General features: G+C 44.2%; 5 protein-coding genes, 2 long non-coding RNA genes and 1 pseudogene across 8 annotated transcripts; 7 read left to right on the top strand and 1 right to left on the bottom strand.

Moving 5' to 3' along the window:
- The first annotated feature begins 2,785 nt into the window (after positions 1 to 2,785).
- LOC117861683 (uncharacterized) lies at positions 2,786 to 3,680 on the top strand (annotated as a pseudogene).
- A 1,621-nt stretch (positions 3,681 to 5,301) lies between these two features.
- On the top strand, positions 5,302 to 11,299 carry LOC140223050 (uncharacterized). Its single transcript, XR_011898438.1, has 2 exons — positions 5,302 to 5,601; positions 11,060 to 11,299. It is a non-coding gene; the product is annotated as an uncharacterized lncRNA (long non-coding RNA).
- LOC117860660 (receptor kinase-like protein Xa21) lies at positions 6,598 to 11,023 on the top strand. Of its 2 annotated transcripts, XM_034744032.2 has the most exons (3): positions 6,605 to 7,808; positions 9,537 to 10,079; positions 10,302 to 11,023. In XM_034744032.2, exons 1-3 carry the CDS (start codon positions 7,340 to 7,342, stop codon positions 10,676 to 10,678), a joined length of 1,389 nt encoding a protein of 462 aa, XP_034599923.1. In that variant the 5' UTR covers positions 6,605 to 7,339; the 3' UTR covers positions 10,679 to 11,023. The 2 variants fall into 2 exon arrangements, with proteins under 2 accessions (XP_034599922.1, XP_034599923.1); XM_034744031.2 differs by having other exon boundaries at positions 6,598 to 10,079.
- Positions 11,300 to 11,381: 82 nt separating the features above from the next.
- On the top strand, positions 11,382 to 15,790 carry LOC117860661 (uncharacterized). Its single transcript, XR_011898439.1, has 2 exons — positions 11,382 to 12,486; positions 14,642 to 15,790. It is a non-coding gene; the product is annotated as an uncharacterized lncRNA (long non-coding RNA).
- Positions 15,791 to 34,202: 18,412 nt separating this feature from the next.
- LOC117860809 (external alternative NAD(P)H-ubiquinone oxidoreductase B2, mitochondrial) lies at positions 34,203 to 39,578 on the top strand. Its single transcript, XM_034744192.2, has 10 exons — positions 34,203 to 34,522; positions 35,801 to 36,065; positions 36,645 to 36,851; positions 36,958 to 37,208; positions 37,401 to 37,617; positions 37,695 to 37,799; positions 38,283 to 38,555; positions 38,659 to 38,780; positions 38,950 to 39,069; positions 39,180 to 39,578. The coding sequence occupies exons 1-10, from the start codon at positions 34,428 to 34,430 to the stop codon at positions 39,265 to 39,267; spliced, it is 1,743 nt and encodes a 580-aa protein (XP_034600083.1). The 5' UTR covers positions 34,203 to 34,427; the 3' UTR covers positions 39,268 to 39,578.
- A 1,404-nt stretch (positions 39,579 to 40,982) lies between these two features.
- LOC117860810 (vesicle-associated protein 4-2) lies at positions 40,983 to 43,354 on the bottom strand. The gene is made up of 7 exons (XM_034744194.2): positions 43,047 to 43,354; positions 42,498 to 42,568; positions 42,163 to 42,244; positions 41,945 to 42,063; positions 41,751 to 41,828; positions 41,525 to 41,644; positions 40,983 to 41,402 (listed from the first exon to the last, which is right to left on the bottom strand). Exons 1-7 carry the CDS (start codon positions 43,213 to 43,215, stop codon positions 41,343 to 41,345), a joined length of 699 nt encoding a protein of 232 aa, XP_034600085.1. The 5' UTR covers positions 43,216 to 43,354; the 3' UTR covers positions 40,983 to 41,342.
- Positions 43,355 to 52,068: 8,714 nt separating this feature from the next.
- Positions 52,069 to 53,915, top strand: LOC117860148 (tryptophan decarboxylase 1). Its single transcript, XM_034743390.2, has one exon. It carries the CDS (start codon positions 52,206 to 52,208, stop codon positions 53,739 to 53,741), a length of 1,536 nt encoding a protein of 511 aa, XP_034599281.1. The 5' UTR covers positions 52,069 to 52,205; the 3' UTR covers positions 53,742 to 53,915.
- A 9,532-nt stretch (positions 53,916 to 63,447) lies between these two features.
- Positions 63,448 to 65,297, top strand: LOC117860289 (tryptophan decarboxylase 1). The gene has a single exon (XM_034743555.2). It carries the CDS (start codon positions 63,613 to 63,615, stop codon positions 65,149 to 65,151), a length of 1,539 nt encoding a protein of 512 aa, XP_034599446.1. The 5' UTR covers positions 63,448 to 63,612; the 3' UTR covers positions 65,152 to 65,297.
- Positions 65,298 to 71,023: the final 5,726 nt, after the last annotated feature.

A 71,023-nucleotide genomic window follows, 5' to 3' on the forward strand; every position in this document is an offset into this window, starting at 1 on the left:
ACAGATAGCGTACGGGAGTGCCTTATCAATCCTGCCAGGATAGACAAGCCGTGGCATGGAGATTCCACCTGGCTACACCAGCGTCGGCCTAGAGAAGCTCATTGATAGCCAATATGAAGGCCTAGAGCTCGACCTCCCAAGAGTCGACAGGGAAAGGACACTAGGAGATGCGCTTCACGGGATCATTCTATGGTGCAAATGCTACATCATCATCCCCGGCACGGAGGCATCACCTCTCCCCGCAGATCCCCAGCAGCGACCATCTCCTCAAAGCTCAAGGCCGGCATCTCCACCACAGCCTATTCCAGGACCATCATCTCCAGCACAACCTGCTCCAGGACCATCGTCACCACCGGGACCGTCGCTTCCTGCTCGATTACGGTCTCCATCTCCAGCACATCCTGGTGGTATGAGCGACGACAACCACAACACCCCTCCCCAATCACCGTTGCTGGGACTAAGAGCCGCATCGAGCAAGGAACCTATAGCACCACTTAAGAAGTCGCGACCACCACCTTCCAAGCCAAGACAGAGAAAGAAGAAAACAAAGGAGCCTGAAACCGAAATGGACCTTTGAGCTAGGCAAGTATTTTTGGTAAGGTCTGAGTTGGTACAGAAGCCATCAACAAACATGTACGAATTCCATGAATGGTACATGAAGCAGTCCACCGTTGACAGGGAAATGTTCGGCCTTAAGGTAAAACCGATAGATTTTTTCAGCGAAGGCGAGAAAGTCTTATGGCTGGAATTCAAGGATATATACGAAGTGTACCATCATGATGCCCTTGACGTCTCTCTCATCAGCGCCTGGGCTTTGTAAGTGTTCGTTTATCTATATGTAAATTTTCACTCATATCATTATTTTCTGTGCATGCGTCGCCCTACTAACTTCGTCTTTCATTTAACGTAGGATGCTAATTCAGACGTGCCGACGAGAAGCGTACTTCTATGTTGGCTTCATGGATCCTAGTTAACCAAAACAAGATACGGGATTTTCCAGGGAAAATGTTGGTGGAAGTATACAATTTTCTGGACAAACAAAATTACAAGGAATACATGCTACTGCCATACAACTTTAAGTAAGTGTGTGTATACCGTCTATTTTCATTTTCTTTTTCCTTATATGATTAATGTTAGTTAGCTCTAATATGAACATTTACGTACGCAGTTTCCACTAGATCCTTCTAATAATTGAGCCTGATAGAAGCCACGTCACTGTCTTCGATTCGTTGAGGAAAAGACCGATGGAGTACCAAGACATTCAAGACATGCTAGACTTGTAATAATTCTGGACCTTTATCTCTATGCAAAAGTTTGTTTCCTAAATTTTCACCTAACACTGTATCACTCATTATTTTAATTCGCAGTGCATGGAGACAATTGCTCAAGAAACATAAAGGTCCACTCAAAGAAAAAATTATATGGAACACAGACTTCCTGGTACGTATGAAGTTTGCACATTTTGTACATTCTATAGCACAAATATTTCATAACTTATTTTTTCCCCCACTGAAGTGCTTAAGACAGGAACCCGGGAATAATCTATATGGCTACTACATCTATGAGCACATGCACAGTTTTGTGGGACCCAAGGGCAATAAGATGACACTGCATAACTATAACTATATAGTACGTAAAATAAAACTATTAATAGTTAATTATTTTCTAGCTCCTTATATTTAATTTTTTGTGTAACATTCACTTATTTCCAAATTACAGATGTATAATATTCAACAAAAACTCTTGGAGAACGAAAGAATAGGGGCAATATGTGAAGGTCTCGTGGAATTCCTGGGGGATGAGGTGGTAAATCCACAAGGATAATTTTATTACGATGGACGAAAATTAGACGCACCGAGCAACACCTCTACGGGAAGATCCTAGGAATGACCGGGACAAATTTTTGTGTGTGTGTGTGTCTATATATATATATATATATATATATATATATATATATATATATATATATATATATACTATTTGTATAAATACTAGTTTGATTTCATGACTAAAAAAGTCTTAACTACTAAAGGGTAACTAAAGGAGTACACGATGCATGACATTACAGGCACCTGCATGGCGCACGCCTGTAATTTCATGCATGCCCTTTAGTCCTGGTTGGAAAAACCAACCGGGACTAAAGGGGCCCGTCCCGCGCCTGGCGTGGCAGCCCCTTTAGTCCCGGTTGGTAAAACTAACCGGGAATAAAAGAGTTGTATAATATGATAAGAATTGTGTATATATATATATATAGTGATTGTATAAATACTAGTTTGATTTGTATAAATACTAGTTTGATTTCATTACCTAAAAAAAGTCTTAACTACTAAAGGATAACTAAAGGAGTACACGATGCATGACATTACAGGCACCATGCAGGCACCTGCATGGCGCGCGCCTGTAATTTCATGCATGCCCTTTAGTCCTGATTGGAAAAACCAACCGGGACTAAAGGGGCCCATCCCGCGCCTGGCGTGGCAGCCCCTTTAGTCTCGGTTGGTAAAATCAACCTGGAATAAAGTGGGTCTTTAGTCTCGGTTGAACGACCCGGGACTGAAGGACCCCCCTTTCGTCTCGAAAACTATATCCCAAATGACTTTTAGAGAGATTTGGTCCCTACCAACCGGGACTAAAGGTGAGTTTTCTACCTGTGTTTGCATAGCAAGAATAAACTTAGAACCCTATATTTTGAATTTACGCAAACACTTGTACAATTGTTTGAGCTAACTATTCCATCTACTCCAAAAGTACCCCATCTTTACCACTCAAACCAGCCTGGAATATCATGCAAGCAGTGAGTACCGTGGCAACTTGTGAGGACTACAAGAGAGCTTTGAGAGGACCACTCTATGTTAGGATCCGCGAATACCAGGATTCTGATGACAAGGCGAAGGTGACCACAGCAGAGGAAATGCTACTGAGGTGCCCCCTGATAATCCCATTGTACAAAACCGTTTGGCAGTAACAAATACCACATCGAATAGTGAGATTGTCGAGGAGGAGAGCGAACAGAACACGTACTTGAAGGTGGATAGTCTTCGAACTAGCCCTCCTCACCAATCAGCTGAGCGAGCACAACTTGTTGAAAATAAAACTTTTATCAGTCCTGAGGTAGAGCATGCATTGGGCATATTTGACACTGCTATTGCAGTTCTCAGAGGCGATAAGACCGCAAGCATCAACACGCTACAAAATTTGCTCAGTTATGATGCAACTTTGGGAGAATGTATTGTCGGTTCGAGAAGTTCACGAGCTAACATTCGTAATGCAGACAGTCTTCTGACCGGAGGTCATTCTACCACACAACTACAGGATTCTAGGTCAGCACGGAAGGATATATTGAATTCGTTTGTGGTACATCTATATTTCAGTTAGTGGCCCATTTGTGGTCCCACTTGTGTTTACCTTTGATGAGAGAGATCCGACAAGCATATTCTTTGCCCAGTGGGAAAGTTATGGAAGAAGACGCCATCGACAGAGATTCTCTGAAGAATTCGGCAGCTTATACAGTAACAAAGACGATGTCAATGACATTGAGAAGCGCGATAAGTGTGCACGGCGAAGAGAGCCTGGACACAAATGGCTTCCATCAGAACGGTTTCAGGAACAACAAAGAGTCGAAGCGAGGGAGGAAGACCAAGAGTTGGCCCTGCTGCTTAACCCCTACCACGATAGGATAATGATAACCCATCTTAGGAGCCCTTTCATGCTAAATTCTTGATTTTACGTATGTACGATAGAAAGTAATAAACTATAGAAATATGGCGGCGGTTCATCTATTACACGATATGTTGTCAAGTGGCGACAGGCCAGCAGCTTTTGGCTGTCATAGCGAGTAGATAATATCTTTGATAAATGTAAAGTAGCATTGTTGTAACAATATGTTATTGTTTTCACGAGGGCTCAATTTTGTGGTTCTGGTTAAGTACAGACATTATTTACATACAGGATAGCTGTCAATAAGAGAAGGAATTACAGTGACAACTTTTCAGAAAGTGTGCATTATGATTTTCCTTCAATCGTTTTCAGATTTATCAATTGGGCAGCACTCTATCAGGGGAAAATGAGAATTGTCCTTCTATTACGTCTTAGGTCCTGTTTGGCATGGCTCCACTCCTAAACTCCAGCAACTCCATAAAAAAATCCAGCCAAACACCCCAACTCCAAAACTCCATGGAGTTGCCAACTCCATGGAGCTGTAGTGCAAATGGAGGTGGAGTTTTGGAGCACCTCTTTTGCTGCTCCAGAAACCTCTCTTTTAAACATCCTCGTGGAGTTGGTGGATAATTACCCACCAATACCACCGGTTATGGAAAAAAATGTTTCGTTCTATTCTACTTGTTCCCGTCCCGCGCCTCCCTCCGTTCTCACGATAGCAGGGTGCCGTTCGGGTTTTGGCCACCGCCAGCTGCCCCCGCCGCCGGCCGTCGTAGCCTCGCCGCTGGCCGCAGAGCGGCCCCGCCGCCCGTCGCCGCCCAGTGCCGCGCCCAGCGCCGTCGTCAAGGCCAGTTGCCGCCCCGCGCCGCGCCCGTCACCGCCCAAGCTGCCCCGCCGCCCCCGTCGCCGCCCACCCCGCCGCCCGCCGTCCAGCCCCACCGCCCGTCTTGCCCCAACTAGAAAAACTATCCAGGGAAGAAGATGGGATAGGGAGGATGACAAGTGGGGTCTTAATTGGGGAGCAACAATGGCAATCCACACTGAAATCGATCTTTTTTAGAGCTGAGAGCACCCATCTAGCCAAACACCCCATTTAATTGGGGAGCAACAATGGCAATCCACACTGAAATCGATCTTTTTTAGAGCTGAGAGCACCCATCTAGCCAAACACCCCATTTAATTCTGGAGTTTTAGAGCGGAGCTGGCTCCATGTGGAGTTCTGGAGTGGAGCAGCTCCACCTGGAGTTGGAGCCATGCCAAACAGGGCCTTAATATTTGCGCTCTTTAAAATTTTTAAAAATACAATTTTGGCCATCAATTTAGCCCGCTATATAAAACTCAATAAAATCCAAGGTTAGTCAAATATAGGAGACATTTCATCTGGAAAATATATAAAAACCGATGAATATACAATTAGTCACATTCGATTTTTACCACTGCAAATATGGGGCTTCACAAATTTGCGGCCGAATCCAAATAAAAACATCGGGTCCTTTCAGGCTTTCACCAGCCATTAGTTGGAAAGCAAAAAAGAAAGGAATAAAAGAGGGAAAATGCCAAGAAAATCGAGTTGCCAATGATGTACATGGAAAATTTGCGAAGCCTCACGCTTGCAGTGGTAGAAGAATTTTTCTCTCTCCAAATTTACCTTTTATGTCTCAAAAACAATTGCACCTTTTGTTAGGCAGGACAGGTGTTAGTCACTGAAATGTGGGACGCGCATGTCAGTCGCCTTTTCTCTTGTTCTCCTCGCCCCCTCCCCGTACTCGCTTCTCTCCAGCAGCCGCGGCGGCGGCAGAGGCGACCGAGAGGGTCAACCGCCTGCGGCAGATGGTCCGTCTCCGTCCATCCGCCGTACGGAACCAGATGGGGGCGAGCCTTTCGGGAGGAGCTCCCGAGCTGCCTGATCTCGCGATTCTCGGAGAAGATGGGGTTCCATCAACGGTGAGCACCTGAATCTTGAACCGCCGTTTCTCACTGCATTTTACATTTGTACCTTGCTGTAAAACTGCTCATTTCTGCGAAGCCAAGATCTTGGTTTCTAGATGATCTTTTGTGCTCTGAAGACAGCAGTTTACTTGATATCTGTGCCTCAAATATTTTGTGGAATTTATGGCCAACTGTAAGATTAATGGCCCTCCAAAGTAAGCTTAGTGCCCGCAAAATAATCAAAGAATAATAAGGATAGTGCTTAGAGAAGGAAAGAAATGGACCCCGCTATCGAAAACCTGGTGCTACAATTTGCACTAAAAAGATTCTGAACTCTTCTGCAAGTGCTCCAAAGCTGTTGTGCTCTCTGTCCCCACCCATGTGCCAATTTTCCATGTAAGAAGTACTAGAGGCTAGATGGAAGATGGTGATGTATTGGATTCATCCGTGTCCAATGGGCGATTAAACATCCAGCTGCTGTCAAAGACTTCCTGGCAGCTAGATGACCCGGAGACCGACGACGACTCCTGTATTTAGTCATGTTTCTAGTCTGAGAAAGGAATGAGTTAACGTGGACGAAGGGAAACTTGGTTCCACACGCATGTCTATTCCAACTTGCATCCCTTCCATTGATGATGAGTGGCAAAAATGTAACATAGCCTCTATACCCCATCCTTTATGGCTTTATAAGCCATTATAGTCTACCAAAACACTTTAGTACACATTTCGTTGAGGTAATGTAGCTTATTTTCCTGATGTAAGTAGCAATCAGACTGCTTGGTAATGGTTGCTGTGCCGCTGCTCCCATGCTCGGTTGCCTCCAGGCAGCAGAAGCAGCAGCAATGCCACAGCCGAGCTCGTGCTCCTCTCCTTCAAGTCCATGCTTTCAAGCCCATCTGGGGGTTTACTGGCATCAACGGCACATGGCCAGTCACAACTGCAATGAAATGTGAAATACTACTACAATGTTCTGAAGAATATTGGGTGACCTTGACTCACACCATACCTAATGTTTGGACTCTCTAAAATGGAAAAAAGGTATCCTACTATTCAAAACAGTAATGCTAGATGGTGATTGCTGAAAGGAACACTCTTCGGCAAGTGGTTGGTTGGTTCACAGCATGGGTTCTCCCACTTGTCCAGTATGATGAGGGCTCTGTGCTAGATGGAGGATAGCGGTTCTTGGATGCATCTGTCGCAAAAGACATTGATCAAAGACCAGAGACTAGGTGGACAGTGACTTGGCGATTCACTAATTAGTTATCAATATACAAATATAAATCATATATCACTGTATATACAAGCATGCTCTTGTAGCCACTTCCTTATGGTCATGGCAGGAGGCATGGCACATTTCTGTCTCATTTCTGCATTCATCTGGTAGTGTTTTCAGGGAGCAGCAGTGCCACGATGGACTACTTCAATGCTGCTGAGCCCATCCAAGAGCTGATGTTTTTGACTGAACCCATAGACTTTCATTTGTATGACACTGCATTCTTTTTATTGGATATAATGGAAGCTCGGATTATTTAACAGTTGTCTCTGTAATCTCACGACACATGTCCGAATTAGTGAGCCACCATCGTTGTCCATATCTGATCTTCTTACTCCTTCCGGGATGAGCTTCATCAGCTTTCTGTTCTTGGTTTACTGATAGGTTGCATGTGTGGCATTGCATCCTCTACTTATACCATCCAGTAGTCTTGGGGGCCAACGAAAACTAAACTTTGCATGCCAACAGCCACTTCTCCTCATGGCCAGAGCAACACAATTGATCTACTTGTTGCTGTGCTTCTGTTCCTATGCGCTGCTGTCCCAGGGGAACAATAGCTCTACAGATGAGCATGCTCTCCTCTCCTTCAAGTTCATGCTGTCTTCAGGCCAGTCCAGCTTGCTGGCTTCTTGGAACATGTCCAGCCACTACTGCAGCTGGCCTGGAGTTGTTTGCTCCAGTCGGCACCCCGACAGGGTCGTCGCCCTGAACTTGGGCTCCTTCAACCTCTCTGGACACATCAGTCCCTTCCTAGGCAACCTGTCCTTTCTTCGGAAGCTGGTCCTCTGTGAGAACCAGCTCATCGGGCAGATACCACTGGAGCTTGGTCATCTTGGCAGGCTTCAAGTGTTGAATATGAGCCAGAATCATCTCGAAGGAAGCATCCCTAAGACCTTGGGAGGATGCAGGAAGCTCAAGAAGCTCGACCTACATGATAACCAACTCCAAGGTGAGATCCCGTATGAGATAGGCACCTTGGGAAACCTGGTCTCCTTGAATTTTGGTAGAAATGGTTTGACAGGAGAGATACCTCGATCTCTATCAGGCTTGATATCCATCAAACAATTATCTTTGTACACAAACAGATTATTTGGTGAGATACCACATTTTGGGGGTAATTTCACCAACCTCCAGCTTCTTGAGCTCCATGAAAACATGCTATCAGGTGCTATCCCTTCATCCTTGGGCATGTTGCCCAGTTTATCTGGGCTCAGCTTAGGCTTTAACAGTTTAAGTGGCTTGATCCCAACTTCCCTTTGGAACATTTCCTCGCTTATTCGGTTCTCTGTCCATCATAACATGTTAAGTGGAACAATTCCTCGAAATGCATTCAATAATGTTCCCCATCTGCGGGTGTTATTCATGGATAACAACCAGTTATATGGCCCTATCCCAGTCTCAATATCTAATTCTTCGGATATGATGATGCTTCAGGTCATGAATAATTCTTTCAGTGGAATTCTTCCTCCAGCACTTGGAAGACTAAGAAGTCTCAGTTTTCTGCAGCTCAGTTTCAATTATTTTCAAGCTAAAGAACCAAAAGATTGGGATTTCCTAACTGCGTTAACAAACTGCTCTGAGTTACAGGTTTTGGATCTGTCGTTGAACAGTTTTGGGGGAGTTCTTCCTGATTCGCTTTCCAATCTTTCTGCTTCGCTAGAACATCTTTTCTTGTTAGACAATGAAATCTCAGGAAACATTCCTAAAGACATCGGCAATCTCATTAGCTTGCAAACACTTGCTCTTGGTGGCAACTTCTTCTCAGGAGTTCTTCCCTCTTCCTTGTGCAGTCTTAAAAACTTGGTCAGGCTTTATCTAGTTGATAATGACATAACCGGAACAATCCCGCTGGCCATAGGAAATCTTTCAGAACTAGCTGATCTGGAACTCTCTTCCAATTACATTAGGGGTACAATACCAAGCACACTTGGAAACCTCACAAAGCTGTCAATGCTGGGCCTTTCACAAAATTACTTGGCTGGCCCAATTCCTAGAGAAATATTCAGCATCTCCACACTTTCCCTTGGTTTGTATCTGTCTAACAATAACTTGGAGGGATCATTGCCACAAGAAATTGGGAACCTAAAAAATCTCATATCATTTGATGCAGAGTCTAACAGCTTATCAGGGGAAATCCCTACCACCATAGGTGATTGTGAACTTCTCTTGAATCTTTTTCTCCAAAACAACACCTTAAATGGCAGTATCCCATTAGCCTTGAGCCAAATGAGTGGTCTAGAAATTATTGACCTCTCCAGCAACAATTTATCAGGCCAGCTACCCAAGTCCTTAGGGAATCTTACCATGCTCCACTATCTCAACCTCTCATTCAATAACCTATCTGGAGAAGTGCCTGATTTTGGCCTTTTTACAAACTTTACTGCAATCTCAATCCAAGGCAATGACAAACTTTGTGGTGGCGTTCCTGGTCTGCATTTGCCAGCATGCCCTGTACAATTATCAAAGAAAAAACATAAATTCCTAGTGATTCCTATCGTTATTTCTCTTGTGACAACACTAGTCGTACTAGTCTTGCTCTGCATGCTTCTTATTTGGCGCAAGAAAATCAAAACAAATATCCTATCAACACATTCCATGCAAGGCCACCCATTGATCTCTTATTCACAACTGCTAAGAGCAACAAATAGTTTCTCAGAAACAAATTTATTGGGCTCAGGATCATTTGGATCTGTATACAAGGGAGAATTGAATGCTCAAGAAGGTGGAAGCACAAATCTTGTTGCTGTGAAGGTATTGAAACTTCAAACTCCCAAGGCACTCAAGAGTTTCACTGCTGAATGTGAAGCACTACGGAATATGCGGCACCGAAATCTTGTCAAGATACATACAATTTGTTCAAGCATTGATACCATGGGAAATGATTTCAGAGCAATTGTGTATGACTTCATGCCTAATGGTAGTTTAGAAAGTTGGCTACATCCAGACATAAATTGTCTGGCAGAGCAAAGATACTTGAATCTCTTGGAAAGAGTGACCATACTCCTTGATGTGGCTTATGCATTAGATCACCTTCATTGCCATGGACCTGAACCTGTTGTGCATTGTGATATCAAGTCAAGTAATGTGCTTTTGGATGCTGATATGGTAGCCCATGTTGGGGACTTTGGACTCGCTAAGGTTCTTGTTCAGGGCAGCTCATTGTTGCAACAGTCAGCAAGCTCAATGGGATTTAGAGGGACAATTGGATATGCTGCTCCAGGTTAGCCCAAGATACTTATGTCTCCCTTTTGTTTTATTCGATTTGATTCATTGCTGCTGCCTAGACGTTTATGGAATAAAGCATCCTACTGGAAAAATTTAGGGAAAAAACTAGTTCTGTGTGAAACACCCTTAGGTTTTTGCCTGTAACATTACTACTTTATATTGAATTTAGATTGTGTGCGTTGCAAAGTCTTATATTTTCAAATATCCAATGCAACAGAGTATGGTGCTGGAAACATGGTATCAACACATGGAGACATTTACAGTTATGGAATTTTGGTCCTGGAAACAATAACTGGAAATAGGCCCACTGACAGCAGATATAGACAAGGATTGGACCTCCGTGAACACGTTGATCTATCCCTCCATGATAGAACTATGGACGCTGTTGACACGCGCTTGTTAGTAGACCTTGAAAATGAGCTTCATACCATCGGTGATTCTTCGTACAATAGGAAGATTGATTGCATTGTTTCCCTTTTGAGTCTTGGAGTATCCTGCACCCAGGAATTGCCGTCACAAAGAATGCCAACAGAATCTATCATCAAAGAGCTACTGGCCATCAAAGATTCACTCCTGAGAGAACAGAGAACATGACAGGAGGACGATATGCCAATGCAGCGACAGTCCTCTTTTCCTTCTCAAGTGTCTGAAGCTTATTCCTGCGGTTGCATTTTCCACAAGGTAGAACGTGGAGCGGTTTCTATTTGTATCTTCTCCAAAGTTACCACATCTGAGTGCGTAAGACTGGAGCCCTGGATTATATATACGGTGAATAGCTTGATGTTACATGGTTGTGTAGATGTAATTGCTAAAAATGTGCCAGTACATTGCCTGTCCTGCTGTGCGATAATGTAGTCGTATCTGTTTTCAACACTTATCCTGATGTCATGGGGGGAAAAAATCTGATATTTAGTGAAATCGCTGATATATTGATGTGTTCGCCCGCTGAGTTAAACAAATTCAGTTTTTCTACAGTTGAAATTACCGGCTGCCACTGGGTTCTCTTCGGCCCCTGGAGGTGGTGCTCCTCTGCAGGGCGGGGCCCAGGCGGCGGTACTGGCGGCGATGGTGGAAGCAGAATCCAGTTTTCAGTTACCAAAAAAAAATACTCATGTTAAATCCTTCATCCAGGGAAAGACAATTTGAATGTTTGTTCCACCATGGTTGATCCGCAGCGGGCATAAGCTATACCTGAAGGTTAGCGGGTGATGACAATTTGCACATTTGCACATTTCAGCTATGCTAAGGTTCTGAAAAGTAATATAACCTGCTGATTCATTGTTATTGGGTAGTCCAGGCAGGCAGGACTGTAGCCACTTGTGATGGGGGGCTACAAAAAGCTTTAAGAGCGCCATTCCTATGTTGAGAAAATTCTATTCTCATACAAGGCGCAGGTAACCGCAACCAATTCTACAGAATGCTACTTACTGAGGTGACCCCTGATAACAATCCAAAGACTCTCGTCTGACCCACCCAACAAGAAAGTTAGCCATAGGGCAACGTTAAATCTCCATGGTTTCCACTGTAACAAAGACGATGTCCATGGCACAGTGAAACAGTCAAAACAGAGACAGTAGTACAACGTTGACGTTTAAACCATACAGGTAAAAAAGATACTTTAAACTAAAAGAAAATTAGAGGAGCATAATTTTAAGCAAGTCCCCCATAAACTGGATTGTAGGAATGATAGAACACAAATCACACCATCCATGTCCACTTAAGTTTTGACCAATTCATGATTTGTACTTTCTTTACTCCGTCACCTCTACTCCTTTTAGTAAAATAAATAGTACTAATAAACAACTATGCTAGAGAAATACTGGAACCCCATTTCATGGATAAAAAATCCCCCCTTCTTTTGTTCTAATAATAGTATGATCTTGGAACCACAATTCCTTTTAACATCCCTTAGAACCACCAATTTTTAATATTAATACATTTATAAATAGTTTTCTGAAAACATTATTATTAAAATACTTTTCAGACAAACGAAAACATTCAGTACGAGTTAGATTATCAATCAAATTTGGTTTAGTCTACCCACACACGTTTGGAATCTACACTTTTAGGAGGAGAGCAAGTTTTGCTCACTGAAATGTGGGCACACCTGTCAGTAACCTCTCTCCTATTCCGCTTTCTCGACCTGGATTGGGGTCGTCTCGGCACGAGGCCCGGGGACTGCAGCCGCCGCGGCGGTGGCGATGAAGACGCGACGGCGCCACGCCGCGGTTCCGGCGTCCGCCCGCCGCCGCAAACTTTGCTGGCCGCGGCGGCTGCGCGAGCGAGATGTGCTCGTGGATGGCGCCGTCCGCCGCCTAGAAGCGTATGATGGGGGAGCATCCGGGTAGGAGGCCACGCGCCGCTGGATCTCGTGGTTCTTAGCGAAGATGGTGGCATCGGTGGTGAGCTCCCAGACTGCAAGACACTGCCTTACTTCATTTCATTTTGCTGATTGTCCAATTGCCTATTTGTACGAATCCATTTAGTGCTCTGAAGGTCACTGTTCAGTGTTCACTGCATCAAAATGATTCTTTTGCGCCTCTACATTTTGGATGCCAGCAGTAGGTTTTTTGATTAACTTACCGCGATATTTCAAAGTAAGCTTAGTGCCGACCAATGAGTACAAGGCCAAAGTAAGGTTTGTAGGATTTTAGTGCTGAAATTCGCGGTACAGAAGCGTGACATCTTCAGCAAGTGGCTGGCTGTGTCTGCCACATGCCAATTTGCCATATAATAAGCACTTGAGCCTAGGTAGAAGACAACGATGGTTCTTGGATGCACCCATGGCAATGGGACTACTGAACCTTTAGTCGCCAAAGACTGGACTGGTGGCTAGTCGACCAGAGGCCAACGAATTCCTGGTTTCAGATGGTTTCCAATGTCATCAGCAAGCATCCGTATGGGTAGAGGAACAGGTCAAAAGAGGGAACGGTTTCACACTCAACTTGCAACATCAGCAGTGAAGGTGCAGGAACCGTGTGTTCATAAGTAGCCCATGTGAATGTATGACACTGCCCCTCCAATCCATCGAACCATGGCTTCCAACTTACAAAATGTTTTCTTCTTATGAATGGGAACTCAGAACAACACCTTACCATGCAGTTAGCTTTGTTGATAACCATGCAGTTAGCAATGCAATCCAGTTAACTGGTAAAGCCTATCCACTGTCGCTTGTTCTGATCTTATTTAATTTCTTCAATAATTCAGCGAAGACTTTTGAAGTTTAGGCCATCTAAACATGACGATCGTGAAACCTTTGAATCGCGTATACCAGCCAAAGGTAAAATTTGTGGCTGGCAAAAATTGCATATACCATCGTATCCAGAAGTGTCCTTCTGATTGCACAAACCGAATGCAACATGCCTAACAGGTAGGCGGCTGCTGGGCAGTCTCTGTCCTTATGCCAATTTGCCGTACAATAAGTGCTAGTGGTGTGAATCAATGATTGTACTACGTCTATACTATTGTATACCTATATCATCTCAAATATGGTTTTTTAGACAGAAGAAAAGTAGCTATGGTTATTTGCATACTTATTACATTCAGTATCTAGTCAGTATGCATTCATCGCTTACTATTGAAAAATAGTGACATTAATTCCTAGAATAAATAAAGGAAAATTAAGGAAAATTCTAGTACCCATACGAAGCTGAACCCTGGTGGGTTGGTTTCACTACAGTGAAACCTAATCATCAGTTCGCCACTTACACTTACCTTTTGTGAACTTCTGATTACTGCTGCTGTAGAAATATGAAGTACTATTACCCTGTGAATAATTTTTGGTGATCTTTGCATCAAGAAGAATTTTTGGTGAATCATATGAAGTTGCTAGGCTCGATAGAGATTGTAATGTTGGTAACACTATGGCCAAGCAATTTGGAGTGACCATCCACATTCATCTTAGATGGACTTATCTGGTATGATAATTTAATTATATGCTAGGATTACTATGATACTATATGTTAGAGTTTCGACACTATATGAAGTTTTCGTAAATCATATGAAGTTGCTAGGATCGATAGAGATTGGGATGATTGTAACCTTATGGCCCAGCAATTTGGAGTGACTATACATTCATAGACGAACATTCTCTTCCAAGTGGTTGTCTGGTTTGCGCATGTGACTCCATCCACTTGCCAATATGCATTATAATATGTTATAGGAGCTAAATGGAAGGTATTGGTCCTTGGATGCTTCCACAAATAATAATATTCCATGCAGAGTATAACAAATTATCAGGTGAAATTCCTAGTACCATTAGTGAATGCCAGCGCCTCCAGAATCTCTATCTCAAAAATAATTTTATAGCTGGTGGCATCCCATCATCCATGTGTCAGCTCCAAGGTCTTGAAACTCTAGATCTTTCACGAAACAATTTGTCAGGTCCAATCTCCAAGTTCTTAGGTGACCTTACATTACTCTATTCTATGAACATACTCCTTCAGTCCCAAAATATAGCTACTTCTAGAATTTTTCACACAGATTAAGGGTGTCGATTAAAAGTCTATATTGCCTCTCATTATAATAATTATACCTTTCCTATTTAATTGGTTGCAGGCTTACATGCAGATGTGCATGCCATAATTGATTTGCATGCATGGAGGGCATTGTAGACCTCTTATGTCAAATAAGCCACTTGGGAACTAAAAACTAGCTATATTATGGGACAAAATTTGAATGCTAGAAGTAGCTACGTTCTGGAATGGAGGTAATATCATTCAACAACTTTGTCGGAGAAGTGCCAACTGTAGGTGTTTTTGCAAATGTTTCTGGAGTCTCAATCAAAGGCAATGGTAAACTTTGCAATGGAATAACTGGTCTACATTTGCCTCCTTGTTCGATACAGCAACGACCAAAGAAAACCAAAAGCTTGTGGTTGTGCCCATTGTTATTTCTCTTGTTGCAGCACTTGTTATCTTTTCATCACTTTACATTATTACATCCTGGCTCAAGGGAAACAAAACAAAAATCCCTTCAACAACACGCATGCAAGGCCACCCATTGATCTCGTACTCCCAGTTGGTGAAAGCAACAGAAGGCTTCTCTCCTACCAATTTTCTGGGCTCTGGATCATTTGGGTCGGTATACAAAGGAGAGTTAGATTGTTAAGATGGGGAAGGTAAAGATCTTGTTGCTGTGAAGGTACTAAAGCTTCAAACTCCTGGGGAACTCAAGAGTTTTGTTGGGGAAACCACCTTCAGAACACCCTTCGGTGGAAGAAGTTCCTCAAGAATTAACCCTAATGGCTCATTTATGCTCTTAACGAATTCTAGGTGCAAGTAAGAAGAAGGTGATGATGGAGGTCCCTTGGGCGTACTAAGTGCCCTTCGGAGCACGAGGACGGAAAGCCTGCCCTCAGGACTCCAGATGGGGGTGTTGTGCACCTCAACGACATCTCGATCTATCCCTGAAAGGAAGAACAGGGACGCTTGACGAAGAGCACCTCGACCTACGAAGGGCTGAATGCGCTAAAGACCACGCTGTCAGCCACATGGAATGACGAGGCCGTACAAGGGGCCAGCTGGAGGAATCCGTACGAAGGCCGTATTTCCCATTGTACCCTGGAATATCCTTGGAATCTAGCTGTTGGGTAACAGTAAAGTGTAATTGAACGTTGTGGCGGTTGATCTCCCTATAAATAGAGGCGCCACTGTAACTGATGGGGGACAAATCCGAAGTAAATGAAAATTAATGCCATTTAATGCTCGTCCTTGCTTACTATTTCGGTGATCTCAGTTCCGGACTGAAGAAAGGAGAATAGGATTAGACATTTAATTCTCGTCTCTCGACGAGGGGGACCTCATCCCTTGGAGGAAAAACCCGCAGGCTGTTGTGACGGAGTCCGTTTCGGGGCCATTTTCCACCAACAGTTTTTACGCCCACCTTGTGGTAGTCCTACGACCACATGACCCCATCAAAGAAGAAGGTCCCCTCGAAAGAAGTAGCTGAAGGAGCCATCGTCACTCACCCAGAAGCTGAAGCAAAAGAAGAAGAAGATTATGAGGTTGAGCACACAGCAGACGGTGAACTGCAAGTAGACCTGGAGAGTTTGGGAGTAGCAGCTGAAGACATTGTAGCACTCAGGAGAATTGAGGCCATAGTAGCTAAAGGGGCAGCAAGAACGTAGAAAGCAGCGGCAATTCGCCCGTCAACTCCTCAGGGGCATACAAGACAGCGGAATGGCAAGGCACTAGCTGCATCCAATGAGGCTAAAGAAGAAGGAAAACAACTAGCTGAAGCAATGCGGTATGAGGCACAGGAACCTTCAGAGCCAATGTCCGATGTACAGCTGTGGCAATCTATACAAGATATGCAAAACAAGCTGAACGAGATGCACCAGCACAACTACGCCCCCGAAGAGCAAAACTCATACCCTTGTCCTCATGCAAGAATACAGCCGAGGGGGCACCACAGGTACATGATAGCACCCACCACTCAGTTGGCTTTGGAATTGGAGGAAACTCCATGGCCTCCGAGATTTAATGCAGTGACTCTGCCACAATACAATGGTGAATCTGATCCGAAGGAGTTCCTCATGAAATATGAAGCAATCATAGAATCCAATGGAGGAGATTCTACAACAAAAGCAAAAGCTTTCGTGATGGCTCTAAAAGGACCCGCACAGGTATACGAACATCCCAAAGGGGCAGATAACCTCCTGGTTCCAGCTTCGAAGCCGGCTGACAGCACCGCTGGGGCTGAGCTGGTTGCGCGTGTTGCCCCTGCCACTAGGGCTTGCGCCGTCGGGGCTGAGCTAGCCGCCCGCATCGCCGGGGCCTCACGGGCCACCCTTGCCATTGGGCTAGGGCTGCCTACCCCACCACGCACCAGCCGCCTGTACCTCCTCCCGCATGTGGAGGGGGGAGGAGAGAGAGAGTGGATACGTGAAGAATGGAGGCTAGAAGGATAAGCTTCTTATGTAGTGAGAAGGTTCAGCCAATATATGGTTGGGTTCCATTTTGGAGGCATGGATCGCTGATGTGCAGGATGTGTTTTTTTCATGTATTTATAATATTTTTTGGACCACTAAACCATCTCAAATGAAAATGTTGTCAATGCAAGTTTTAAATCTCGTCGAGCTCTACAATTTTGATATAAATTTTGTATTCATCCATGATCACATGAAAAAGTTTGTATTCAAAAAATACATCCATTAAACTAAACCTTCTAATCCTTACCACCAAATGAAAAATTTGCATGTTTGTGACCCTAAACAATCTCAAATGAAAAACTTGTCAACTACAAAACTAATAACTATGTCTCCTCAAATTAGTAGCACATGCAGCAGCTTGGGTTGATGTACTAACGATGATATATAGAAGTAAAAAGTGAAGTGTGTATCATTTGTTCAACAACTGTATGATTTAAGAAAATCCCCCAATAATAACTGTAGATTTGATTCCCTTTCTGATATATGAAAAATTAATTAGTGGTTAGATGATATAAGAAAGATATATAATCTGTAAATACACAAACATTTATTATGACCTATCAATATAATAGATTCGCCTGTTGGTATTGTTCTAAGAAATTAAATACTTGCAGTCCGCAATTTCTAGCCTTTTTTTGCCCATGTTTTAATTAATTCAACTACTTGAAAAAACAATTCTTCTTCTGCATATAAAAGACCCTCAATATTTCGTTTTGACTTTGAAGAATCATCAATCAAGATAAGAAAGAAAGAAAGAAATTAGAAAAGGGCATCGGTCACCAAGAACAGACATGGTGAAGAAGAGAGCAGCCGCCATGACCAAAGTTCTCGCACTATCCGTCGTCCTCGCCGCCTTGTTCATCGCCGGCGCCGGCGCCGCCGGCGGATGTCTCAAGGTCCCCACCATGACATGGTCCGACGCATGCCTCAAGGCCTGCAGCACGCCGGCGCAGTACAACCTCTGCCAGGAGACACTGCTGCACTCACCGGACTCCGCCGAGGCGACCATCTACGCGCTCGCAGCGGTGCAGCGCGCCAAGGGGTTGTTCGACGCCACCATGGCACGGGCGGACCAGCTGCTGCGCCGCGGCGGCGGCAGGGGGGTGGGGTTTGATCCCGGGAGTCGAGCGGGAAGCGTACCTACACTGCATTGGCTACTACACCAAGGCCAGGAGCCACATGGCAGTCACCATCGGCGACATGTCGACCAACTGTCACTACCGAAAATAGTAGATTTGCCGAGTGCTAGGGGGTTTGATAAGTGCAATCCTTAGGGCACTCAGCAAATAATCTCTTTGCCGAGTGTTGCAAGAGAAACACTCGGTAAAGTAATTGCACTCGGCAAAAAAACTCTTTGCCAAGTGTAGAAAAAAACACTCGGCAAACCAGAACAAAACACTCGGCAAAGAATAGGCACTCGGCAAAAGACCGCCACGTCAACATCCGTTAGGGGGGTGTGCCGGCCGTTAGCTCTTTGCCGAGTGTCCGTTAGTGGCACTCAGCAAAGAAATTCATTTGCCGAGTGTTTTCTCTCAGCACTCGGCAAATAAATAAGTTTGCCGAGTGTTTTCCCTCGACACTCAGCAAATCAATAAGTTTGTCGAGTGTTTTCTCTCAGCACTCGGCAAATAAAAAAAGTTTTTTCTCTTCTAACCTTGATGGAGTAGGTGCCTCCGTGGTGGTGTGCCCAGCATCTTCAGTGCTGGAAACGGATGGTGGACAAGTGGTGCGAGCCTAAGTGGGAGACTCACAAGGCTTGTTGGGAGCGGCATTTTGCTAATGCCAAGTGCACTACACCATCAAGGGAACCTCAGCCTCAAAGAATATGCAGCTAGATGGGTACGCGAATTTATTTTTTTATTCTAACACTCAATTCTGCATAATTTCTAATCATATTGCTTTTTTTTTGCAGTCATCGGCACATGGTGGCCAGCCTTGCTCCCAGTTCAAGGCATGGGCTTTGGCCAAGGTGATGGCCGACATCGACTACAACCCAGAGGACTCACCCTTAGCGTACAGCAATGCGATCGTCCATAGCCGCCTCGGTGGATACACATCAATGGCAAGGGAGGTCCATGGCCCAGAGTACGATCCGAGCACCCAGGACCTTGATGGAGAAGTCGTCATGAGGGCGGGAGGAGGTAAGAAGCATGGCCGGTACTGGCTTGGTGACAGCACAATCAACACGGCCAGTACTCCTACTCTCTCCCAGATTCGAGCAAGGAGCATGAGTTCCAGCCTGGTGATACGTCCATGGCCGGACACTACACGGTTCCAAATGGAGCCACTCCTAGTTATTTCTATTTTATTCATCGTTCATTGATTTTTACATACTTTTGCATTGCATTGTAACATTGGGACGAAATATTGTAGGCCCAGGTGGAAGAAGAAAGGAGGCTACAGGAGTCGCTAGAGGAAAGGATGGAGGCAGAGCGGCAGAGGATGGAGGCAGAGCGGCAGAGGATGGAGCAGATGTTTGAGTATATGCAGGGTGTTTGTGAGAGGATGGGTCAACCTCCACCACCGATCCCATTCCCTCTTCCTCAACCTCCTACAACTACAGGAAACTACTCCTATGAGTCACTTCACAACCTATTATAATCATCGTTTCTAGTTTATGAAGAATCAATCTTATAAAGATGCCAAGATGTCTAGAAACTAGAAACTAGAAATAAACTAGAAACTAGAATGATTTATAGTTTACAAACTAGAAATAAACTAGAAACTAGAATGATTTATCTCTTCTCCTTTGTGCAGAATCAATCAGCGGCATCGAATGAGCCTCATGACCCAGCGTGGTCACAGTGGACACCTCAGCCTCCTGACTACTTGTGATTTTATTTGCATTTGCATTTGTGGATTACTTGTGACTACTCACTGACTACTTGTGACTAATCAGTGGACACCCTTGCACTCAGTGAATTTTATTTGCATTTGTGGTTGTGAATGAACCTACTTGTGATTCTGAAGTTTATTTGCATTTATGTGTTATCGATATATATCTATATGAACTGCCTATGATGCTTATTGTGAACTATGTGTGATGCCTGTAATGTTTATTTGAGTGGGATACGTTATACATGACCGAACCGTAAAAACTGGAAATATATGATCGCTTTGCTGAGTGTTATACGTGGCAAAGAGCCAGGCTTTGCCGAGTTTTTAGCGGCTAGCACTTGGCAAAGAAGCATCCTTTGCCAAGTGTTTTTTTTTCCAGCTGGCACTCAGCAAAGAGGCCGGCCTTGCCTTGCCGAGTGTTTTTCTGTTAGACACTCGGCAAAGCCATCGTCACCGTCTTCTCTCCGTCGCGTACTTTTTTCTTTTTGCCGAGAGTCAGTTTAGCACTCGGCAAACTATTTATCAAGTGCTCGACAAAAAATACTCGGTAAAGAAACATTTGCCGAGTAAATCAATGCCAAGTGATATTTGCCGCCTTTGCCAAGTATTTTTGGGTTTCGCTGAGTGCCTTGGGCACTCGACAAATCTGCTGTTTCCAGTAGTGGTCCAGCACACCGTATTGGAGTACTCCAAGTCGTTGGCCACCATGCAGAACTGCGGCGGCGAGCTGATGGCGTTCCAGGACTCGCCGCTTGTCGCCCTGAACGCGGCCGACTATGATCTGGCCCTGGTCGCGAATAATCTTGGCGCTTTGATCTGGGCGCCTTATTCATAGATGAGTTTGAGATTCCTACTTGTTATAGCTCTAGAAGCATATGATGATTGGTGATGGTCGGTGGATGTTGCTCTGAGTTATTGTGTGTGGTTGTTAACTTGCTATCTCTGGTCTGCATTGAAATTAAAATTAAAATATTCTGGTGATTTGAATGTGACGACAGACTTGATTTAGTCCAGCAGCAATTTTGCTAGGTAAATGTGATATTTCATTTTTTTTATCCTGTGATTCATCTTACAACGTCCAGCAGCACATTTTGCTAAATCAAGTTAATTTTTCTCTGAATTGAGATGATGGTTTTTTTAAAAAAAATCAGTTTTGGAAATTTTAGATGCAACAAACATTGGTGAGAGAGAAAATAGGATGAGAGTAAGAGAGTTAAGAAAGTTAATCTTAGGAGTCAAATTTCATGTTGTCCAGCCATATAACGTAAGTAGCCGTAACTATCCTCTAGGTCGATGATGGTTCCTGCTGCACTCAGCAGGCAGGCCGTTAAGCAGGGAGCTCCTAGCGGATGGAAGATAGATAAGGACTTAACTTCCAGCCCATCTACAAGCCCACTTTCTCCTCCTTCCCCACCGGCGCCACTCATCCCCACTCCCTCGTCCACCACCCCGGCAACTAACCGGTAGCTGCCGCACCAGCCGCCCACTATTCACCACTGCCCTTCGCCACATCCTTCCTAACCAAATGCTTCTTGCTGCCCCGCTGCTAGTCACGAGCCACCGGGCATCCTACCCTGCCCGACCAGCGACGCTCTCGCGCCATCTCGCCTCCGCCGTCGGTCAAACCACGGCCACCGCCAAACCTGTAGTCGCCCCCAACCTCCTCCCTCCTCTAGATACGCTGGACATTGGAGCTCCCCAGAAATCCGGTACCCTTACATAACTCCGCTGGCCGCCATCGCCTCCCACCGGCCTCGATCACCACCCTCTCAAACATTTGAAGGTGAAGGGTCTATCCATCGGATTCCCGCATTAAGCAGGCTTCCCACGCGCTGGGCTTGGCTGCCGATGGGACGGACCACGCCACCACTTTTACGGCCCATGCGTGAGAAGGCCGCCTAGGCCCACCTCTGCTTTTCCTAGTTCGACCTATTTGGTTGGCATGCGTAGGCCCAAAGACGACATCCACATCGCCAAAATATTTTAGTTGCAAGCTAATGCAGATAGATCAAAGATACAGTAGCAATAGGAATATCATCTCGTTTAGTCATTCTCATCTACATCCAAAGAAGGCGCACGACAAAATGAACAACTCGGACCTCTAGTTAGCTACTGCTTGCCAAGGATCAAGGCACCCAGTTCAGACGCGAGCATGGCCCGCTCATAGTCGGCGGCGTTCATGGCGACCAGCGGTGATCCCTGGAAGACCTTCAGCGCGGCGGCGCAGCGTTCCACGCCGGCCACCGCCTGCGCGTAGTCCGCCCTGGCGCTGTGCTCGACCACGTAGTCGGAGACCAGGCCGGCCACCACGCCCACCATGCCACCCCTGGCGTCGAGGTAATCGCCGACGCACTACCAGTACGCCTCCCGCTGGAGACCCGGGAACCACCCGCCGCCCAGCAGCCGCTCCGCCCGCGCCGCCGTGGCGTCCAGCGACGCCTTGGCGTGCTCCGCCGCCGCCAGCACGTACACGTTCGCCGCGGCCGCGTTCGGCGCGTGGAGAAGCGTCTCCTGGCAGAGGTTGGTGTATTGAGCCAAAAAAAGACATTGGGGAATGAAAAAAAGTTAGTGTATATAAAAAAATGTTGAGCAAAAATATGAGTGAATGTAAAAAATATTAAAGAAAAATGTTGATGCATTTAAAAGACAATTAAGATGGATTAAGAAAATATTGATGAATATCTACTGATTGATATCTAAAAATATTAAAGAAAAATATTGTACATGAGTTTAATATGGGTTTTAAAAATGCATTGCTTATCTACCTTCTAGAAGCCATATAGAACCCTGACTAATATATCCTAAAATCTCCATAATACCTTGTATTTCAGGACGCAGGGAATATATAAAAATGAGATGATGTTCCTACTTACTATGTTTGATCTATCTATTTTTCTAGATAAAGGATAAAGTCTTGCATACTATATTTATATGGTGTATATATATAATTAAGGTGGGGTTACAAAGAATTTTTAGACTCTAATCCTTAAAATTGAGGAGTAAAAAACACAACCAATAAAGACAATTAAAAAACTAAGATTTAATTTTTTTTCTCCATCCATGTTTAAATCTTACGTTGTCTTTATGCAGCATCAATTCATCACATCACTCGTCTACTTATAAACTTATGTCGGAATCGTCCTGTAAGAAAACTTTCCCTACTGCTCGCCAAACCTCGTCGTGCAGAAATTGAAGAAACAGATTTTGTCTAGATAATAAATATATCGGGTCAGAAGACCTCTAGGACGACGTCTCCCAGAAAGACACGAAAGACGCCGTCCACTGCCCCTTGGGGTCACGAGCCAACGCTGCCGGATCGCACGCTACTGCCGCGCGGCCGACGTCGCAGCACGGACCGCCACGACAGCCGGGTTTGGTTACTGCCGTCTTTGGGGACCTACGCATGCCAACCAAATACTCCTAGCTCGGAATGGGGAAAAGCGGAGGTAGGCCTAGGCGGCCTTGTCCCGCACGGGCCATAAAAGTGGCGTGGTCCCATCCGGCGGCGGTGCAGCCAAGCAGCCCAGCGCGTGCAAAGCCTGGTTAAAACGGCCTGCCTGCCGAGTGCAGCAGCATAGTGGGCCGCTACCATCCATCGGCCCGGCGGGATGGATACGGCCGCGCGGCTTTTCCCGTCCGTCGGCATCGTTCTGGCTGGCGCGATGGATGATGCGTGGGGCAAATGGAATGTGAGTATCGTGATTGATGACGTAGCGTAAGAATGGGCGGCGTGTACTGTGGCAACGGAATGCTACTGCTGGCGTAGCAACAAAAGAAAAGCAGCGCCATTCTCGTTCGGTTGGTTGCGTGGGGTTCGCTTGGACCAGAGCAAACTTTGCCCGGCCTAGCCCCACGGCCCAGCCTGAGCCCGCCGAGCTAAGCCCAGCCTGTGGTCTTGATGGGGCAGGGCGTGGTGCGCATTTTCCCAGCCTGAAAAAATTTGAGCGGGCTAAGCCCAACCCGATTATTGTTTTAATTCTTTTCAACTAAAAAAGGAGCCGGCAGCCAGCCCGAACTGGGACAAAAAAAAGCCCAAAACAGCCGCCCCGAAAGCTGTTCGTGGGCGGGCTTGGTCACGTTTATTAGACCCGAATTATTCCGAGCTTTTGCCGGCTCGACCCACATTTTGCTCAGATCTAGGTTCGCTAGGTGTGAAGGGATCTCGCTGGCCTGGTACATACAGAAAACCTATATAACTTCCAAAAGTTCATATGCTATAAAGCTTCCGGTGTTTGAGATTCATCCAATAAATTTTATCTGTTCGCCGCATCCACACAATCCTAGCTCTCTCCCACACACACCGTTGGTGCCTCGTGCCGACCTCCCTACCATCGTGGCCCACACGCCATCGTGCCCCGCTGCGCCGAGCACGGCCACTTCTCGCACACGCACGCGCCGCCGTGCCCTGCCGACCCTACTGCTGTTGCCTGCCGTCCGCCACGCCTGCCCGCACCTACCATCCTGGAAGAAGATCCCAAAGAAGATAGATAAAGTGTATTTTTGAGATGTTGACTGTTGTTTATAAAAATGTTGAATCCACTTTTCTCAAATGTTAAAATATGTTATGAAAAATGTTGAATCGTAGTAACTTTATTTTTTACAAAATGTTGATCTGATTTTAGAAAATGTTGAATCTACTATTTTCATATGTTTAGCCAACTATCAGAAAATTGTTGAATGTGATATATTGAAATATTGATTTAATATTTTATTCAGATCTAAAATATTTTCAAAACAATTGAAAATATTTCCCACCCAAAACAATTCCCCCTAAGGACCCACGTGACAGGTCGAGGGGATCGGAAAGTGTTGGAAAGGGATGAAAACTAGCCGTTAGAAAATGACTGCCGTTTTCTCCCGTCTTTTTTCACCCCGCACTCATCTACCCGCCTGCTGTACCTATGTTTTTTTCCCACCGTCAAAATCCATCCGCCGAGCGAGAAATCAGCTTCGTATTTCCTTCTTTGCAGTTTCCAAAAGAATGCATGAATTTCCAAAGGAATGCATGGATCCCTCCCCTGTACACTTGCCAAATTTGCCATCAGATTGATTGCCACGGAGATCTCGTAAGCGTACGTGCAATTGCATGCACGACAATTATGGCTTCTTTCCTTTTGCTTCATGCACGGCAATTAGTACGTAGCCCGTGATTGCTTCTTCGAATAATTTTTAACATTGGCTTGAGGGGGTCGTCAAGGTGCCGCAGGGCCATCGTCGTTCACACCGCTCGAGTGAGTCGTCGCCATCGAGGTGTCACAGGCCATCGTCACCACGCCGCCACTGGAAGGGGTCGTCGCCGTCGAGGAGCCGCAGACCGTCGTCACCACGTTGCCGCTCGAGGAAGGTCATTGTCGGAGAGCCAGTGCGACAACACCTCGGCAATTAAGATCGTTCACGACTTGCAGACGGAGGCCAAGCGTGGCGTGGTGGAGGACACCAATAGAGTGGGCCGCCGCCATCGAGGTGCCGCAGGCCGTCGACCCCGCCGCCACTGGAAGGGCCGGGGTTGTCGCCGTCGAGGACCCGCAGACGACCGTCGTCGCCACGCTGTTACTCGAGGCCTCGAGGGGGTCGTCCCGCCGGAGAGCCAGTGCTACAACGCCTCGGCAAGATCAATCACGAGTGGCAGGCGGAGGCCAAGCGATAGTGCGGCCACGGCACAGGGGCATCGATCTACCACTACCAGGTTCCAGTTTTGTTCGTCTTTTGCCTTTTTATTCCTATCGAATGCCAGCACGTCTTCTTTGGGTGCGTGGTTTTGAATTGGACAGCATCTTATCTCATGCATGTCTACTTATTTTAGACCCTGCGTCATTTTAATTGGCCAGTAACTTTTTTGTCAAAGAGCATTTGGCTAGCATTTCTGATCATGCGGACTCTCCTTGTATTAGCTTCTTTTTAGATTATTACCCGTGCAACCCTTGTAGTGGCTGAACACGCAATATTATCTTCTATTGGTCAACTTAAAATAATGATAGAAACAGATAACCAATGTAGGTTATTGTACTAATGATTCAATTGGTAGTTAATCTAATGCATATTTATTGCAGTGTCATTTTTATAAAGCATCCATTCTTTGCTTCCAATGAAATAACCCACATTGCCGAATCTGGCACATATCATGGTCGCCAAATTGGTACTCCTCAATCTGTTATGACACAGCCAGAACCAATAGAATTATTCAATGGTCTTTTACTGGATGATGATGATGATGAAAACTGGTATACAAGGAAAGATACACAAATGAGGCGCACTGAAATCGATCAACCATCAATGAAGAAGTCTCGATTGTCAATTATGACAGGTCACTATATAAAGTACATATTTATGCTATCTTTGGTGTCATTGTTTATCTAATAATATTACTAATTTTTAATGCAGTTGATGTGGAGGAGGTCACTCCAGGAGAACGTAAGAGGGAGAAAGAGAGGGAACGATTTACTAAAATGTCAGACGCGGCAAAACAACAAAAGGTTTTTTAAAAAAGGGAGGCCCGTCGAACAAAAGAACATGCATACACAGGGTATATATATAATACATTTTGAAATCCTTTTGTTTATATTATATTATATGAAGGTGTTGATATTTTTGTTCTTTATATAGATGTTGCATTGCAGCCACCATTGTTTGGAACTGGGCAGTCGGCAGTAACAGAAGTGATGACTGGTCCAAGAACAAGGGGTGCTGTCAAGAGTATGACCTTCCCATCAGTATGTTTGGTTTATATAAATGAATAGTTTGATTTGACATCTCCTATGGCATTGAGACTGACACAATTGCACGCTGCGAATAGGATTAAATAATGTTCCGGGCGATAAAGATCCATTGGACTCCGAGTTTTGGGAACCAGATGATCCAACAAATGCAATGGATGGTAAATTTATTCTATACACTATATATAAATCATGGGTTATCAACTCTTTAGTAAATGAACTGGTAAAGCAAAACTGATATTATGCTTTCTCACCAGAGGAGGATTTGGATTGCTTGAAATCCGATGAAGGTGTACCAAACATTTATGAAGATGTTGAAGCACGGGTGTTTAACGAGAGAGGTATATGCATTCAAGCTTTGCCATTTATAAAAATAAAAATAATCCTTGTCAGTGATCGATATTTCTATTCACCCTTATTTTGGATTTCATGACTTTTGGTTTTACAGACGTTCGTTACGAGACCTGTAGAGATCCTGAAGTGGTTGTACCGGATCATGATCCATATGATAGAGTATATAAAGACTTGCCAACTGGTCACCATGTTTTGTGGAAAGCACCAAATTGTGAATATTATGGTGCTATAAAATTACCTAATGTGAAGGTCATGCTTTTTGCTGTAGGAATGGGAAGGTGAATATACCAGCTATGCCAGATGAGCTTCGTCGATTGTTCACAAGCTTGACAGATTAGGATGCATTGTATTTCAGACAAAACATATGTTATTTCAACGCATACTTTTCTTTCACCAGCTTTGGTGCAACTGTTGATCGTCGTCTTGCCACTTCTGCAGGTATTGTTTCTCATGACACACTACGTTGAAACCTTTTTAGTACCCATCACTTCTCATGTGATCAAAATTGCTATAGGTACTGGTGTTTATGCTTTCAAGGTACACGGCTAGATATACCACAAGTTAGATGAGTTGGTTCCTGGTGCAAAAGGTCCCTGGCACATGCAACTATATTTTTATGATACGGATGAAAGTATTGCACATAGAATAAAAAGATCTCCTCATCTTAACATCAATGTTATTAGAACGATTTTGAACTTATTAGTGCAGGGCAATCCTTATGTTCATATGTTTAAGAGTTTGGGATAGGTTGCACACTTGGATGAATATAGGATTGAATTGAATACAAGTATTTCAATGGACCAGAGGAGATATAATGGGTCTGCAATTGAACAAGTGGCTGCCATATGGGTAGATAGAAATCATAAAGAGCGTAGGTTTACTCGAAGTATAATGATATATAAAAACTCAAGACATGCACATTTTATAAGAGCGTACCATGGCTGCTACGACCCATTGGCTTATCCTGTATTTTATCCTGGTGGTGAAACTGGTTGGGAGGATAAAAATATATTGTTGGAGGATAATCCAGTGGTGCGTTTCCAAGGAAAAAGAGAAAATATACAAAGCGTAAGAAATCAGGTATGTTTACTGTCCATGTCATTAAGTTTGCATGCAAGTGTCATCTCATTATGTGTTTCATGCGTTACTTGTAGAAGAAAATGGTGAAGTAGCAAAAGACATGGGAAAATCAGCCAGGCGTAGGACTGAAACTACATGTGTGTCCAATGCTTACCAGAATAATGGATGCCCTGCCTATGGTGGTGAAGGTGAATCTTCAAATTGTTTATGATTTTTTGCATGTGGTTTGTATATTGTTTATTTACCATACAATAATCGATACACTCATCATAGATCATGAGATTGATGAAGACAATGAAGGTGATGAAGACAACGGTGATGGTGGTGACGGAGGTATGTATTGTGCTTTTATGTAGTATAAGTTTATGTAATTTTGTGTGGATAGTTGTTTAATGGTACTAACATTATTTTATAGGGTCAAGACTTCACGTCAGTGTGCAAGAATATTATTGTTATATTATGCAAATATGTGATGGAGTGTTTGTCATATTTTTCTATGGTGGTTGACTTTTCCAACAATGGTTAGTTGATATATATATCAAGGTCGAATCCATGCATTTAGATTGGTACTCGAAGCCAAAAAAACCAGGATATTATACGTGCGGATCGCTACCAGGATAGAAGAATAAGTGTCATTTTTATACAACTTATTTTTATATTTTTATATATCTATGGTTTTACACAATTAAGAGGGTTAATTTTATTTCTTTAATTATTCATTCCAATTAGGGCATTGTTGACGGATTTGCTACGGGAGATATCGATGCTTCATGGTCTGGAAAAAGAATTGTGCTTTCTAAGAGCTTCCCAAGTTCCTATCGTGATGTCCAAGCAAGGTTTATGGATGCAATGGCTTTAGTTGCATGATATGGCCAGCCAGACTACTTTGTGACAATGACTTGCAACCTTTATTAGCTTGAGATAATGGAACAATTGTTGCCGGGACATACTAGATGTTGTGGCAAGAGTCTATCGTGCGAAGTTACTTACCTACAAGATTTCTTGATCAATAAGGGACACCTCGGTAAGGTTGCTGCTTAGGCACATGTCACTGAGTTCTAGAAGAGAGGACTGCCACATGAGCACTTTCTGTTGATTATGGATAAGAGTGCTAAGCTAAGTGGCCCTGATGATTTTGATAAATATATATCAGCAGAGCTTCCTGATAAAAAAAATCCTATACTCCATCAACTTGTATGCAAGCACATGATACACGGACTTTGTGGAACCCTTAATGCAAAATGTGCGTGCATGGTGGACGGCAAGTGTCGTTTTAATTATCCTTGTCATTTTTTGATGTCACCCAGCAAGGTAAGGATGCATATCCTATATATAGGAGGCGTCAAGATGGACATAAGGTTTTTATCAGAAGAAAGTGGTTGGACAAGTTGTTCTATATAAAACCACGTTACTGATGCGAAATAATTGCCATATTAATGTTGAGGTTTGTTGTAGTATCAAGTTGGTCAAGTACCTGTACAAGTACATTTACAAAGGTCATGACTGTGCTTCATTTGTAGTCAGCGCTGATGAAAGTGATGATATAGAGATCACCGCCATAGAGGCAATCTACAGATTCTACCGTTTTCCATTGTACTCAATGTCATCCCTATTTTGCAAATGCAGGTGCACCTTCCTAGTATGCACATGGTTCCATTCAAAGAGACAGACAACCTGCAAGATGTGGCGCAGCGTGCATAACCATAGAGGTCAATGCTTACAGAGTACTTCACGATGAATAAAGATGATCCTAATGCACCCAAGTTTTCATACAGGGAGTTTCCAGATCACTTCACTTGGAAGAAGTCAAAAAAAATGCTAGGAACCTAGAAAAAAGAGGTTCCAGATTGGAATACTAGTATATGCAAATCCTTTTGAAGGTGAGAGGTACTATTTGATGCCCTTTGTACTGTCTGTGGTGTTCAATATCCGACCTTGAGAAAAACTTGTGAGGTGATGGGTCCTGTGGAGACTAATAAGTCATTAGATGATGCAATGATAGAAGCTACATCACTTAATATGCCCTGTGCTCTAAGGAGGCTTTTTGCAACGATCATTGTATATTGTGAGTGCATACACCAATATCCGTGGTACGTGGGTTAAGCATTGTGAAGCTATGGCAGAAGACTATCGACATACTCATGGGACTTCCTCATTGGTTCCACAATTGGTGCTCAGGGACATAGCATATATCGTTAATTCTATGGGCAAAGACATAAGAAGCTACGGCCTCCCTGAGATAGACGAGTTAGGTAAGTTTTTTGACATTGTTTATGTTAAGCATTTCAAAATAATATTACAATTAGGTGTTTATAGCTTCTTGCTTTTTTAATAAATTTGATTGGAGATGGGTTACAATATTATATTAACATGTCATTCTGTTTTTTATTCTCATCCATACTCTCCGGTTCAGTTTCTGAAACCTAGCTAATGATGCATTCTGTCATAATTAAAATACAAACCTAGCTAATGATGCATTCTGTCATAATTAAAATACAAAATGAGACAGATCAAAAATAAGTGGAGAGTAAAACAATGTATGAAACTTTTAATTGACAAATAGATAAGTGATATAACTAACATGGCTGAAAATGTGATAGAACATATGTAGCTATAATATAATTATTGATCTGGTTGTACTTACAATATTTTTTGTAAATTTTATTTTTACCATTGCTTTGCATAGGTCCCTTGCCTTGCCTTTTTGATGTTTAGTGTGTTTGTTTAATGGTTGTTTGTTTTGGATCTTTTATGACTACTAGGTGACATATCAAGAGATTACTATAGAGAGCTTACAGAGGAGGAAAAATTTAGTTTTCATGAGGACGATCTGACAATTATAGACACGTTGAATGAAGAACAAAGTGATGGTTTTGATCAAATATTTGACCATGTTGTTAGTGGAAGGGGCCATATTTTCTTTGTTGATGGTCCTGGAGGCACTGGTAAGACATACCTCTACAAGGTGTTGCTTGCTAAGGTTCGCTCGATGGATTTAATTGCAATTGCCACCGCGACATCTAGTATTGCAGCCTCTATTATGCCTGGTGGTCGTACCGCACACTCTAGGTTCAAGATCCCCATCAAGCTTGGTGATAATTGTGTTTGCAACTTTACAAAACAGAATGGGACGGCTGCATTGTTGCATGCTACATCTTTGATAATATGGAATGAAGTTGCTATGACACGCCGACAGGCAGTCGAGACACTTGATAGGTCATTGTAGGATATAATAGACTGTTCAGAGCTTTTTGGGGATACGGTTATGGTATTTGGAGGTGACTTTAGACAGGTTCTTCCAATTGTACCACACGGAACGAGAGCTCAGATTACCAATGCGATGCTACAATGCTCATATATATGGGACAAGGTACGGAAGATACAGCTTACATAGAATATGAGAGCCAAGGTGACATTTGGTATTCAGATTTCTTGCTAAGGATTGGCAATGGGACTGAAGAAACATACACTAATGATTATGTGTAGCTTCTGAAGATATTGTCATTGAGTACATTATGTGCAAAGCATGATTTTCAGTCACTACTGGGGAATGGACCTTTCGTCCACTGCATTAGTATCGGGTATAAGGGCTAGTCCCCTAGGGTCGCCCTATGACCCCTTTAGTACCGGTTGGGAGCTCCAATTGGTAGTAAAGGTCACCCATTAGTACCGGGTGGAGGGTCCACCCGGTACTAATGTGCCTGCAGTCACGGGTACTCCTCGCGTCTCTCCTCTCCCCCTTTATCTCTTCTCTCTCATGGGTACCTTATCTCTTTCTCTCACACTTCTCTCTTCTCCCACACAGGTGAGGTGCAGAGCACGCAGGTGGGAGCGCGGGCGGCGGGAGCGTCAGTGGGAGGGTGGGGGCGGGGCCAGCGGCGGGGGTGGCAGGGGGTGGGGCTAGCGGTGGGGCGGGGCCAGCGGGGGCCGCGGGAGGGCGGGGGTCGGCGGTGGGATTCTTTTTTTATTATTTTTTAGTACCCCAACCGGTACTAAAGGCCCCCCTGTAGTACCGAACTAGCAATACCGGTTTCGCAACCGGTACTAAAGGGGTTCCCAATCGGTATTGATGGGGCTTTTCCCAGTAGTGGGTCCAGGCAACTACGCATGACGGCAACCAAGGTGCGCCCGGGAAGCCAAAGGTTCATTGTGTTTGTGATGAAAGCCGGTGTATGTTGATCAAGTGTTTGTGATTTTAACAAAGGAACACATAAATTTTATCATGTTTGCAATGATGGACCGGATTTCATTTATAAAATTTTATTTTATAAAAGTAAAGTTGTTCGTCAGTGCTAAATGCTTAGAAATTCGATACAGTTAACCCCTTGCCTCTTAACACCTAGAATATATTCTTGTTGCACGTACATCTTTATTATAATTATAAATTATTATTTATGGGAGTTTTGTATATAAAAAATTTGATTCACTAAGTTTTTTAAAAACACGTGCGGCAGAGCTTGAATACCAAACTTTCGCAAAGAGCCCCAAACATGGGCGCACACAAGTCACCACCCGCATGCGACAACCACCACCGCGCGGATTTAATCAAGTGTTGTTTTTTTTTACGCACATACTTTTCTTTCTTTTTTTTGCGGGAACATGCTTTTCTTTGGCCTTGTTTACTTGGCAAATTTGGGAGGTGCCAAATTACTGTTACAGCACTGTAGTACACTGTAGCGTTTCGTTTGTATTTGTGAATTATTATCCAAATATTGACTAATTAGGCTTAAAAGATTCGTCTCGCAAAGTACAACAAAACTGTGCAATTAGTTTTTAATTTCGTCTACATTTAGTACTCCATGCATGTACCGCAAGTTTGATGTGATGGGGAATCTTCTTTTTGCATAGTGTCAAAGTTAGGAGTTGGGGTGAAGTAAACAAGGGGTTTCTTGCTGCGGGGGTCAAAAGGAAGGAAGGATCCGGTGGTGCGTGCAGGAGGCGCTGACCAGCTGGGCCACCCCCACACCGTGCTTGCTGGTGGTGGTTGTTTGATTGGATTCGCCGCCGATCGCGCGCGGCGGGAGGCTTGCTTGTTCGATTCCTGGCTGTCGTCCACGCGCACACCGACACGCAACCAGCGAAGCCTCCTCATTCTTCTTCTTCTTCTTGGGGCGCAAGTCGCGGCCGCGCGCGCCATGTGTGGTACATGGTGATCACGTGGCCGGCGAGGGCGAAGACGACGAGACGGAGACCAGGAGCGCACCAGCGCTCAACGCCAGGGCCCTCCTCCGTCCGCTCCGTGCCGGGGCGGCCCCATACGGCAGGCGGCCGGCGGCACGGGAGGCTGGAAACAATGCGAAAATGGAACGCTCATACTGGACACTCACCACCGAGCACCGAGCACCGAGCTAACCAATGTTCGTTCGTACGTCCAGCCGGTTCATTTCTTTCTTGCCACGCGCGGCCGTCAAAAGGAAAAGGAAGAGATCGAGGGATGGAACGACCGTACCGGAAGGAGGCACGAACGGTCCGGATGCTGACCATCCAGCTCCGTGCCTGTGCTCGTTAGTTCTTCTTCCCTTCGGATTCGCTGTCCAGGCACGCCGCACGCAGGGCACCTAGCGCGTTTCTTTATTCCTTGCCCGCTTCCACCTCCGCCTGCCAGCCCTGCTGGAACCCCTTTCCTTCTTCTTGGGAGACAAGTCACGTTCAGAAGCACACGAATTAAAAAAAAAAAGACAGGCCACCAGTCAATTAGGCACCACCGTACACGGTCACTCCGGGGACGATCGAAATCAAATCACCACCGCACAAAAATATCATCAACGTTTTTTTAAAAAAAAACAAAATATCATCAACTCCGGGGATCCTTTGCTCATTTTTCACTTGTAGGAGTATACTGTACTACTACTCCCGGCTAAAAAAAAAAGGAAAACCTTCGTAAGAAAACTCAAAAAAACAGGCAAAGCATCCTCTGCGGGCGAGCAGTGCTGGCCGCCCAATTCGAAAAGAGAGAGAAAGAAAGGGCGAAAAGCGGCGAACGGGGCGGACCGACCCCACGCACATGACGTGACACCCAACGCCGCGTAGTACTGGGCGTCTGGCTGGTTCGCTTTAGCATGCCAAACACGTGTCGGCCACCCAGTTGCAGGCCCACCGGCCAGTCACCAACCTCGACAGCACAGCACGGCCTCGTTCGCCGCCAGCCACGAGCACAACTGCACAAGAAAAAAAATATATATTAAAAGGGGTGGCGAGGTTGGACCAGGAGATCCACTGGGGTCGGCGGCCGGAGCTCCACAGCTCGTCCGTTCGTTGGAAGCTACGAGTCGTTGCGGTATAAACCAGAGACTTCCTTTGCTTGGGCCGCCGGCCATCCCCACTCCCATCCTCCAGCGCCTACTTTGCCGCTTTGCTCTGCTCTGCTGTTGGTTCCGAGATCACCGGAGCACGCAACGCAACCAACCAAGGAAGAAAGAGGGTGAACATGAGGTGGGCGGCGTTCTTGTGGGAGGGCGCGTCCGGCGGCGCACGCCGCCGCCCGGGCGTCTCCAACCTCCTCCTCGTCGTCGCAGCCGCAAGGTACCCTGTCCTGCTCTTCCTTCCTCTTCTTTGCTCAACATCGACAACCCCTCCTCCCTCTCGCCCTCCTAACACCTCTCTGCTCTGTAACCGCCTTTTTTTTTTCCCTTTCCTTTCAATTATTAGTATACAAGTTTGCCTCAGTGTTCTCTGCTTTTGCCCCCCGCCTTCTGCGATCTTGCGAGCTGACGACCTCCTGCGCGCGTAATTCCGCCGGGCCCGCCGCCCTCTTCGATCTCCCTGCTCCGGAGCCTGTCAACTAGCTACCCGCAGCTGTGCCTCTTGTTCCATGCGCCCCCTAGTTTCTGCTCATTTCCATCCCCGCAGATCTTGGAGGGCGTAAACATGCGGCCCTTCTTCTTTCTTTTCTCTTTTTTTTTATTACCTACTCTGAAAGTGAAATCTCGCAGGCCTTGTTGGATTTTGCTTTCTCACGCGTTAGCTACATTCCCTTTCATTTCAGAGGATGTTAGATGAACCACAACTTTTTTTAAAAAACCAAAAAAGTCGTTTCCCCAACCTGATTTGCAAATCGGAGGCGTCCCCACGTTCGGTCGTTGTGGTGGACTCTGCAGATGAACATTCCACCCTGGTCCATGTGGCCTACCAGAACAAAAGGAACCTCTTCTAGTCTTCTTTGATTGCTCCACCTCCATGTAGGGGAGCTAGCTAGCGTCCCTGCATCGTAGTGGGACAGGTCTGAACGTTCAACACTGGCTGCCCCGTGAGACCAGCAAGAAAGAAAAAACAACTTTGATTTCTCTGTTCCGCAGCACAACTACGTAGATTCCAGCATTTTCTTGTTCCATTCGTACTTGTGCTTGTGCTTTTTTTTTCCTTCCCAATATTTAATTACAGGCGAGATCGTTATGGTACGGCCACAAACAGGAACTAAAAACAAAGGGAGAACTATAGTTTGGTGCGTTGGGAGCCATGTGCCAACTAACATGGAACATGTTGCTGTTTGTGATGATAAAGTACTATGCTTTCTCTTTTTCTTCGGAGTCCTGATGAGTGAAACCAAAAGTATCTCCTTGAAATTCGCTTGCTTGGCAAACTGAAACATCACAATGTAGGACAGTTTTTTTATTGAATACCGTAACTTTTTAAGTTTTTGTCAAGGTCTGCTCGATAATGGAGTGCCTTCAACGTATAACATACAGATTTTATTATCTAAGATGAATGAATAATACTGTAATATCATCATTCTGTCACACCATGAGTCCTGCTATCTTACTTTCATGTCCATTGCTCACCAATAAGTTGCTGAATCTGCAGTAGTGGAGGCCTCGTCGCTTATGCGGACTCCGGATCAGATGCTGCTGTTGAGAAGCCCCAGCTTCCTCAGAGGAAGAAAGTTGTGGTGCTTGGGACTGGTTGGGGTGGCACCACATTCCTGAGGAATCTCGATACCAGATTGTATGATGTGCAGGTCATATCTCCCCGGAACTACTTTGCTTTTACACCATTGCTCCCAAGCGTCACTTCTGGAACAGTTGAGCCAAGGAGCATCGTCGAGCCAATTCGAAGGGTTTTGGAGAAGGTATGCAGTTTTTCAAATTTCAGGGGGTCCTTTACTGCTATGCTAGCACTTCTACCATCCATATTTCAATAGAACCATTAGTGAATTTGGGGGGTACAGTTCTGCCTTAATATAGTAGATTGGTTGGTTCTCGAGAGAGCAGAGCAATATAACAATGCATCAGCTGGCAATGTTCATACGCAGTATAAATATCAATGTTTCAGTGCTATGTACATCCCTACATTGCATAACTTAAATGCTCTGTTTCAGTGACAGATTAATTGTTTTTGTTTTTTAGTGGCAGCTTGAATTTTTATGTTTACTCATTGAACACTGTTTACTGTAAGCACTTGGACGATCATGTAGCAATAAAGTTCTCCATCTTCCTGGCATTGGAATCTTGCATCTCTCCAATTGAGTCCCACACATACAAGAATTTGCAAGTTTTGACACACTTGGGAGCAGACATATTTCTTTTTTTTCCTTTTCTTCTTGTGACAACGGACCAAGAATATTCATAATTGAACTATTCCAAATTTAGATGCCTACATTTGTTACTGATGAACTAAAATTTGTGTTTTTGTCCGTTATGCTTAATAGAAAGGTGAAGAAATCAAATTTTGGGAAGCAGAGTGCTTCAAGATTGATCCACAAAACAAGAAAATCCATTGTCGCTCGAATCTTGGGACAAATCTTGATGGAAATGGTGAGTTCTTGGTTGACTACGACTATCTTGTGGTAGCAGTTGGAGCTAGGGTAAATACATTCAATACTCCTGGTGTGGTCGAGAATTGCCACTTCTTGAAGGTAACCTTCCACTACCGAGTTTATGACATGATTTCTGAATATATCTGGACTGTTAGGTCCATAGCGTCATATTGCTTTTACTCATTTTGTCCTCATTTAATCACAGGAAGTTGAGGATGCTCAAAAGATCCGACGGAGTGTGATGGACTGCTTTGAGAGGGCAAGTCTCCCCTTCCTGGATGAAGAAGAGAGGAGGAAGAATCTTCATTTTGTTGTTGTCGGTGGTGGACCTACTGGAGTGGAATTTGCAGCATCTTTGCATGATTTTGTTACTGAAGATTTATCCAAGCTTTATCCCTCGATTCAGCACCTTGTCAAGATATCATTGATTGAAGCTGCAGATCACATACTGACCATGTAAGGCTATATCCTCGCAATGTTTTGTCATAAAATTTGTGCTTATGAATTGATATCTACTATATCTTTATATGGGATTCACCCATTTTCGTCAGTACACCAAATTTAGCTGTTCCCCCAACAATTGACTGCAGAAGTTTACATAAGTAACATGTGTCCTGGACTAATGATTGCCTGCATTCATTTCCTAAGGTTCGACAAGAGGATAACAAACTTTGCTGAGGATAAGTTTGGAAGGGATGGCATTGATGTGAAAACTGGATACAAAGTTGTGAAGGTTTCTAAGGATGCTATTACCATGCAAAATCCTGGCACTGGGGACATCTCAGTTCCTTATGGAATGGCTGTCTGGTCCACTGGTATTGGAACTCGTCCATTCATTGTGGAATTCATGAAACAAATTGGCCAGGTACACATAAACTCAGTGTCGATTAAGTTTTCTGCTGCAGTTAAGTCAGTTGAATAATCATGTATCTGCATATACAGGGCAATAGGCGTGTCTTAGCCACTGATGAATGGCTAAGGGTCCGTGAATGTGATGGTGTCTATGCAATTGGTGATTGTGCTACAATAAACCAGAGGAGAGTAATGGTACGTATTGGAAGTCCATTACTTGTTCTGTTGTTCGTTAATGTTAAAAAGGTTCTGAAGAACAATAGAAGAGTCCTTTATGTAGCTCTTCTCTCGCATGATAACATTCCAGGTCTTGTTTACTAGCAAACCCATATGTGGAACTTCATTACTGCATTTCAAAAAAAAAAAATCCATTACTAGCATTCCTAAGATTTTGTCTATTGATTCAGAAAAAGCAAAATCTTCTAAAAAATATATTCCCTATGTAGAAGCTAATGTCTCAGTAGGAGTACCCATGAATGACATTAGTTCACTTGATCAGTATCATCACATATGGACATATAGTTAGTATTCCGTAGGTAATTTAATTCGGCATATTGATTTTACATTTAGCCAGCGTTGAGTATCTGTAATACAGCATTTAAGCCAATTAATCATATATATTTGCTGGACTGTTATTTGCATTTAGGTACTTATGATCATGTTGCATAATGCTTGCAGGAAGATATTTCAGAAATATTCAGAGTTGCAGATAAAGATAAGTCTGGAACCTTGACTGTGAAAGAGATTCAAGACGTGTTGGATGATATTTCCATGAGATACCCACAATTGCAGCTCTACCTTAAGAGCAAGCAAATGAATGGTATTGCCGATTTAGTAAGGAGTGCGAAAGGAGATGCTGAGAAGGAATCTGTGGAGCTGAATATCGAAGAATTCAAGAAGGCTCTTTCACTGGTGGATTCACAAGTCAAATTCCTACCTGCAACTGCTCAGGTTGTTATTTTTCTTCTTTAGGGTATTAAGTTATGAAGTTTCCGATTTTATTAAACCGTACTTTGTGTGTCCAAAATTTTAACTAGTTTTTTTTTCCTTCCAGGTGGCTTCGCAGCAAGGGCAATATCTTGCTAGGTGTTTCAACAAGATGAAGGATGCTGAAGAACACCCTGAAGGCCCCATCCGCATCAGGGGAGAAGGCCGCCATCGGTTCCGCCCCTTCAGGTTTCTATTCCATCACTCATTTGCTCAATGTTTTCATAGTTGGCCGAATCCGTTTCATGGTCTTCATTCTGATCCAATTGCTGAGTACCAGGCTCTGCCAGAACATAGCTCCAAAAGTGTTCACCTTTTATTTTCAGAATCTGATTCTATTACTGTGTTAATCCTCCAGGTACCGGCATCTGGGCCAATTCGCCCCTCTAGGAGGTGAGCAAACTGCTGCACAGCTTCCTGGAGACTGGATCTCCATTGGCCATAGCTCTCAGTGGCTCTGGTACTCCGTGTATGCGACGTAAGTGTTTCCCTTTCCATGACAACAAAGGCGATCATGCTACCACACTTGTGCCCCATATTTCTGATTCATCAGCAGCATGTCTAACGCTCTGTTGCTTCTGAATTCAGCAAACAAATCAGCTGGCGCACGAGGATGCTGGTGGTATCTGATTGGACGCGTCGATTCATCTTCGGAAGAGACTCAAGCTGCATATAATTAAGAAGGGAACTAAAGTTTTTTGCTGTGACATATTCAGATGATCAGGGCCATTAGAGCCTTCTCCCACTATGAGTTTTGTTTCACATAAAAGTTCTTTTTTTTGTTAAGGGAAGAATGAAAGTTCCCTTGCACTTGTATAGTGCACCACGAAATTCCTTTGTACTACACTTTTGGAGAGAGTTGTACTTCACTTTCGCGGCCTGAGCAAGCTCAGATTCGTTTAATAGCCTTTTTGTACCACTAAGATATGACGTGCAAGGGGTCAGTTTGGCCCTGATTTTGTTCTGTGAAATTCTGTTTTGTCTGTCCATGGTAGTGGTCCAGTTGGTTGCATGAATTACCTAACATCTGGTAAGATGTTGGTATTTGGTACCAAAAAGTTGGTCATTGGCATGCCAAAATTCTGTGAAATTTACCAAGCAGCCATGAGCTGATACTGTAGTGGTTGAGTTGCCACATCAGTGCAAAACTGCTCCCTGGAAATGCTACTTCAGGTCCATTTGTTCGTATGTTTGTTTCTATCAATTGGTGAATTTCTTTTTGTTGAGGCCACCGGACACAACAACTGTTAAGTGGAGCAGACAGTTCCCTCAAACATAGGGCAAGATGTAAAATAAAAGATAAGAGACGCTCTATAAAGTGTGCATGCAAGGGAAAGAGGTTAATTAATTGTACATTTTTTTAGATAATGAATTAATTGTACATTTAAGAAGGGTAAAACTAGAAAAAAGCAGGCAAAAAATTTCTAGAAATTGCAAAAGAAATAAGTATTTTGAAGATAGCAAAAGAGAAGAAAATAACAATTATTTTAAAACCGGAAGGAGTTTTTTTTTTACGCATGACCGGAACGGTGTAGCAAAACAGAGATTGGTCCCAAATTTGAGAGAAAAAATGTTCAGGAAGATATGAAATACCGGTAAAATTCATCATCTCGGATGAGTCGAAGTTTTGGTCATGTCCTTTTGTTCTATTGCCGTCCCTATCGTACTGCTATTCACTTTCAAAGACGAAACCAGTTTTACAGGATCTAGCAGGAAAAAAAATCTTGGATCTGAATTTTCAAATCGTTCTAGAACACATCCAATTGCATCACCTCCTGGCGGCAAAATACCGGTTTTAAGGGTGATATCGCAACAAAAATATACTTATTCTTACTTGTCTCTATGAAAGTGAAAGAATACTGAAGACAAACAGCCACTTGCACTTATTTAATCTTAAAAGTCAAGGATGTATGATCACATCTATCTGGCTATAAAACTGAAATAAACACTTAACAAATCACCCAATATGAATGAATTTCAAGAAAGCAACAGCTTGTCCAGACCACAAAAAGGACTAAAACTAATGTTCCATCATCATCCACCTCTTTGGTTGGTGGGTTAGGTATACTTGTACCTAATTCCTCCAGCTCAACAGCTCCATTAGTACAGATCATATGAACACAAAGGAACAAGGAGCAATTATTTCAGCACAGATCACACACCAACAAAATAAACGAACATGACAGAGAACCAGATGCTGAGCCTAGCCCAGAATGTTTCATGGGACCTAACACTTGACAACTCAATATGACATAAATCTCAGGGTGGCATTATACAAGTTTTTAATAGCAGCTCCATAGAGAAGATTCCCTGGATGATTGGTACTAAGCTGACTTCTTAACATTATTTTCCAGTTGCAGTATGAGTTGTATAAGCAAGTGGATGGTAGAATTAATGTAACATGATGGGAGAACGTCCATTAATCACCTTGGAGAGTGCCTTTCGAGATTACATTACACTTTCAATATTGATAGGACAGCAGCTAAGGGAATGTATCACATTCACATGTCCACAGTCCACAAATTCCAAATACATGGCTAGCACAGATTATCTACACACATGCAGACCCAAGAGAGTACAGCATGAAGCTCAAATCCTAATTACATAAAGCCTCATTCTTGTTTGATTGCTACAATCCGAACCTTCACAAAATTAAGCTCCAACCGCTTGACAAATGGAGTGTGAAAGGACAGTATTTTGGCGCCCATAAAATGGTATGTTCAATTTGCTGTTTAGAGTGCTGCGTTGTGTCTACACTGAATCAACACCTTCGATCTGCTGGCGAGCAAGGTATCTCTCTCTTCGTTCCTTCTGCAATAACATAATCAAGAAATTAGCACAGAAGCACATGAGGCAGAGCTGCATCTCAAAAACTATTGACCACTATTAAAAGACTAGGCACTGTAATTAAAACCACAAAGCATTAATCTTACCCATTCGTCAATCACAAGGCCTTCGCCAACGATACGGGGACCGTTGTCCTCTGGAGGTTTCTTGCGTGCCTCAAGAGCAGCTTCTGCTTCAGCAAGCTGGCGCTTGAGCTTGTCCATTTGCTTCAAAATGTTGCCAAAATGTGTAAGCCAAACATTATATTCTCCCAAAGTTGCATTGCATCAAGAGAAAAATAGAAAGGAAAGAAGAGCATTTGCCAAGACTTACTGGGCTCTGACGCTCCGCATCCAAGAATACTACCCGCAAAATTTGCTCAACCGCAACCTGATCCTTCTGCTCATCAAACTGCAACACAATGTTAAAACTTCAGCTTACACGACGATTTGAATAGAGACAAGTAGAGGCTTTGAACAATTAAACTGAATATACATTGTCAGGGTTGCTGCAGAGAAAGGATTTACCAATTCAGGGACATACTCCATAGGTCCTTTGACTTTCAGGCTGACAATCTTGAACTTAACCTTGCACTTCTGTTCTAACGGCTTCTCATTGTTCTCCGGATGCTCCACAAATTTGAACACTGACATTCAAATAAGAGAATGCCACTCACAGGTCAGGTCATCATAATTGGTGAACACCACAATTACCGATGACATTCATCAGGCTCCAATCAAATTACCCGTTGCTATGATGCTTTCCCCTGGAGCAAGTATGCCGCCCGGAGGCCTCATGAAGCAACTCTTTGGTGCTGTAGTTTGGAACTGGAAAAGAAAAAATGGCCAGAATTAGTGTTTTGCTGAGAGGTACAGCGCAGCTGCTGAGGTGCTAAATCGTTGTATTAGTTGGAGTAATGACTAAAAACCTTCCTAGGAACAAATTGATTGTCCTGTTATCGAAAAATGGAGCAACAAATTGCTTGGAAAATTCGCGAAACTATTTTAGAATACCATCTAGTTATAACAGAATCAACTTGGGGAGCAGAGCTGATAAAAAAAAGAGACGATTGTTTGTTACCTTGAATGCCACATGGGACTTGCTGATGTTCTTGATCCTGACCGCGCTCCGGACTTGCTTCCCAGGTTCATCTTCACAAGTCAAAATTAGAGGCCAACATTAGGCGAAAAAAACCAGATGACTGAAAACACCTTTCCTAGTAAACTGCATAACTGACATGCCCTTTACCACCCATCGATTCAATCAATCTCCATATATGAACGGTCGTAAAATCTTTCCAAAAAAACGGTCGTAAAAAAATCGAGAATAAAAATCCCCTTTTTTGACGAATTAAAAATCCTCTTTTTCTATACACAGACTCAAGCTGGAAGCCTGGAACAGAGGCTTTCACGGAACAATCAAAGAGGGATTTCTTGAAGCAGAAAAGTTTGAACAAACATAACAAGAACACGAAAGGCGGCGCCTTGACGAGAACAGAGCAATCGAAACCAAGCCCGAACAGCAGAGGGAGAGGCAGCTTCAATCGAAACCATAGCAGATGCTCAAGAAAGTAATCAGTTACTAGAACCCGGCAAGAAGAAGATGGAAGAGCAAGCTCCGGGTGCGTACATGGGAAGTAGAGCTTGGCGGGCGGGTCGAGCCGGAGGCGGCGCCGGGTGGGGAGCAGCGACCGGATCACCTTGACTCCGCCGGCGCCGCCCCCGCTGGACCCGGGCGGCGCGCGGGCGGCCTCGCCTTCGGCGGCCGGCGGCCCGGACGCGGTACCCCAGAGCGGCATGTGGCACAGCCCCAGGCGCCCGGCCCACTCGGCAGCGGCGTCGCCCTGCTCCTCCCGGTGGCCCTGCTCCTCCTCTGGCGAAACCAGCAGCGGCTCGCCGTCCGCGTGGGGCGCCGGAGAACGTATGGTCGGGGTCGGGTGCTTCCTGGGAGAGGAGAGGTCGGGAGGAAGAGGGAGAGGAAGAAGAGTATGATTGGGATGGAGACGCAGAGTGGTGTGGAATTGTCAATCGTGACGACGGAGTTAATGGGGCTGTCTTATACGCTGGACTCGGTGATGAGTGGTGGGCCCCACCTCGCAACAGTTCTCCTACGTGTTTTCTCGTGTGTTGCTGAGTGGCCTTTTTTGATTTCTTTTTTTCTTTTTGAGCCGTGTGTTTGCTGAGTGCTGATTGGTGATGGTTTTCTTACCGGTTTGGCTAGCGTGTCTAGGGGTTGGGTTTGGTTGGGCGGCATGGTGGTTGGATGCTTCTGCTCCCATTCCCTCGTATGGTTTGGTTACCTTCTATAGAACCCTTTACAATAGACATGATGGGCTGTTCGACTAGATTTGTAAGCCGGCTGAAAAGCTGAAACGACTGATTTGTTATGAGAGAAAAACACTGTTCGGTGGCTGATAAACCAGCTGATAAGCTGAAGCGAACAGGCTAGATATTTTCTTACCCACGTGTACACTCAGCAATTTTTTTTCAAAAATAATTGTATTTACATAGTATATTTTTTCAGTAATGTAGGGTATTCAATTATTTTCATGTTGACTCAGGTGAAATCGTTACGTTACAACCTCCTCAAAGCATGTACAATAAACCAAATTAGCTTGGTTGTTGGCCGTACAAATCGAAAGAATCCAATGTCAAGGAAAGATAAATGAGGAGAGAGCACACTCAAAACTTCCAGTCGAGCGAAGAACGAATTAGCCACTGCACCCTTAATTACTGCCATGTTGTCGCTTTTCTAGGCCTACATGTGAAAAAAAAGTCACGATGAGGTGATGAGAACAACATGTGGTGATCCCACATGAATACAAAATATCTTTTAAAATGTGTGAAGAGACTAAATTGCTGTACGAGTAGTCTATAAAAATTTATCTCTAAAATGATATGTCTTGACTATGAGAAAACCTTTTTCGAACTTGCCCTTACAAATAGCGGGATGACAGCCTTTTTTTATTTGAGAACGAGTCTAAGCATGTATTTTGTTAAGAGGAGAAGAAGAGTATACAAAATAGTGCCAAGGCGCCAACCAGAATTCTGAAAGATTGGCATGAATATTAGTGGTGCATGAACTAAAAAAAAATTCGGCAATAAATGATAGCCTCCGGAGATCCAAACTCTACCCCTCATCTTGAATTTTTCAATGTTAATTTTTCTTAGGTCCAAATTTGACTGTTCCTCTCCTTCCCTATCATCCACGAGATGAGAATGACTACGGAGTCAAAAACATCCGATAGTTGCTCTTTTTTGATTGGTTTCTTTGCTGACAGCACCAATACGAGAACAAGGACAGACTCCGAATGCATTCTGAGGGCACACTCTACTTGATCAAAAAAAAAAAAGCACACATATATGGTGAAGATTTGCAGCCAGTGCCCTCACTAGCTTCAACGTAGGTCCGCCCCTGTCTGAGAAACCTGGAACCCAGATAGCTGAACTTGTTAAGCAAAGAAGCTCAATGCGACACGATATGAAAGCATTAGGAGGGTCTGTTTAGTTGCCCGATTTTGGACAACCAAAATCATTGCGCCAGCACTGTAGCATACTGTACGTTTCGTTTGTATTTGTGAATTATTGTTCAACTATTGACTAATTAGGCTCAAAAGATTCGTCTCGTAAAGTACAACCAAATTGTGCAATTAGTTTTTGATTTTGTCTACGTTCAATACTCCATGCATGTACGTAAATTTAATGTGATGGAAAATCTTCTTTTTGCATAGTGCCAAAGTTGGAATTTTGGGGTAACTAAACAAGGCCCGAACAATTGGTGCTTTGTAGTGGAAATATGTAGCTTAATGTGGGTAGCTACTTTGGTTACGTTGGTATTATCAATTTTTTTTACCTCCCTTTACATTATTTACAGCGTCGATCCTGTACGAAAATGTGTCAGCAGGCTTAGCCCCTATCCTAGTTCCACTTTCCAGGACGATATGACATGATCTACCGTGATAGCAAAGGCTAGACCCTAATCCTAATGCAATATTGCTATGGGCCTACCAAAAACTATACATTTCGATTATGTATGGGGGTGGATGGACTTGATCTAGCACGCGCTTTGGCTTTGCCTAGCTTTCTCAACCTTTTTTCCCGGGGGTGAGTTGACTCGCTCCGTTGACCTGCAAAAGCTGCCAAGAGATGCTTTTGTGAGCATATTTGGCGCCTTTGAGGTTAACAGCTTTACTGTCTCGGGTGGATGATGGGCATATTTTTGACTGAGGATGGTGCGCATTATTGAATAGAAATTCTTTGGTCATGTCATGTGGGCCACGGCTTTCTTTTTTTTTGTTGTCCGTCGTGCTTATCTCCTGCTGCTTTAAGTTTGCACAAGGAAAAAAATGTTTTTCATGTAGTACTGTGAGCCGTGTATAAAAAATTGAAAAGTGTTAGAAAAGTAGTGTTAGAATAGTAGTAGGAAAAGCCTAGCAGGGAAGACGAGGACACAAGAAGAGGCTGGAAAAGGGCCCGGCCAGGCCACCATGGCTGGAGAAGTCAATGGAAGGTTTGCTCTTGGCGTTTGCGGTTTGCCCCCAGCAGCACGAGTCACGGGCCTTCACTGTTCACTTCCATCGAGCTACTCCAAGCTAGAGACAACAGGAGCCAGACCTTTTCTTTTGCTAAAACAAGAAAAATAGAAAAAAGATAGGGTCATTTGGTTTGTGGCAGCAACGAACACAGTGCCAATTGCCAAATAAAATTATGGGCGACTAAACTTTATTTGGCTGTTAGAACAAAATACGTCGGAAAAACAAATGGATTATCTATTATATTTGCAGTGCAGCTCTACAATTGAGGGTGTGTTTGGTTGCTTGTATCATTTGGTTCATGTATGAAATGGTTCAAAATAATAATGATCCTTTTATTTGGTTGGGTGAATTGTATCAACCCATCCAGGAGGAAGCCATCCCACCTAATACATTATTCTATTAATTAGAGTGGACCAAATGGTACAAGCAAATTTGTTGAACCTACCATCCAGAACTATCCATATATGCATCAAGTGATGCATGCAGCCAAACACACCTGATTGTACAATATCATTCAAATGGGTTGTGAAGTCATTTTCAGTTTCAATATAATACATTCTCTTGGGACACTTGAATTCATTCATTGAATCATTCATGTGTCTTGTACGACTAAAAGGATCCGTTCCGTGCTGGTCAGGTCTCCGTATTTTGGCTTGTCCCGGTCTACGATGAACAGCGCATGGTCCAACAAGGGACCGGAACCAGAAGATGGAACTGTGTGTGCATGGACCAAAGGAGCAGAGCAGGCAACGATCGAGACAACAACTGACGCTGCAGATCGATGATATGGAGTCTGCGCCACGTCAATGGACACTGCAATACGGCCATCTCCCTCCCCCGTCTCCTTCCCTTCCCTTTGGATGCACGCTGAACAAAAGAACAAGAACCTTGGACAAGAGGACATTGACCAGCACCTGCAGCACGGCTGCACACCATTCTACCACATTCACAGCCACTCAATTTTTTTATCAAGCCATTACTACTGTAAACTTACAATAAAAGTGACTGTTACTCTTTTTTTTTTAAAAAAATCTCTATGAAAATTTACAATATTTGAATTACTTGATGAGCTATTGGGCTTCCATATACAAACAAGAGAGCATGAAAATCCAGCACAATATGTTTTCTTCTGTCCGCCATGGTGTGGCTTGTCAATTTCAAAAAATGCACTTCTCAAGACCGACAAAGAGCATATATTTGTCCAGCTTTTGCGAATTTCTTCTTTTTCCTTTCTTTATGCAAACAAAACGTGCGGCTTTTCACGCCTTTACTCCAAAGTAAAGGAAGCAAAATAAAAAGAAAACATGTTCTCATATTGCGTTCGTTTCACATTAAGCAGTGAACGTGATGCAGTGGTGGCTTCTGCGGTTCTGCCCATATATTATGTGCAGTTGGGCTTCCGGTCCATGATTGTGACAGGCCACCATGGGCTTTGGCTTGTTCCGGCCCAGTTCTTGTGGACTGAAAAGTTGGGCCATCTTGCGCTATATAGGCCACGGGTCTACTAAAGATATCCTTTGTTTTTGAAAAAAAACTGAAGATATATTTCCCAAACTTAGCCCAAACGGCCTATCAACAAGCTCACTTAACTTTGAAGGCCTGCCTGCATGGACAGGCCAAAACTGTGGCTTGTAGTGTTCAGTTCTCTGTGTCGTCGGCTCGTGGTTTGTTTTATTCATGGGCCTTGGCTTGTGGGCTGTTTCCATTTCTCGTTATCTATTTCTCATTATCATTTTCCCAGCAGCTATATCCATTATCTGTATCTAATCCACGTCCAATGACCAACAATTTTGTGGATGATCCTATCCTATGCTAATTTAAGATGCAACATGGCCGAATTTGACTCAAATTGGACTGGAGTAAGAAAACACACATCGATGAACAGTAGTTTTATCAGATGAAAATTTCAACTGAGACTAGAAAAAAAAACACAACCAATTTTTGGTTTGAACACTCCCCTCGTAATGATCAAGCTGGCTAGCCTAAAACGATATGCGTAAAAATTAACTGGCGCCGTCCTTATGTTTAGCTGTAGTACCACGAGGCTTAAACATCATAATGTCTTAAACTAATGAATGAATTTCTAAAAACCGATGGTCAGAGATAGAAATGTCTGACTAGCTAGAACAAAGCTAGAATAACACAACTGTTTTGGAACGGGGGAAGTACATTGGTAATACTCACGACGCAATTACGTCAACCTGCCGCTGGTTAACCAAGAATTCTGCAGCTGCAAAATTGTGACTTGTCACCGGCTGATGATCTGCCAAAACCAGCAAAGACAACGTAGGTCCCATTTGAATCTCTTCATTTTAAAGGAATTGGAATCTACTTAATGGAGTAGGCTAATTTATCTTGGAATGTAGCATTCCATAACTTTTCAAAGTTTAGATATAAGCCTATCTTAAATTTATGGGGTGGGAGATGGAAATTGATTCTATAAATTATGATTATTAGAATGGAATTCAATTCTTATAGCACGCTCTTGGACTCGCTTCCCTATAGCAGAAGTGCAGCACATAAGTATCTCTCCCATATCGCCAATAATAATATAAATACATTCCACGTACAATTATATTAGTTTAATTAATTTGTGTCTAAATTATAATTAGTAGAATGGAATTCAATTCCATTCCATGGATCTAAACGGGACCTTAAAGAAATCGACTGGTTAACGATGAGAAGCAACGAGTAATCGATCATGATGCATGCACCATGTGAACAGCTGATTTTCCCCGGTCATATTTTTCAGACATGCGCTAAAGAAATCGATCACGTCTAGTCCAACGACTTGGCTCACATATGGTATTGCTCGGTCATCCTACCTACCTATACCTTATTGCCGGCCATCCTACCTACCTTATTGCCGGTCTTCCAGTTGCAGCTAGCTAGCAGAAACTAACGACGCATGTATGGTAAAAAAGTGATATTTTGGTCACGGTAAGAAGGATCTGCTGATCGACGACGACGATGTCTATGTAGCAGGCCGGGCTGCTGCTCGCATGACGACGACTGCAGATTCAAGCCACGACACCTTTGACTTGAATTAGCTAGAAATGGTAAAGAGTTGGGAGCAAAAGTTGGTTGGTTAACCTTCCGAGGACCGTTTAAAGTAAAGTTGGAAACGCAAAAAAGGTTGGAAATGGCAAACGGGTCAACGAACGCTTTCCCACACGTACGGACCTTTTTTTTTATACATAAATGTATGCTCAGGAGAAGATGACGTATGTCACACGAAACAAGAGTGAAATATCAGGGAAGAGAAAAATTCAAGCTTCTTTTCAAATATCTCACCACATGGGTCAGTTTGAGCTCCGTGTACGTAACTGGATATACGTCCAAATTAACGGACCGATCGAACCAACCAGTAGAAGCATACACGTGCATGCGCTAGCTGGATCGATAGCTACGTGTGCAACGTACGTACTGTTACAACACACATGTGATCAACGCATTACATTGACTAGCTAAAACCCCAGCACTGTACTATACCTTGACGACGTTGGTGAGCACGGAAAGTGACGGATGGACTCGCGTAGGAAGTGACCCTGAATTCGCACGCGTCTTCTGCTAGCTAGCTACGACCGAGATCGACGCCGACGCCGTAGTATCTCGCGCCCCGGCCGGCGGAGGATTGCCGGCGTCGAACGCGACCTATACCGTTTAGTACACGCAGACGTTTTTGGCTGTGACCATGCAGACGATGGGTCAATTCAGCAGCTTGCATCTGGGTTTATATTTAAATTCAATGTACGAATTAAAAGCAGTCAAAGTGCTTGGCATGACTTGATTTAGGATAGGTCGGAACAATGGGGGCAAAGCTTTTGAATGGCACAAGGGAATTTATGGCGTTCGAGGTAATTAGTTTTTAGAAGCCTAACTTTCACAGCTAAAGTGATCTTCAGTACCAGTTCCGGTTACGCAACCAATATCGCTATGTTTGTACTAAACAACTATAACCACTAAGGCCGTACTAATGCTGTGTCAAAATTAAAAGCAGCCGGTATTGATTTAGAGGACGAATACTCTATTTCTATTTTCTAATAGTGTTCGTAAATCGTGCGAGCTAGTATAGCTTAAATTAGCTATCCTCACGCACATGCTTCATGCTAGCTGGTGCTGCCTGGCCAGCAGTACGACGTCATGCATGACATCGAAATTAAACAGCAACTTTCATCAATTCACTTCGTACAATAATATTATATAGCATTGATCGCTGGGGGAATAAAAGTCTAGCTGGCTGCAGCCGCTGCCTAGCTGATGCGCCGCTGTAGCTGCAGCTGCTGAACAGAAACAACCAGCTCAAGCGAACGGGCGTAGATGTTTGTATGATGCATTATAGATGTTGTTTGTTAAATCGCTTAAATGAAGCTACGAGGGGGCATGTAGAAGCGGCACCAGTGTCCTTGCAAATGTGTTGGTTCTTGTACCGAGCGCCATATATACTTGTTCCGTTCAAAATTATAGATCATTTAGTTTTTTTCTAAATTCATAATTTTTATTATGCATTTAGATTTAGCAAAATTTATGAATCTAGAAAATCATATCGACCTATAATTTGAAATGGTGGGAGTAATAATTAACAAAGGAACCGACTCATGGCTAGATATATATGCATGGTTCAGTAGCTTTTTTTGACACATGACATATTTTTTTGTTGTACAACTAAATTGAAAGTCTTGTCGTATCTGGACTTTTGGCGCTGTGACCATATACAGGAGTGCACACTAGGATGGGTCAATTCATCAGCAGCTTGCATCTGTGTTACTGATATGCTATGTACGAGTTTAACAAAGCAGTCAGATGCCCGCGAGGCTCCACGTGTTGAGTTATTTATTGTGATCTGACGCGCGCGATGCGCCGCGTGCATGCACGTATCGATTATTGTTCTATTTTAATTTGTCTGCTCAATCATGGAATGCACACGACGCTAACGCAGCAACTATACCTGAATCGATTATATATATCTTGATATGATATGATGACAAATTCATTGTTTATAGTAGTGGGAATGTGGGAGTAATTAAATACTAGGTGATATTTTTTTAAGAAAAACTGCAGAAGAGGTCACACAATGCTTCATCTCTACGTTACAGGGGCTTTGTTAATGATCATGAAGTTTCAGAACACTTATAGAGAAAATCAGAAGGAATACAAACTTAAACAATTGTATCGCTATTGCTAGATAAATCAATGGTCTGAGATCCTCCTTGATGTGATGTGACGGATCTACATCCATGGGTCTAATAACGTGGCATGGACTACTCTGGATAGGGGTAGAACATCTAGCCTATCTAACATGAAACTACAGTGCAGGACAATGTACCTAATCATGCAAGAGATAGAACTAGTTGTGTAGATAGAAAGTACTATGTAATAAGATTAGAACTTATCATGTTTTAACTAATTAGTTGTAACAACCAACCTGTAACCCTTCCCTAGATATATAAAACGAGGCAGACCCCTCTAAAGCATCACACAATCCAATGCAATACAATTCTCCAAACATAACTAGGATAATACGCTATATAGTGGTCCGAACATGTCTAAATCATGTCTGTATTCACCTTATAGTTCCAATCTCGACAAAACCTCTCCAACCAATCTTGTACCTCGGTGTATCCCTCGGTAGGTTGCCGATAAGGCTGGACGCCGAGCCAGCTCGGCTCGGCTCGGTTTCGTTCATTAGTCTAACGAGCTAGCTCGGCTTGGCTCGTTAACAAAAACGAGTAAAAAAGCTGGCTCGGCTCGTTAATGGCTCGAACCAGCTCGTTAGCTCGCGAGCTAGATGTAAATTTAAAATTACCTCATATTAAATATAAAAAATAATCATCATATAAACTTCTAAACTCAATTATAGATATAGGTTCTTGTAAAATTTTTAGACAAAATTATAGATGTAGGTTCTTGTATAATTGAAATGCATGCTGAGGCACATGTGTTCAACACAATTTTCCTGGATGCCGGGAACCGCGTTAGTTGGAGGCTGCCAGGCCGTGCTTAGTCGCGCACGTGCGAAACGCCCTTTACCCGCGCAACGCCCGCTTCGCCACGCCGCTTCCACACCGCTTCCTATATAAGCAAACCCTAACACTCCCTAGTTTCTCATCACCAAGCAAAAGCATACAAAGCAACCAGCTAGTTCTCTGCCCTCACCAAAGAGTTCAGAGCTCGCCTCGATCGATCAGCTTCTTAATCCGTCACTAGCTCCATTTCCTACATCCACAGCTCTCGATCGATCTCAAGCTAACGCCATGGGCAGCTTGGACACCAACCCGGCAGCCTTCTCCGTCTTCGGCGACGATGCCGCCGGCTTCCAGCCGCTGAACGCCGAGGACGTCCGCTCCTACCTCCACAAGGCCGTCGACTTCATCTCCGACTACTACAAGTCCCTCGAGTCCCTGCCCGTGCTCCCCGACGTCAAGCCGGGGTACCTGCAGAACGAGCTGCAGGCGGCGCCGCCCACCAGCTCCGCCCCCTTCGACGTCGCCATGAAGGAGCTCAGGGCCTCCGTCGTCCCCGGCATGACCCACTGGGCCAGCCCCAACTTCTTCGCCTTCTTCCCCTCCACCAACAGCGCCGCTGCCATCGCCGGCGACCTCATCGCCTCGGCGATGAACACCGTCGGGTTCACTTGGCAGGCCAACCCCGCCGCCACCGAGATGGAGGTCCTCGCGCTCGACTGGCTCGCCCAGCTCCTCCGCCTCCCCGCGAGCTTCATGAACCGCACCGCCGCCGGCCGCGGCACCGGCGGCGGCGTCATCCTCGGCACCACCAGCGAGGCCATGCTCGTCACGCTCGTCGCCGCGCGCGACGCCGCGCTGCGCCGGAGCGGGTCGGAGGGCGTCGCCGGCCTGCCGCGCCTCGCCGTCTACGCCGCCGACCAGACCCACTCCACCTTCTTCAAGGCGTGCCGCCTCGCCGGCTTCGACCCGGCCAACATCCGCTCCATCCCCACCGGCCCGGAGACGGACTACGCCCTCGACCCGGCGAAGCTCCTCGAGGTCATGGAGGCCGACGTCGCCGCCGGCCTCGTGCCGACCTACATCTGCGCCACCGTCGGCACCACCTCCTCCAACGCCGTCGACCCCGTCGGAGCCATCGCCGACGCCGCCGCGCTGTTCAACGCGTGGGTGCACGTCGACGCCGCCTACGCCGGCAGCGCGTGCATCTGCCCGGAGTTCCGGCACCACCTCGCCGGCGTCGAGCGCGTCGACTCCATCAGCATGAGCCCGCACAAGTGGCTGCTGACGTGCCTCGACTGCACCTGCCTGTGGGTCCGCGACACGCACCGGCTCACCGACTCGCTGGAGACCAACCCGGAGTACCTCAAGAACGACGCCAGCGACTCCGGCGCCGTCACCGACCTCAAGGACATGCAGGTCGGCGTCGGCCGCCGATTCCGGGGGCTCAAGCTCTGGATGGTCATGCGCACATACGGCGCCGCCAAGCTCCAGGAGCACATCCGCAGCGACGTTGCCATGGCCAAGATGTTCGAGGAAAATGTCAGGTCCGATGACAGGTTCGAGGTCGTCGTGCCGAGGAACTTCGCCCTTGTCTGTTTTAGGATCAAGCCTCACGGCGGCATGACGGAGGAGGACGCTGACGAGGCCAACCATGAGCTCATGGAACGCCTGAACAGGACCGGGAAGGCGTACCTGGCGCACACGGTGGTCGGCGGCAAGTTCGTGCTGCGGTTCGCGGTGGGGTCGTCGCTGCAGGAAGAGAGGCACGTCCGGAGTGCGTGGGAGCTCATCAAGAAGACGACCGCTGAGATCATGCAGGATTAGATCGTTGTGGACTAGAATATGCAAGTATATATAGAACACATATATTTGATTCTTTGTTGATTTTCTGGAAGGTCCAATGAAGGACAATATCTTTGTTGAAGAGATATGGTTGTCTAAGAAGAGGTAATGTAATTCTAGGTATTATTGAAAGGGGAATACACACAGTTAATGTCCCACGCACGCATAAAATTTGCGTGAAAAATCATATGACTTATAATTTACCAAATTTAAATAATATTTTGAACTATTTGATTTACCAACCGCTACTAAAAGATTGTTTTAGTACCAGGTGAGTTACCTGCGTTGGGAACTTTAGTCCCAAATTCGTACTACCGGTCCAACAATCGGGATTAATGGGGTTTAGATTCGTTAGTAGGGACTTTTCCTGTACTGACGTGTGTCACACGAAACATGAGAAACTGACCTGTCTTTGGAATGAACTATACAATTTTCATAAAGAAAGTTTATCAATTCCAAGATTATTACTAAAACTTTAAAACACTCTTGGACTCTACATAACCGGATTATACACAAGCGCGTACCTTAAGCAAAATCTGAGGAGCTCTAATTTTACGGTGCACAATACTAGGCTATACTAGTATTCGAAAAGGACTAGTATAAAAATATCTGATGATCAAGATTAATAATTGTATACTACTGAAAATTTCACATACGGTATAGGTAATGGTATTATGGTAAAAGAACACAAAATGACATCACTATGATATTTTTTTGATACTAGTATAAAGTCTACAAGTCCATTCTATTTGGAATCTCACTTCTTACAATGTAATAATTACTAAATTACTTATAATAGTGAACGGTTAGATCTTCCCTATACTAAAATATACCACTAAGTGGTAGTATTGTGTACCGTAAAAAAGCTCAACCTAAGAGATGACACGTCTTAAAAGTTAGCAGAATTTTTGACGCCTGTAATGGTGAAAATTAGCTAAAATTTTTGAGTGAAGGTCTGTGACCTTACTGTCTTGAAAATGCCCCCCCCCCCTCCCCTAATTATGCACATCCATACAGCAGAGAGTAGAAGATTTTGACACACTTGTACCATTCAATCCGTAGATTAGGTTGCCACACATGTTAGCTTGTTTCAAATGAGAGTCAATGTACGAAACCAATGAAGAACCGGTAAATATCAGGAAAGAGAAAAATTCAAGCTTCTTTTTAAATACCTCATCACCACATAGGTCAGTTGAGCTTGTGCACGTAACTGGATATACGTGCCCTAGAAGCACTCAACCAGTAGAAGCAGACACATGCACAGTGACACTTGTGTTCTGGATCGATAGCTACGTGAGCAACATGTTACAACACACATGCATGTGATCAACGCATTATATTGACTAGCTAAAACCCCAGTACCGACGTTGGTGAGCACGGAAAGTGACGGATGGACTCACGTAGGAGATGAACCTGAAGTCGCATGCGTTTTCTGGTAGCTACGGAGCTCTACCTCGCGAGCTAGAGTCTAGAGATCGACGACGACGACGCCGTGTCGCCGCCCGGCCGGCGGAGGATTGCAGGCGTCGAACGCGACCATAGGACTAGGAGTACGTGCAGACGATGGGTCAATTCAGCAGCTTTGCATCTAGCAAAATATCCGTGGGTTGCTCCGGTGAAATGTGGTTGTATATTCTAAAACTCGTGTATTTTTATTTCTACTACTATATTTTATTATAACGGATCTTTATGCATTTGCTAGAAGATCAATAGAATTTTGACTTAACATACTTGTTCTACTTATACTTATTACACTTTTTATTACTTATTACACTTTTTATTTAAGAAAGTGATTCCTAATAACAAAAATAGGTACATACTTGTACCATGCAACCATTCTAATTTTAATCTTAGAGTATGTGAGGATTATATTTCATACATGGTTCAGTCTAGCAAGCATCACAATTGTGCGAGCGTGGTCTACATGCATTATTAGCAAGGGTGGACCTATTTCTCCGACATGCACCTACGCTACTCGGCGTGCAACATTTTCTAACCTCATGTACTACCTCCGTCCCAATTTAACTGCATTTGTATAGTTCAAAAAAAGGTCCCAAAATAAACACACAAGCTGGAGCCTATCGGTCCAATGATGTTCCAGTCTGTTGCGCATACTGTAGCCCCATCTGTAAAAAAAGCCTGAAGCACCCATATATCAGCCGTCCGCATAAAAAGTTAAAACGTTCTTGTTTCTTCTCCACAGCTCGTTCCGATTTTTCCCCACCACTCGCATCACCGCTAGCTTCTGCTTGCCTCGCATCCAACGCTCTTTCCTATGTTGTCATTTGCTGTCCATACTAATTTTTCTTTCAAATCCTTCCAGTGCACTTGTACTGGGACGAAGGTAGTAAATTTATATTCTAGTATGTATCGACTCCCATACATGTTATGTCTCTTTAACATCGATAAATGATCCTAAAGTTTGCAAACTAAATAGCTAATTTGAGCTAAAAAAATGCGTATATGTACATTCATTGCATGCTAATTTTTTTACCTCCCATGAACAGCTGACCTTTCTATATGGGTTATAGTACAATTCAACAAAACCTTCATTCTGATGAATCTAGCTAGGTTCCTGTTCTCACTTTCTTTTTTGTTCACACCTATGTGCACCGTACCGCCAACAACTGAATTTGGAATCAAACTTGGGATCTCTTGGGCCGGGCACTACTGAGGTCCTGCTGACCAATCGGTCACTCACTTCTAAGAACTGTTAGAGCTCAAGCTTGGGGTGGACTGTAGTGGTTGCACGTATGACATCTTGTTTCAACTTTTGTTTTAGCCTATAAACTCTAGATCGTGTAAGAACTGAAGCACTTTAGTTTAGCCCGTAATTTTGGAGCAGACAGTCTGTATAAGACCATTTTTTACTCCCGTATGATTTTTGAAAGAAATGCATGGTCTAAACGGCGCCCGCATGATTCGTGGTTGCGTCCTCCTTAAGAAAAGCAGAAAGCACCAGCAGAAGCTGGTCAACCACGCGCTTGCTCTGAGCCTCTGAACCCTTTTCCCTGCCACAAACACAAATAGGTGATGCTGTTCTTCAGAGGATACAGTGCTGCCCATGCCATCACGCATGTAATGTTTCCACATGGTACGTCGCAGTCGTCTGATGATCGAGCATCAGATCGACAGAAAGACCCATCAAAAAAATCATCCTGCACTGCAATTCTGCAAGACAACAGATGCACAGCAATGGCAATTGTCATGACATTGCAATCAAGAGCCTGAATTCCTATTGTTCGTGCTACAACAACAAAGATGCAATTAAGCAAGGCCTTGTTTAGTTCCTAATTCGGGATTGGCAAAATTGGCATTTTGCCATAAATACGCAACTGTAGCGTTTTGTTTGTATTTGTGAATTATTGTCCAAATATTGACTAATTAGGCTCAAAAGATTCGTCTCGTAAAGTACAACAAAACTGTGCAATTAGTTTTTGATTTCGTCTACATTTAGTACTCCATGCATGTACCGCAAGTTTGATGTGACGGGGAATCTTCTATTTGCATAGTGTCAAAGTTGGGAGTTTGGAGGCAACTAAACATGGCCCAAGATACCTTCCTTCTTAGCGTTCCCCAGCTCTCTGCTTCCTCTTCCTTCTGTCTCCACTCTACCCCGACGAGCAGGTGCCACCACCGGCACCACCTCGATGGCGTTGAGCCTCTTGCCACCACATGGCGCAGGTGCCCGCATCGTCGATGCCTCAGCTGGCGCTAGCTCTCGGCGGTGTGGTCGCCCTCTAATCCGCTTCTCCTCTAGCGGTGCCCCTCCGGCTCTCCCAGGCCGGAACTACGAGAACCTCGATCTGGGCCATGGCTTGCTCGAGGGCGAAGGCCAAAGCTAAATTCTTGTGCAAGGATCTCGATTCAGGTGATGTGGATCTCAATTGCGGCACTAAGAAACTCGAATTGGGTGAGGGAGATCTCGATTCAACAATGACTCAATGAGCACTTAATTTGGGCGGCAGGGTACTCGATTCTAGCGTTTCTCCATTGGATCGTCTCGCAGGCTCCGTGCCTTGGATCTGCTCAATAGAACACGAATCAAGGGGGAAAAGGGATGGCCTGAATCGTCACAACATGGGCGATCGATTTTTTACAGCCGGAACCAAATTCTATAATATATGCCCATGGATTGAAGATTTCTTTTATGGGCAGGAGATGAGGAGAGAAAAATAGAGATGTACCGTGCGTGCGAGGAATACAGATAAACGCTTCCCCTCCTTCACCGAGTAACCCTCGCTGCCGCTGGACTCGGAGTCGGAGTCGCCGAAGCCGGAGAACTCCGACGCGAAGCTCATCCTTGCGCCGACGGCGCTGCCCTTGGACGCGACGGACGGGGAGCTCGCCGACTTCTGGCTCCGCTGTGGTGACCTCTTTCTGGACGACGCGCACGCGCCGGCAATGCCGCCGAGGCAGAGGAGAAGCTTTTTCCTCTTTTAACCCCCTCCCATTCCTTTTTTTTTCCACCTGAGCATCCTCTCTTCAGCATTTGGACTACGGGTTGATTTCAGAAAAGCTGAGAATTTTTTTTTAAAATGATCATGACGGACAAAAAATTACTTGCTTTAATATAATATAAGGTATATCTAAAATTTTGGTGAAAGCATTACTTGCTTTAATATAATATTAGGTATAGATATAGATATATGAATTCAAAACAGCCAAAGTGCTGGGCGTGACGTGAAGAAGTTATACGCTTCTTGGCTGGCCGTTGTGGCTGATTTCGTATAGGTCGGAATATTGGTGAACGTGACGCGGTGCAATGATTGTGTGCTTAATTTAGGCATCAACGCATCACGATGCTGCCTCTGATGGCACTCCGTTACAAATTGTAGGTTGTTTTAGATTTTTTTAGATTCATAGATATTATTATGCATCTACGTATAGTGTATGTCTAGGTGTATAATAATATCTATAAATCTAAAAAATTAAAACGATCTATAATTTGGAACCGAGGAAGTATTGCTTAGAATATTGCACTAGCTAATTAGCTATCCTCACAAATTTTTTTGTGTAGTTTACTCACATGCTTTGATGCTAAGCTGATGCATGCTGCCTGGCCAGTACGACGTAGGTCATGCATGACGGCCAAAGTAAACAGGAAGAACTTCACTTCTTACAGTAAGATCATGCATTATACATGTTTGTTAAATCGTCTTGATGATGCTACGAGATGGCATGTAGAAGCGGCACCGGTGTCGTCCTTACAAATGTGTCGGTTTTTTACCAAACGTTATGGCCAGGTATTTGGCTGTGGGAAGACGATCGCAGGGGCGGAGCCAGGAATTAGACGCGGGGCCCAACGGCGGCAACAGTCACTATTGGAGAATTAGAAGACCTAATTAATTACTAGTGTTAACGTCAGATTTTGACACGTGTGAAATCGGCGACAAGAAAGGAAGAAATCAGGAGACGCGGCAAAATACAATTGGAAATCGGCCGATTGGTGCTACAGTTGAGGATCGGCCGATTGGTGCTGCAGTGTTTCCGCGAATAGAGTTGGTGGAAATCGGCCGATTAGGAGGCTGGAGCGATTGGGCCGGTATGGGATTAAAGTGAATTATGAAGATGAAGAGGGAGTCAGCCCATGAGAGCGCGATGATCAACTCCAGTACGAATCATACTTGTAAATATTTATTTTCGTTTAAAATTAGAGATAGAGTCCTAATCGGTTAAGAAATTGGTTGTAACAGGCTATAAATAGCCACCTTCGTAGATCTGTAAAAAGCATAAAATCAATACAACAAACTACTATTCCCTTGCACTTACTTTTGAGCAGGCGACTTCGCCAATACTTTCTTCTTTTCACGAGTTCGTACGGGTTGGCGGGACTGCATCAACTTGATCTCCGGCCGATTCTGTAAGTTCCGCTTATCGAGTAATATCTAAGCTTTAACTTCGGACGCATCGCTGTCGTTTCGTTTAGATTTATTCACCAGTTATCGATATTTACTAGAATTCTAGGTTTTGCCTGTTGTTCTAGTTTTATCACCGGTTATCCAACTAGGAATTGGAACTTTCGGCTCTCTTGTACTTCATGACTTAATCCATTGCTTTCTGCATAGCCGATTCAGATCTATTCCTAGTGTTGTTACTGTAGCGTTGTTTAGATTATTCTAGCAGATTTCTTTACTAACGCTGCCTAGTAATCGGCTGCATTATAGCCGATTTCTTTATTACAGCAAATCTGCCGATTCGCTGATAAGCTTTCTCGAGATCGGAACCTTAGCCGATCGCAACCTTTGGGATCTGACACGTTTCTTTCCTTGCCAATCAACAGGTCAGATTGGCTGGCACGCCGCGCGAACCGCACCAGAGCGATCACCCGAACAGGAGTTAAGCAGATTCTCCCGGGTCATGTGTCCGACGCTGGAGATTCGATCGGCCGATTTCTAGCGCCAACAACTAGGAAAAACATTATTTTAAGGCTAAATGATAGTGATTATCCTAAATAATTAGTGATTAGTCTAAATAATTGATGAATGGATAATTAGGGGGGGGGGGGCGCATGGCCCCTGCCGAACCCGCGACGATGGGTCAATTCATCAGCGACAGCTTGCATCTGTTTAAACTTGTGATACTATAAAAGATTTTAATAAAGCAGTCAAATGCCCGCTCCACGTGTTGAGTTGTTTGTAGGGGTTTTGTTACAAAGTTTTGGAATACATATAGAGAAAATCAAAAGAAAAATAAACTTATACAATTGTATCAAGCTATTGATTGATAAATCAATGGTCTGTGATCCTCTGTGATGTGATGTGATGGATTTACATCCATGCGCCTTATGACGTGGCATGGACCACTCCAGATAGGAGGTGGGGCATGCATGCATATCTAATATAAAGAATATGGTGCAGGATGACGTAGTTGATCATGCTAGAGATAGAACTAGTTGGGTAGATAGAAAGTATTATATAATAAGAATAGGACTTATCAGGTCTTAACCGACTAGGATTCTTGTAACAACTGACCTGTATCCCTACCTCTGTATATATATAAGGTAAGATAGAGATCCCTCTAAAGCATTACACAACACAACACAACTCAATACAATTATCCAAATAGGATGTAGGGTATATGCTATTTAGCGGTCCGAACGTGTCTGTATTCACCTTCGAGTTTCTGATCTCAACAAAATCCCTCCAACCAATCTTCTATTTCGGGTATGCCTTGGTAGGTTACTGGTATAAACACCGATAGCTGATAGCTGGTGCGTCAAGCAGGGAATCTCGGCAACGATCCCCTGGTGATTTCGATGCCATCTGTCATCCTCAAGTCCAACGTCGTGTTTCAAGAAGGATGTGTCGCACCTATTGATTATTCTATTTTAATTTGTCTGCTCAATCATGGAATGCACACCATGCTTGCTCAACAACTGTTACCTGAATCGACTATATATATATATATATATATATATATATATATATATATATATATATATATATCAAATGACATGATGACAAATTCATTGTTTATAGTAGTGGGATTGTGGGAGTAATTAATACTAGTATAGCTTAGAATATTGCACTAGCTAATTAGCTATCCTCACGCACATGCTTCATGCTAGCTGGTGCTGCCTGGCCAGCAGTACGACGTCATGCATGACATCGAAATTAAACAGCAACTTTCATCAATTCACTTCGTACAATAATGTTATAGATGCATTATAGATGTTTGTACGATGCATTATAGATGTTGTTTATAGACGTTGTTTGTTAAATCGCTTCAATGAAGCTACGAGATGGCATGTAGAAGCGGCACCAGTGTCCTTGCAAATGTGTTGGTTCTTGTACCAAGCGCCATATATACTTGATCTGTCCAAAATTATAGATCATTTAGTTTTTTCTAAATTTATAATTTTTATTATGCATTTAGATTAAGCAAAATTTATGAATCTAGAAAATTATACCGACCTATAATTTGAAATGGAGAGAGTAATAATTAACAAGGAACCGACTCATGGCTAGATATATATGCATGGTTCAGTAGCTTGTTTGTGGACACATAACATATTTTTTTGTTGTACAAATAAAATGAAAGTCTTGTCGTATCTGGACTTTATATACAGGAGCGCACACTAGGATGGGTCAATTCATCAGCAGCTTGCATCTGTGTTACTGATATGCTATGTACGAGTTTAACAAAGCAGTCAGATGCCCGCGGGCTCCACGTGTTGAGTTGTTTATTGTCATCTGACGCGCGCGGTGCGCCGCGTGCATGCACGTATCGATTATTGTTCTATTTTAATTTGTCTGCTCAATCATGGAATGCACACGACGCTAACGCAGCATCAATACCTGAATCGATTATGGCCCCGTTTGTATCCGTTTATAAGCAGCTTATCGGTGGAAATAAGCGAGAATCCCGTCAAACGCTTTGCTTATTTCCACCGATTCTCGCTTACGTGGTAAGCCGCTTCAACGATTTGAACTACGAGAAGCGAAAAGCGAGAAGCGAGAAATTTTCACTTAGATTATAATCCAAGCGTGGCTAGGAAAAGCGTATACAAACAGGACCTATATATCTTGATATGATATGATATGATGACAAATTCATTGTTTATAGTAGTGGGAATGTGGGAGTAATTAAATACTAGGTGATATGTTTTTTTAAGGAAAACTGCAGAAGAGGTCACACAATGCTTCATCTCTACATTACATGGGCTTTGTTAATAATCACGAAGTTTCGGAACACTTACAGAGAAAATCAGAAGGAATACAAACTTAAACAACTGTATCGCTATTGCTAGATAAATCAATGGTCTGAGATCCTCCTTGATGTGACGTGACGGATCTACATCCATGGGTCTAATAACGTGGCATGGACTACTCCGGATAGGGTAGAACATCCTGGCGTATCTAACATGCAGGACGATGTACCTAATCAAGAGATAGAACTAGTTGTGTAGATGGAAAGTACTATGTAATAAGATTAGAACTTATCATGTCTTAACTGATTAGTTGTAACAAACAACCTGTAACCCTTCCCTAGATATATAAGACGAGGCAGAGACCCCTCTAAAGCATCACACAACCCAATGCAATACAATTCTCCAAACATGACTAGGATAATACGCTATATAGTGGTCCGAACATGTCTAAATCATGTCTGTGTTCACCTTCGAGTTCCGATCTCGACAAAACCTCTCCAACCAATCTTGTACCTCAGTGTATCCCTCGGTAGGTTGCCGGTAGGGCTGGACGCCGAGCAAGCTCGGCTCGGCTCGGTTTCGTTCGTTAGTCTAACGAGCTAGCTCGGCTTGGCTCGTTAACAAAAACGAGTAAAAAGGCTGGCTCGTCTCGGCTCGTTAATGGCTCTCGGCTCGTTAATGGCTCGAACCAGCTCGTTACCTCGCGAGCTAGATGTAAATTTAAAATTACCTCATATTAAATATAAAAAATAATCATCATATAAACTTCTAAACTCTAAAAATCAACAGTTGACCTTTCTCCATGCATAATAACTTAAACTTTTTAGACAAAATTATAGATGTAGGTTCTTGTATAATTGAAATGCATGCTGAGGCACATGTGTTCAACACAATTTTCCTGGATGCCGGGAACCGCGTTAGTTGGAGGCTGCCAGGCCGTGATTCGTCGCGCACGTGCGAAACGCCCTTTACCCGCGCAACGCCCGCTTCGCCACGCCGCTTCCACACCGCTTCCTATATAAGCAAACCCTAACACTCCCTAGTTTCTCATCACCAAGCAAAAGCATACAAAGCAACCAGCTAGTTCTCTGCTCTCACCAAAGAGTTCAGAGCTCGCCTCGATCGATCAGCTTCTTAATTGGTCCGTCACTAGCGCCATTTCCTACATCCACAGCTCTCGATCGATCTCAAGCTAACGCCATGGGCAGCTTGGACACCAACCCGGCAGCCTTCTCCGTCTTCGGCGACGAGGCCGCCGGCGGCTTCCAGCCGCTGAATGCCGAGGACGTCCGCTCGTACCTCCACAAGGCCGTCGACTTCATCTCCGACTACTACAAGTCCCTCGAGTCCCTGCCCGTGCTCCCCGACGTCAAGCCGGGGTACCTGCAGAACGAGCTGCAGGCGGCGCCGCCCACCAGCTCCGCCCCCTTCGACGTCGCCATGAAGGAGCTCAGGGCCTCCGTCGTCCCCGGCATGACCCACTGGGCCAGCCCCAACTTCTTCGCCTTCTTCCCCTCCACCAACAGCGCCGCCGCCATCGCCGGCGACCTCATCGCCTCGGCGATGAACACCGTCGGGTTCACTTGGCAGGCCAACCCCGCCGCCACCGAGATGGAGGTCCTCGCGCTCGACTGGCTCGCCCAGCTCCTCCGCCTCCCCGCGAGCTTAATGAACCGCACCGCCGCCGGCCGCGGCACCGGCGGCGGCGTCATCCTCGGCACCACCAGCGAGGCCATGCTCGTCACGCTCGTCGCCGCGCGCGACGCCGCGCTGCGCCGGAGCGGGTCGGAGGGCGTCGCCGGCCTGCCGCGCCTCGCCGTCTACGCCGCCGACCAGACCCACTCCACCTTCTTCAAGGCGTGCCGCCTCGCCGGCTTCGACCCGGCCAACATCCGCTCCATCCCCACCGGCCCGGAGACGGACTACGCCCTCGACCCGGCGAAGCTCCTCGAGGTCATGGAGGCCGACGTCGCCGCCGGCCTCGTGCCGACCTACATCTGCGCCACCGTCGGCACCACCTCCTCCAACGCCGTCGACCCCGTCGGAGCCATCGCCGACGCCGCCGCGCTGTTCAACGCGTGGGTGCACGTCGACGCCGCCTACGCCGGCAGCGCGTGCATCTGCCCGGAGTTCCGGCACCACCTCGCCGGCGTCGAGCGCGTCGACTCCATCAGCATGAGCCCGCACAAGTGGCTGCTGACGTGCCTCGACTGCACCTGCCTGTGGGTCCGCGACACGCACCGGCTCACCGACTCGCTGGAGACCAACCCGGAGTACCTCAAGAACGACGCCAGCGACTCCGGCGCCGTCACCGACCTCAAGGACATGCAGGTCGGCGTCGGCCGCCGATTCCGGGGGCTCAAGCTCTGGATGGTCATGCGCACATACGGCGCCGCCAAGCTCCAGGAGCACATCCGCAGCGACGTTGCCATGGCCAAGATGTTCGAGGAAAATGTCAGGTCCGATGACAGGTTCGAGGTCGTCGTGCCGAGGAACTTCGCCCTTGTCTGTTTTAGGATCAAGCCTCACGGCGGCATGACGGAGGAGGACGCCGACGAGGCCAACCATGAGCTCATGGAACGCCTGAACAGGACCGGGAAGGCGTACCTGGCGCACACGGTGGTCGGCGGCAAGTTCGTGCTGCGGTTCGCGGTGGGGTCGTCGCTGCAGGAAGAGAGGCACGTCCGGAGTGCGTGGGAGCTCATCAAGAAGACGACCGCTGAGATCATGCAGGATTAGATCGTTGTGGACTAGAATATGCAAGTATAGAACACATATGTTTGATTCTTTGTTGATTTTCTGGAAGTTCCAATGAAGGACAATATCTTTGTTGAAGAGATATGGTTGTCTAAGAAGAGGTAATGTAATTCTAGGTATTATTGAAAGGGAAATAGACACAGTTAATGTCCTGAGCTGATTGGCGGCAAAGCCATTCGAACTCATGGGTAGAAGTTCTTACAATAAACATCACGATAAATAGATATTTAATATAAGCATGTGGTGTAAATAAAACATTAATGAGATGTGCCATCGGCTATGTCAGCTGAGGTGCTAAGATAAAGCATTGTAATATAACAACCTAAAAGGGAGCCCTTGTTAACTACGTACTTATCAGATAAGCTCACGGATCTAACCAATATCTTGATAAGTGTGGTAACACGAATGAGAAGGTATTGGCATTAATCTACTAACTTAAAAGATTAGAACGTAATGACAAAGACCAGCCGATGCTAACCATACACAAGCTAGATACATTAACAAATCTTAATTAATGTCTTGATAAGGGCATGGAACTTAGACAAGGCAACACGAATGAGAGAGCATTAACTTCAATCTATCAACATAAAGGACTAGAGCATAATCACCAAATGTCTCTTGCGTACTGCTTACAAGCCGATTAAGGTAACAAAATCTAATCAATGTCATGACTGTGCATTAAACTTAGACAAGGTAATATGGTGAGAGAGCATTAACGTCGACCCGTTAATCTTAACAGACAGGCTCGCGGCAGCAAGACCTCGCATGCGCCCCTATCGGCTCGATGACGTCATCATGCTTCCGCGAGATTCGGATAAGATCCGACCGAAGCATCGACTCTCAATGTTAGCATGCTGACGTTAGAAGCCTGACGGTTAGCAATACAAGGGGCAGAGCTAAAGATCTATCAAACCTAGTATATATAAAGTAGTGAAACCATGCAAAATCTACCGGTCGATACGATCTGATAACTGTGAACATTTAAACAAGGCAAGGGAGCCGATGAAGACAACCTAGCCAGATCTAAACCATTCGATAACTTGAGCAACGTTGAAAACAAGCAAAATATTAGATAAATCCTAGAAAGTTCTACTTGCAATCTAAGATAACTAGATAACTAGCCATACAACAATATCAGAATATGAGACTTAACTTAGAAAGTTCTGATAGAGGTCTTAATGATCAGGTGTCGGTACATACAAGCTCGCCCGAGATCGAAGCCGATGCAGCCTTGCGCGCTAGAAGGAACTCGTCGAATCTACTCTACTCCTACTCCTAAGATTTTGGTGGCATGGCGTCGAAAGGTTGTATTGATTGATTCTATAAGGCTCATGGGTTTATATTTATACCCAGGAGCAAGCAAGAATCGTAGTAAGATACAACATAAATTATTACAGGTATTTCTAAAACTACTAAAGATATATCTCCACACTTTCCCTTATTTTGTGGAGTAGATTTCGCTTCGGACTGGACCCGCTTGGTCTTCTATCGGCTTCTGGAATCATGGTCAACAACGGCCATACTTGGTCAACACGGCGCCAACTTCAGTCTCTTTTCTCTCTCCTTCATCAGCTATCAGAACCTTATCCACGATTATTGACTCTGGTTAAAAACCGGTGTCTCAACAGGTTCTTTATTGTTTTTCTAAAAGGCCAATATCTTTGTTGAAGAGATATGGTTGTCTAAGAAGGGATAATGTAATTCAGGTTATTATTTAAAGGGGAATATATCTACAGTTAATGTTCCAAACGCGCGTAGGTGTGCCCGATTCTTAGTGAAATGGAGAGGTTTCTTACGAAATTCCTTCAAAAATGCATGCATTCCAATTTCCCAGCAGTAACATAATGCAATTGTATCAGGTATGCGGATGCCTGGAAAAAAAAGTTTTAATAGCTACTGCTACAATGTCGAACATTATTAATTTTCATGTTGCATTTTATGCTTCTACTCCCGCCGTTTTAAATTGTAGATTGTTTTATCTTTTCTAAATACGTAAATTTTGCTCTAGAAAAACTAAAATGACCTACAATTTGGAAAGGAGGAAGTACTACGCTAGTCCTATTTTCGTGTTTGGATCGGGATGTTTATTCTTTGCGTTTCTAGCTATCAAAGGAGGAATAAATTAAAGTCAATATCTTTGTCTTTGAAACTAGAGTTAGTAATTCATTAGGCTTTGATGAAAGGGCAATGCAGTTTACCTTCAGGAGTGCTTGTCTGATTCCCGCATGAACCGAACTTTTTATTTTCTACAAAATTTCTTACATCCAATTCAAGATACTGATTTCTGAACTGGACCGTCGGGGGTTTGTAGTTGACTAATTTATGGTATTATTACAACATTGAGATGTCACATCGATATAGAATAATAATATAAACAATTCAAGATATGGAATTGCATCCATGAAACAAGTCTTATGCCACTTTTAACATTATTGCCAAACCAATCATATTGCTAGAAGTTCAGAAGGACTATATCAAAACTGTATTATCTGGGCTCCTGATAATGTAGTACCTTTTTTTTTTTTTGCGAGTAGATCTAGTACTTGCTGTGCCATCTTCATCATTGTGCCACACATAAAGAAAACCTAAAGTTGGTCTTCAAATCATGACAGCTAAACAATAATTTGGGATATATATAGTGTCAATAATTTACATATAAAACATTGCAGAACTGACTAATTATTACAAAAGGTTCTTAATCTTAAAAATACAAGTATTTTTTCCATAATGCTCGGTTAAGGTAAAACCTTTTATTATCACAACTGGTTTAGAAACCGATTAGTACAAGAAACTGCTCCGAAACCGATTAGTACAAGAAACTGCTCCGAACTGTTTGTACGGACCTTTAATTTGTGACAAAACGTTCCTGCCATATCGAGACCAAGAACCTATCCAGTTGTAGCTCACAAGCTTTGACTTGGCAATCCGATTCTGATCAACAAGTAATGACACATCGAGATATTATCGATCTCGCATGGTTCTTTTGTGAACATGGGCTAACACGGGACTTTCTCCGGTCTAACATATGACCTTCAAAATTACCACGGTTAATATATGCTTGCATCATCCATTAGATATTTGCCAAGAACGGCTAGTGGAATTCTCCCACCTACCGAGCAGGCCTTCTGTGTTTGTGGAGAGAACGACGAGCAGTAACAATCAGGTATACTAGGTGACTTTTGGGGGTAAGAAACTTTCTCTGGCGACCGAGCAGTACGTCAGCGTTTGCGTCTGATGAACCGTACCATTGCATCGCTACGACCTTGAAATTACTGTCTTTCACGCGTCCAGCTAATAACGCTGACAAGCTGGCTAATGAAGAAATGTGTACCCTAGCTAATTAACTAAGTAAATCAAAGTAGTAACAAAAAAGAATGAACCAGCTGGTCTTTTGGGATTATATTCTAGGCTTCTAGCTAGCTTGGACGTACACTTTTGACTTTAGTTCTCTATATGGTTCCATTCATCCTTTTGGTAGAAAGTATATATGGAGTAACATTTTTCATTAGATGGCTGCTGGTGAAAAGTGAGTTGTCGTTGGCAACGGCAAAACTGTAATCCACTGTAGGAAAAAGATAGGAGCTCTTGCAATGTTAATGTCATCAGGACATCAGGTATTGTTGAAAGAGTAGTGCAGTTTATCTTCAGAATGCGGATCTGTTTGTCAGATTCTTGCATTACAGAAAAGGTACAGGTTGTTTAGACTTGATGATCGATCTTGAAGTTCTACTATGTCTCATGCGTGCCACGTATGTCTTTGCCTCGGTCAATCTATATATAATCCGACACTTTTGCTCACGTATATGCATGCATCATCCATAGATATATCTTTACCAGGCATGGTCTTCTGCCACCTACCGAGCAGGCCTTCCGTTTATACCTGGGAGCTAGAGAAGGAGCAGTAACCCAGTCAACTAGGTGAATTTTGTCGATCGGTAAGAAATTTCGCTGGCGACCGAGTAGTCAGCATTTGCATCTCATGAACCATTGCATGGTAGCTGGTAATTTCTGTCGTCCACGCTTGACCAGCCGGCTAATTAATGAAGAAATTTTTACTGTACGACCAAGTAAAATAATAAACACGAAAGAACGAAGAAGCTGCAGGTCGTCGACCGACAACGTCGTAGGGCTGCTGCTAGCTTCTTCTTCAGAGATTCGAGCTAGCTTGGACGTACCCTAGCTTTTGAATTGAATTAGGTATAGGGTTAAACTCCTCCGTGTTAGAGTAACATTTTTTTTTCTTTAGATGGCTGCCGGTGAAAAGTGAAGTCGTTGGCAACGGCAAACGACGGTGAACAAACAACTCATCTTGAACTCACGTGTGTGCACTCACAGAAAGGAAGTGAAGTCGTGAGAAGAAAACTTCAGAGCATAATTAATAGCATCTGGCTGAAGCCTGAAGCCAATGCAAAACTGCTTCACACGCAGTCGCTCTCACCGGATCAACGCATAATCTGACCAAAGCCAGCGCCGTTTCTTGAAGTCGTCGGAGCCCTCGCGCGGTTGCAGATGCCCAACGCAACCGACGTGTAGCTTGTTTTGCTTGCCGAAAGCAGCCGGCACCGAGGCAAACGCATCACGCATGACCTCCCAGGCCCAGACATCACAGCTGGTTGACCGGACCAAATATACATGTACATGGAAAAGAAAAACGTGCGTGTGAACAAAAACATGGCTGCCTGCTCATCTTTTATACCCTGCTGACCGAAGTCCCGACCCTAACTTGAAACAAAAATTTGCCAAAAAACCTCCCATCCACCATTGCCCGTGTGTGAACTAATGCCAGCCATAATATGAGAAATTCAAGTGAAATGCCAATTAAAATAAGGACTTCTTCAAAGAATTACAAAAAAAAAGGACTACTAAAGAGTTGGACCGTCTTAATTCTACGAATAGCACACACTATTCATAGACTATTTCTCGGAGAAAAGTCATGTAGTAACATCGGGGTGCGTCTGGAAGTTGTACTGTGCACATACGGAGTGGTGTTCAGACTGCATGCAGACAATGGGTCAATCCAGCAGCTAACATCCGGCATTGTTTGTGGAAGAATAGAGCGAGATTGAAGGAAAAACAAAAGAGAACCGGGAATTCAAGACTGCCAAAGTACATGTGGTTGACGTGAAATGAAGAAATATTGAAGCTGCCTCGATGAGACATTGTTGGTGGCGATTTCGATGGACTGACTTGTCGCTTGCGATGCGGCAAAGGCACTGTCCACATGACATTTGCACTACTTCCTGTGAAGAGTTTCCTTTCTCTTATAAACCTTTTTCTTTTTACTTTAGAATTCCTTTTCTCAAAGGAAAAGATTAGCTTTTATTTACACTCCATACTTATTAGAGCATAATGACCATCTTAACCTACCAGGAGTACTTTAAGATGTGATTTATTAACACAATTAGTGCATGCTAGCTAGGACACTTCATTGCAGATAGATGAACAGGGTTGAAAGGACATGCATGATCAGTATATGTAAGTGCAGCTTCATTTACAAGTGTTGACCTTGCAATGTGCATGCTTGATGGGAAGTGTACATCGGTGCCCTTTTTCCCAGTCCTTTTGAGATAGAAAGTACTTATCTTTTAGCGCACATGTGCAAGGGAATGAAATTCAAAATGAAATATATTAGGCCCTGAAAAGAAAAAAAATCCTGGAATAAAAGTGTCGAACATCGATTAGGCATAATTCTGCTAATTACCTAGAATAATCTATTGAGCACAGTGGTGTGCAGATAATATATCGAATATATTACATTCTTTTTTTGTATATATGGAGCAGGTAATAAAATATTAACCATAGCAGTTTGTTACTACTTTAACTCCATTGGTCATCATCATATGTATTAGCTATA

Source organism: Setaria viridis, chromosome 6 (genome assembly GCF_005286985.2).
Source record: "Setaria viridis chromosome 6, Setaria_viridis_v4.0, whole genome shotgun sequence".
Lineage (NCBI taxonomy): Eukaryota > Viridiplantae > Streptophyta > Magnoliopsida > Poales > Poaceae > Setaria > Setaria viridis.

Excerpts from the sequence above, each read along its gene's own strand:
- LOC117860148 (XM_034743390.2), top strand. The coding sequence starts at position 52,206 with ATGGGCAGCTTGGACACCAACCCGGCAGCCTTCTCCGTCTTCGGCGAC.
- LOC117860810 (XM_034744194.2), bottom strand. The coding sequence starts at position 43,215 with ATGCCGCTCTGGGGTACCGCGTCCGGGCCGCCGGCCGCCGAAGGCGAG. Across the intron at positions 42,569-43,046 it reads CGCCAAGCTCTACTTCCCAT|ATGAACCTGGGAAGCAAGTC; the intron begins GTACGCACCCGG and ends TGACTTGTGAAG. Across the intron at positions 41,645-41,750 it reads ATGCGGAGCGTCAGAGCCCA|CAAATGGACAAGCTCAAGCG; the intron begins GTAAGTCTTGGC and ends AACATTTTGAAG.
- LOC117860809 (XM_034744192.2), top strand. The coding sequence starts at position 34,428 with ATGAGGTGGGCGGCGTTCTTGTGGGAGGGCGCGTCCGGCGGCGCACGC. Across the intron at positions 34,523-35,800 it reads CTCGTCGTCGCAGCCGCAAG|TAGTGGAGGCCTCGTCGCTT; the intron begins GTACCCTGTCCT and ends CTGAATCTGCAG. Across the intron at positions 37,209-37,400 it reads GCAGATCACATACTGACCAT|GTTCGACAAGAGGATAACAA; the intron begins GTAAGGCTATAT and ends TCATTTCCTAAG.
- LOC117860660 (XM_034744031.2), top strand. The coding sequence starts at position 7,340 with ATGGCCAGAGCAACACAATTGATCTACTTGTTGCTGTGCTTCTGTTCC. Across the intron at positions 10,080-10,301 it reads AATTGGATATGCTGCTCCAG|AGTATGGTGCTGGAAACATG; the intron begins GTTAGCCCAAGA and ends CCAATGCAACAG.
- LOC117860289 (XM_034743555.2), top strand. The coding sequence starts at position 63,613 with ATGGGCAGCTTGGACACCAACCCGGCAGCCTTCTCCGTCTTCGGCGAC.